This window comes from Camarhynchus parvulus, chromosome 5 (genome assembly GCF_901933205.1).
Source record: "Camarhynchus parvulus chromosome 5, STF_HiC, whole genome shotgun sequence".
Taxonomy (NCBI): Eukaryota; Metazoa; Chordata; class Aves; order Passeriformes; family Thraupidae; genus Camarhynchus; species Camarhynchus parvulus.
Window position 1 is genome coordinate 55,769,800 of NC_044575.1, and position 72,089 is coordinate 55,841,888.

At 44.5% G+C, this 72,089-nt stretch overlaps 1 protein-coding gene across 1 annotated transcript; it reads right to left on the minus strand.

Annotated features, from left to right (window-relative positions):
* Positions 1 to 202: 202 nt before the first annotated feature.
* HIF1A (hypoxia inducible factor 1 subunit alpha) lies at positions 203 to 35,642 on the minus strand. The gene is made up of 15 exons (XM_030948741.1): positions 35,397 to 35,642; positions 19,945 to 20,135; positions 18,866 to 19,011; positions 18,687 to 18,771; positions 15,333 to 15,445; positions 14,129 to 14,331; positions 12,376 to 12,482; positions 12,042 to 12,189; positions 10,929 to 11,149; positions 10,464 to 10,744; positions 9,821 to 9,943; positions 9,187 to 9,599; positions 8,273 to 8,381; positions 5,449 to 5,575; positions 203 to 5,289 (listed from the first exon to the last, which is right to left on the minus strand). Exons 1-15 carry the CDS (start codon positions 35,429 to 35,431, stop codon positions 5,138 to 5,140), a joined length of 2,454 nt encoding a protein of 817 aa, XP_030804601.1. The 5' UTR covers positions 35,432 to 35,642; the 3' UTR covers positions 203 to 5,137.
* Positions 35,643 to 72,089: the final 36,447 nt, after the last annotated feature.

A 72,089-nucleotide genomic window follows, 5' to 3' on the forward strand; every position in this document is an offset into this window, starting at 1 on the left:
TTTATATTATATTTAATATAAAATGTATGTTTTTGGGGACTGTGACCATGGCTGCTTGATGCCCTAGTTTCTGACAGCAGGCAGTAAAGTCTCAAACCTGCAGAGTTTGTTACTCTGCACAGTGGTTTAGTTCACTTTAAAGTCACCTCTATGTTTTACAATGGAGAAAAGGGACAGACAGAAAGATCACAGATGTCACAAATTAGAAACAAACCCTCTCTTTTATTGAATTTTATACTGGTACACAATCAAAAAGAAATACAGTCACAAGTACGTCAAAATGTTTCAAGAGAAATATCAATTGCAATACGTTGTACTTGGTTCCAAAAAAGAATTCCATTAAAATATACCACTTCTTCATGAGAGAATACTGCTATTATTCACAAAATCTACTGTACTGTATAAATCCAGCAGCAAACTCTTGAACTTTTTGGTAACTTGCTCAAGGTAAACAGGGAAGCAGAAGGAAAATGATAATTCAATTCTAGAATTTGGATCAAAAATCACAGTCCTCCAGAACGGAGCTTTTCAGGGAGTTAAGTCATAATGGTATTTTTAATGAAAGCTGGATACCCAACTTGTGTGGAATTCCTATGAAAATGGACTTCCTACAAAGTCCTGGTGGCCTGTGTTTATTTTCATGCTGGACAGTTACAGTTTGAGCAACGTGCCTTAGTGCAGTGACATTGGAGTGAGATGTGTGCTCAGGTCAGGAGCAGGGCAGCAGGGAGAAGGGGACAGATGGCTGACCTGGGGCCTGGCCAGCCTGGCTGACAGGGGCAGGATGCTCCCAGATCCCACCACACTGTCAGGAAAGGTTCACTCAGCAGTGAACAGGGGAGAACACTTGCCAACAGACACTGCCTTTAGCTGCCAGTGCTTAGCTGTTTAATTAAACAGCTCTTGAAGTAATGAAACATTACTATTAAATATGCAGTAGTTTAACCTGTAATCATCAGAATTACCTGACCCAACAGTTGTATTTCATTGGAAGCAGAGCTGATCATTTCATACTAACTAAGCTTTGAAGTCCTCAAAACCCTCATCAGTGTTATGTGCAAATGGTTCTTTTGGGCCCTAATCTGTGATTCTTTAATTCAGTAAGTACTTTGGGAGAGTTTAATGTGTGTACACAGATACTATTAAGTTTTGTTTCTCAGGTAAATTGTTTCCATTTCACCCAAAGGTTTTCAAAGGTCACCAAAGTCCAAACCAGTCTCACTAGGTGGAAGGTATGTTAGTAAGAGGTACTTTGGACTTCAGGCTACCTTCATTTACTCATATCTTACACCCACGATAAGTTACTGCACACCCTATTTAAGTGATTTCTGGAGAGTTACAGCTGTAATTAATTCTAACTACTTTCAGGTAAAGGAAGGACTTACACCATCATAAATACTAGTTTAAAAATTTCTTTACCTTTTAACAAATTATCACTGTTGATGATTAAAACATCAATAAAATCTGTATGTAAGAACAGTAATTGTACTGTGCCCTGAAGAAGGCCTGGCTTGACTACTGCTGTAATCAGGAAAACCTGGAAAGTAACCCTGTTCTCCTCAGTTTACCATTTTCACATAATTAGCATGTTCTATATACAGGAGAAAATACTGTATTTACCCACAGTTTCTTCTTTATAATAAAGAATAAATCACAGAATGATGTGGGTGGGAAGGAATCTTAAAATCCACCTAGTTCCAACCTCCTGCCATGGGCAGGGACACCTTTCACTATCCCAGGTTGCTTCAAGCCCCATCCAACCTGGCCTTGGACACTTCCAGGGCTGGGTTATCCACAGCTGCTCTGGGAAACCTGTGCCAGTGTCTCACCATCCTCACAGTCATTAATTTCCTCATCCTTTCTAATATGGTGTCTCAACATTTTAAAAAGGCAACAAGTTGGCAAAGAAAGCATGCAAGAAGAACACTAAGAAAACACTTAGAAAGCTATTTATTCTAGAAGCTTGGACTCCAAATTAGCTCTAGAATCAGACTGTGTGTTCCTGGAGTCTAAAGAGACCAAAACCAAAAACTTTACCGGGGGTTGGGGGGGAATGTTAGTAAAACAGAAATTAAAAAAAAAAAAACAACTGAAAGGTGAACTAGGTTTTGCAAACTGACATCTGCATTTAGCAAAGCTCTTACAAGGCCAGAGCAATTACTGCTCCTTTTCTGTGCCTTGTTCAGTGTCTTTAGGAGGCTTGGGGGGATTTTCTTAGGTTATTTTTCCCCTACAGTCAACCAATACAGCTACAGCAGTTCATCACAGTAATCACAATATTATTATCATTATGCATAGCAAATGTTGTTATTATGAACAGTAAAAAATGTTAGAATTGAGATTTTTAGATGAAATATGGCTCAGTTAAATCCACAGCTGCTGTAACTAAGATCAGAGATGATCAAGGACAGGGTGGATGGGGTTCTGAGCAACCTGATCTCTTGGAATGCCCATGACAGGGGTGTGGGAACAAGATGATCTTTAAAGTCCCTTCCAACCCAAGCCATTCTCTGACTCCAGTGGGCTCACGACCATAAATCATATGGGGCACTTCAGTCTTCCTTCTCTTCTTAACACAGATTTTATTTTGAAAACTTTCTGCCCTCTTAGCGCACTGAAGAGGACCTGACAGATCCAAAGAGGTCAGGCTCCTCCAAAACACAGCCAAGAGAGCAGCAGAACACCTCTGACCTGTCTCTTGGAAGTGCAAAGGGATAACCCACCCCAAGCCAGCTCAAAGTTTGGTGGGACAGTTCAAAAGTAGAACCCAGCTGCACTTTTCACCTGCCTGCAAGACTCTCACAGAAGCACCACATCAATCCATGCAGAGCTAAAGCAGGAGGGATGCCCTAAACAGCAGGGGCTTAACCCAACTTCACTATTTAAACCTCCTAACTGCTGACACAGGAAGAAATGCCATAGAAAGAATGCCAGCCCAGACACAGCAGGCAGGGAGGAGCTCTGCTGCTTTTAGCCATTAAAAATGCATTTAAAACGTTCACTAGTGAAAACATTCTCTGCATGAAGCTTCAGCTGCAGCTGACTGCCCCAACCTTCTCCTCTCTGTGCAGCTTCTACTCAAACTTTATCAAGTGTGCAACTATCTTCTGCTGCCAGTGCCTTATCATTTTTTGTTAATAGTGTCCTTTTAATTTCATAGAGTTGTGGCAGTTTGGAAAGTGCTCCTTTCAGTGAAACTAATTTTAGAGAACAGGTTACGTTTACATACTATGACATTGATTTCAAAACAGTGCAATGGCACCAAAAAGTTTACAACATAAAACCAAAGTAACTGCTGTGACACTCCACAGCTGATTACTTATATTGAGATAAGCTTTATAAAAGTAGTTTGGAGAATGCACAGAATATCTTGTCCATATTTACACAACACAGGGTTACCAGTAGCATTGTGTTTTATGACAGCAAAATGAGCAAAGTCACTGGGTCAAAATGTGGAACAAATTTCATCAAGTACCAGCTTAATTTTTTAATCATGGAATTTTGTGATAGAAATCCCTCTCAGACCAATCACTCCTGTGAATTTTACCTTTTCCTGCTTTCCTGTGTTACCTTGATAAAGCTTCCAGAGACAAGCCTTTAAGCTGTTCATAAAGATGAATTCTTTCTGCTCTAAAGTAAAACAAAGATGCTGCCTCCTTGCTGCCAGGTTTGCTCACTGCTGTGATTACAGGTTGAGAAGTGTAACGTCTTTGGCGAGTGGTACAACACTGTCTGGGAGACTTCAGGACTGAACAGGCTCAAAGAATTAATGAAGAGATGTTACAATCAAAATAAGGAAGCAGTAGTTTCCAATCAACTCTAAGTTAAAAAGGGAACACGAATGAACAATAACCACTAACAAAAATATAAATTATCTCATTTCTCTCAGATAACACACTCCCCCCCAAGGGGGCCTGGTCCACATATAGTTTATTGATGTAAGAAAACAATACAGTTAGTGTTAGATCCAACCACAAAGAGCAAAAAGAATGAGTGAATGAAGGTTTTGTACAGTACATATAGGAAAATAAGATGTTTGTGACAACTATATATTTCTAAATAAAAAGGCTTCTAAATATATTCAAGTTATTGAAATCTACATGAAAACATATGGATGTTAATAGCAACAAGGTGCATAAAACCAAAACATCAAAATATTGAGCAACTCAATGATGTACTAGATAAAAGTTTGCTAACAATGCAAGATGTTTTACAATCTGCTTGAAATATCACCTATACCACACAGGGTAAGCTGAACATTTAGATTTAAGATCATACACAATATTAGCATTAACTTCAACAACTACAGGCAGGGATTTTTTTTTAAGCTGGCAAAGTGACTACTTTAAGAACATCAAACTTTCTCTAAATTGAGAACGTATCCAAAGAAAATGCTGCTAGCCCTTTCCAGATAAAGCCTTTCCTTTGACTAACCACACCCACTGAAGTCAAAAGCATAAGACAGCATTTGAGAACAATTTATATTACAACGTGACTAAAATAATGACATAATCCAGGTTTAAACATGTTTTCATAGGCAAACAAAAGATTCTTCTTAAAAACTAGTTTTTATAAATGCAGAATATATTGCATGAGGAACTGCTGGTATTCTTTAAGAAAATATATTGTGCGATTGTGGCTACAATGCACCGCTGCAAAGCATTGTTGTTTCTTATAAAAACTATTAACATAAAAAACTTACTTGAACATAAAGAGTAAGAGAGCACAAGTCTTCCAACTACCTATGAAAAGCAGGATGGAAGTATTGCCAGTTTTTCCTGTGTTGACATTTTACTAATGATAAGTTTTGGTGACCAACTCCCCAGCCAAAAAATAAATATTTTTTTTTAATCAGGTGCATATTTCAAAGCTGCTATTGCAAGTGTGTTTTAAATGTAATGGACTTAAAAGTGTATGTACCAAAGAATTATAAAAATGCACTAGAGTTTGAGTTATTGTTACATAAAGAACATATTAAAAAGACTGTCAAAATAAGTAGAAAGGGGATCAAAACTGAACTAACTGAATTAGTGCAGTACTGTAGCCAGGCTTCTAAAATCAGATATAGAAAATATAAATAGACTGCTTTAGGTGATGATTCACCAGTGTCCAAAAAAGGAGCAAGTTTTGTGAAAGCTCAGTTAACTTGATCCAGAGCTCTGAGCAGTTCTTCCCCCTGTAGCAGGTTTCTGTTGCCCTGTATGGGAGCATTTACTTCGCAGTCGTAACTCGTGAGTTGGGGGAGTCCACTCTCATCCATCGACTGCCCTAGAAGTTTACTTGCTATGTCTAAAGAGGGAGGGGAAGGAGAAAAAGTGTACTTTATTCACCATGCTTAACGTCTCCTAGAGCTGTTTACAAGGAGCTATGATTGGATAGTTTTGGAGTCTCTGTTCTCTTTCACACAGCCCCCTCCACCCCCTCTGCCTAGGAAAGGAAGATACCAACCAGTTGATAGTAGAATGATTGTCTTTTGCTCCACTCCACTGTGACCATTTGTTTTGCATCCCTTTACACGTTTCCAAGCAAGTGATGCATTTCCTCCACGGTCACCTGTCTGCTGGAATAAAGACCCCTAGAAAGAAATAAAATTAATCTTCTTTAGTGAATATTGTAGCTTTATAACACTCCATGTCCCTCTTCCAAACTAGGAGTTCATGTCACTAAGTACTAATATGGCATTGTTACAATTTAAAGTGGATTTTGTTCAGAATTTGGGGAGAAATATATTTCCAAGTACACTAACTTGAAAATTATTTAACAGAAGACCGAATCAGGTTTCAAGACCTGACTTCCCTTAGGGAAAACAATTACAAAATCCTGGTTATCATCAGGTACCAGGCTCAAGATTAGCATGTACATGTACACAAACACACCCATTTAATTACCACTGCTCTAGGGTGAGTAAGCATCAGGTTTTCACTGCAGTCTCTAATGGCTTTCTGCACTGGAATTAATAGTGTAGGCAGCAGAGTCAGGAGCCTCAGCAGGTCGATTCTATCTACACATTTAGGATGTAAATTCTGCTTGCACTCCAGTTATTGCCACCAAGCCACCCAACCCAAGCCTTGTGAAAAATGCAGTCCTACACCAGTCTAGTGCAGATATGGCTCCTTAGCATATTGTTTTGACAGCAGAACAGAAGATATGGAGATTAGGAAGCTGTAAGGGCTTCATTTAATCGGGATAAGGAAGAAGAAGCTGCCACTGAAACAGATGGGATGGAAAGAAAAAGCAACATCTTAGTATCAAGTCTGTTGGCAAAAGTACTTGAATCTGCAAAGTTTGGTCTTGTTAGTGATACTGACTGCTGCAAGAAGAGGAGAAGGTATTTCACAACACTGCCATTATCCTCAAAATAGTGAGGAACATATGTTTTCAGGTTATAAAACACCTCTGTAAGTCAAGAGAGCAGCTGCATACTGGAAGTTATAGTTAACTCAGAGCTGCAGTTCATAGTGAGAATAGTCACCTACATTGCTGCTGCTTAATTTTTACCAAGAATGCATTCCAGCCCTACATGTTAAGAAAGATATGGCTTGTAACTGTTCCAGTGTAATGACTAATATAATTATTCTATAACCTCACTATAACACAACATTTTATAATCTTACTATATCTTGTCCTTGTCTAATTCTCCTGTTTTCTAGGAAGTTAAAAGTAGTATTTTACTTTGGTCTTCACTTATTTTCACTCTTTGCAAAATACATCCCACTTCCCTGGAGCTAAAAAGTTGTGGCAAGTGTTTGTACAGCCCTAGAACAGCATGTATTCTAAGCCTGGATTTAACAACATTTTTCTTCTGCTGTGTGAAAGGCCTGTATATCCTCCCAGAAATCCATTGTGGAGACAGAAGCCAAACAACAAAAGCACTTCTTAAAATAACTCCACTAAGATCCAGCTTCATGGAAATTCAGCTTCTGACTCTGAGAAACCATCACAATATTTGTAACACTTTTCTCAGATACAAACAAAAGAAAAAGTTTAGCAAAAGATGAAGTCTGAACCTGTAAGCAATAAACTGGCACTAAGCACAGACACCTGAACACTATTCCAGCAGTTAACACTGAACTGCTTGTGTTCTTGCATTTAATAATATTCCATGCTGTTTTGAATATTTTATCAGCAACACTATGAGCTGTAGCACCTCTGCATGAGAAAAGAGCAGTGGAAAGCAATAACATTTCTTGCAGAGCTGTGAATTCTTACAGGGCTTCTGGAAGCAGCAGAATAACATGCACGGAAGTGCAAAGCATTTAGCAAATGAAAACAACCACATAGAAATGGCATAGAAAAACTGATTTGTCTTATGCCCAGACTGGAATGCTAGTACAGGAGTAAGAAGACTTCAGAGGAAAAATAATCCTGCACTGTAAGATACAGTAGATGACTACAACTAGGAGGTGGCCCAGTAGAGAAACAAAGAAGCTCAAAGGCTACATTGCAGTAGAGGAACTAAAACTAAGACTTCTTAAAACCTGACAAGTGAGAATTTGCAGTGAAGATGAGAGAGAGAGAACAGTGTGCAATGGCAAAGCTCAAGGTTTCAAAATACTGAGAATTGACAGTGAGAGACAAAGATTATGTCCAGCTTGTTATTTTCTGCAAGGTACCCTTGCAGAAAATAAACTGGACAACCCCCAATCACGGGACACAAATCTAGGACTATCTACAAAGTTTCTTTTGAATAGCTAGGACAGATGAGGATGAGCTACTCCCAAGTGCCCACACTAATACTAGAGAGAGCATGCATGAAAGGGAGTGGCAGTAATAGACATCAGCTAGGTTATTATAGGAGCTCTCTTCCCTCACAGTTCAGATGGTCTTATCTGATTAAGCAAAGGAATGTCAGACTCAATGGAAAAATAAAAGCATAGGAAGAAGCATAAGAACACTAATCTGCAGTGTTAACAAATATGAAAACTGAGTTTGAATTCAAAAGTTAAATAAATAAAGCAATTACACATTTAAATGTGATGTCTTACATTTGTGCATATTCTACTAAAGAAACACATATGTTCACAGAAGAGTATCTTCTACCCAATCAAGAAATGCATGAGGGTGTAGAGGGCACTTTTGAAAAGTTGACAGTAAAAGAAAACTAAAAGTGGAATATCTGCATATATATATATTAAAATTTCACTATCTATTATCTCTCATCCCAAGATTCCCCTGCTTACCAACAGCTTAACTCAGGAGTCTGCACTGACGCCTCATTTCAGAAATTGAAAGGTTAAAAGTGAATATTTTAAAATGGTAAAACAAAACTCACAATTCCAACTGCCTGAAAAAGTGAACCATCATGTTCCATTTTTCGTTTTCTCTGAGCATTATGCAAAGCTAGCATCTTTGGATTTAGTTCTTCATCCAGTGCAGTAGATCTAAGAAAAATTGATTCAGGCTGTTAAGACGTTTCTACTTTCCTCGAGCCATTCTTCTTTCGTGGACACTTATATACAACATCACAGAACTGAATTTATGAACTCCACTACTTTTCGTTCATAAATTGACTTATTTCAACAATCATTTTCTATGAGCATAGCAAATGTTAGCCTTTAATCTTGCTGTGAAGCTCAGAATGAGTTTTAACAAAAATTTTTAAATCTGCAGAAAAAAAAGCATAAAAGTTCAGCAGTTCACTATCAAGAGAAAAAAGGCAAGGAAGGGTGAGGGACAGTCTATTCTGAATATTTCTATGTACAGATAAATCTTTTACATAACACAAATCTCATGTTTGACTTAATATACTTTTCTATTGTGGTAAATAATGTGCTACAGGCACCACAGACCATCACAAACCACATTTAGTTTGAAAAGCAATATCTGTTGCTTGTAGATATCTGTACATCTGATATCTGAAGTATCTGCAGCACAGACTGTAGTTGCCTGTTACTTCTAACACAGTGGACAAGGAAAGCACCAGAAACATTGTGTGGGTGTAACTACTTAAATTGCCTGCATTGTTATAAAGGCTGCACATCAGGTACAAGAGCAGAAGAGAATTTTTACACGAGGTGCTTAGGTAAAGGCTACCATGAAATTACCTTTAGGGGAGTTTACCATTAAAAAAGGACTCATTTGACATGTCCAAATTAAAATGTCTGTGAAGAGCACTGAGGATGAACACACAACAGCTGGCAGAATTCATATGTAATTCCTCAAACAGACGCACTTATTTTAAAATACCTTTCATTGAGAGTGACTGTTAGCAAGCTGGGTGCTCCTGGAGAAGGCTTTTCCACCTGCTCCACCGTTCCTTTCCCTGCCCTGATGGGAGAGGCAGTTCGACTCCTGTTCCCCCCGTAGGGCGAGGCGGGGGCGCTGCTCGGCTCGGGGCCCCCGCGCGGGGGCGAGGAAGGGACCACGATCGGCTTCACCTCGTCCCCGCGCTCCTGTGGCTTCAGCTTCACCTCCTCGGGGCTGCCCGCGGCCGCCTGGCCCTGCTGCTGCTGCTGCTGGAACAGGGGGATGCTGCCTGCACTCTGTGAGCTGGAGGAGCTGCTGCTCTCCAGCGGGGACAGCTGATCGAAGGAGCGCAGCTGGAAGTCATCGTCCATCGGGATGTAAGGAGCCAACATCTCTAAATCTAAATCGGTTTCCTGGAATGGACAAGAGGAGGAACTTAGCGCTGTGGAAGAAAGCTCAGCTGTGACTTCATCAAGGCTTTTCCTTTTACCAAACCCTTACAAGTTTTTGTTAATTTTATGTTTTAACCAAAATATTACATAAAAAGGGAAGAGGGTGCCTGAAAACATTCTAAAAAGGAAAAGAAGTACACTCAAAATTCTTTATAATTTTATTCTAAGTTACTGTACATTACCTGAGTAGAGAATGGATTTTTTGCTTCTGTATCCATGGCAAAGAGTTTCTCCACTAATTCCAGTTTGAATTCACTGGCCATATCATTATCCACATCAAAGCAGTAGTCGTTGGGACTACTGGGCTGTGAAAACATTTTGAACAAAGTTTTAGGTTTCTGTCACTGCATCACTTGGCATTGTTACCTACAGATTCTCTGCAAAATGTTCAAATGTAGAAACTAATTCCAAGTTGTAGCTGCACAAAATTAAAATAGGAAAGGAAAACTCTTACATTTACCTGTATACACTCAAATTTACCCCACCAGGGAAGCACTTGCTTAATTTAAACCTGGAATTCAGGTTTCTACAGTAATTCACTGCAAATACTTTCCTGTTTAGGGAAGTTGTATCTGAACCATCTGAATGAAAAAGACCAATCCCAAGCTCTCCTTATTTCTGTCAGATAGTATTGCAGACATTTGCAAGACTCACTTTAATGAAAAGACATGACAATTTATCAGTTTCCTAAGATCATGGTGTGAGCTTAAGTCATAAGGTAGAAATAATTTCCAATTCCTGTCCTGGCTACATCCTTAACCAGATCTGCCCCACAAGCCCCAACAGCACATTTTAATAACAGCATATCCAAATGACAAAACTCACCTCAGGTGAACTTTGGCTAGTACTTGCATCAGAAGGGCTGGTTGGTTGTTCTTGCACCTGAGGCATGGTAAAAGAAAGTTCGAGTGGCTCTGTGTTTGGCTCCAGCTTTGATACAACTTCTCTATTGAGTGCAGGATCAGCATTGCTACGAAGTGGCTTTGTAGTTTCAGAGGCAGGTAGTGGGGACATTGCCATATTTATATTCTGCAATTTCTCACTGGATGAGGGGAGCATTACATCGTTATACAAAGGAACTTCATCACATTGTTGTTCATCAGACTCTATAAAAATTAAAAGAAACCATCAACCTAAGTAACAGTACTGTGTGTGTCTATGGACCTCATTAAATTGAAACAGCAGCTGAAATACCACTGGGCAAGTGGTACTGGGAGGTTATTTTATGAAATCTACTATAAAAAGTAACTTTGCTAATTAATATGCTCTCCAATTTAAACACACACCCACCATTACTGCTGAAATCTAGAGAGATAATTGTGTCTCCAGCAGCTGGGGCTAGCACAGTTAAAGCATCTGGTTCTTGTTTAAGTTTTTCAAATAGGCTGTTGGTATCATCCAGGTCATCTTTACTGAATATTTTGGTCATTTTCATGTCAGGAGACTCCACTGGTTTCAGCATACACTCAGTTTGTCCAAGGGAAAAAATTAAGTCCTTCTGAACAATTCCACTGTCAGACAGAGAAGAAGATGACTGTTAAAGAACAGCTAAAAGGAATAAGTTCTGGACTAATAGTTTTGTAGGTTGAGACCCACCCACTCTCCCCACCCAAAAACCCCAAACCAAAACAAACAAAAAACACCCCACCACACATATCCCACAAAATTACCAGGATAAGAGCTTTAAGATTTTTTTTGTTACTCATTCTTTCCTCAAAAGTAACAGACAAAGCAAGCACTAATTGTGGTGCAAACATAAAAAAGCAACAAACATAAACATGCTTTTCTGAAAGCATTGAAAAAGGAAAAGATTTTTAAAAAAAGGGAAAAAGTTAGATACTTCCTAAACTACTTTTCTTTGTTTTAAATGAATGTGTAATATCTTGATAGACTTATATTGGGACATTCACTGAAGTTTTGAAAAACTAATTTAGGACTATTAGACATTTGCAGAAGAATAGTCAACCAGTCTGCCCTCAGCTGAAGCTTTCAACTAAAAGAGGAGTTCTAAGGAAGAAAAAGATAGATGGGATTGAGGATGACACCACTACTGCTGCTCTGACTCCATGACAAAGTTATTGGTGGAATTAACTGCTCCAGATGTGGGACAAAGATTAGAGAGTTGTCTAGAATGCAAATGCTCAAATGCTTCCAATCATAGAGAAGAGGCTGGTTCTACACTCATTTGCCTGCAGAAATCATCTACTGACATCACTGGACCAAAAAAGCATTTTATTTTCAAATACAATTTTTAATCCTAGGACTGGCAGTATTCTATGAAAAATTTCACTGGTAGGGAACAGTAGCATCATAACACACTCAGCAGGGGACCAGTGCCATCAGAATTCGACTTGGTCTTCACTAAAAATGATGACAAAGAACACTGAAGTCCACTCAACTTACCTCAACACATAGTTCACACACACTATGCACTGTGGCTGAGAATTCTTAGTGTTGTATATAACAGTTGCTTGAGTTTCAACCCAGACATAGCCACCTTGTTTGGCCAGCATTCTGTACTGTCCTGTTGTCACCTGCCCTTTTGTGAACACTAAAAGCAGAAAGAACACCAGCTTCAATTACAGGCAGAAAATATCCAGAAGACCTGTTTGAGGTCAGTATTCATTGCAGATTCCTATCTGCAACTAAAAGAAAGCCCTTGTTCTTCTGCTGCTTTCCCCCAGGGCTGTCTGTCATCTCCTGTAGTTTGAGGGTTTTAAATTCAGTTGTCACTTACTGTCGTGGTGTGTTTTGGTCAGATGATCAGAATCCAGTGCGTGATAGTACTCATAGATTGAGCGACCCAGGAGCTCCTCTGGCTCATACCCCATCAACTCCGTAATTCTTTAAAACAAGGGAAAAAATTGCTATGTGAAAGCAGACACTGGCCAGCACAAATACCAGAGCATTTGGATGCTTGCACATCTAGAAAAACCTTAAGAATCACTTTCACAGATATCAGCAGAAAATTTGGTTTACTGGAACTTTTCATTTTGAAATAAATTGCTATTTTGATGCTTCTTTAAAAGAGAAATTTCCGTAGGCACAGGATTTTACTTCTCACTGAGTATTTATAAATCATGTAGTGGGGATAGGATTAAGCAAATCCCCACTTTTTAGACATTTTTGTCTTTTTGCTTCAAGGTAGACCAGCTACTTACAGACCAGCTTAGGCAAATGTGAGAATTTAACAAAATATTAAAGATACACTTCAACAGTTTTAATCCTGCAACTAAGAGAAATTAGGAATCAGATTTACTCTTCCCACTGGGCTAGCACTGCCTGCTTTTAAGGCAAGTGGGATTTCTTTAGTCTCTAGAGGGCAGTGCTAACCAGGGAAGTGCTTCTATTTTGCCCCATTCTAGATGCAGAAAATGACCAAATAAGTACCTTTTGTGTGTACCATCAGTCCTAGAAAGGTTGTTACTGCAGAGGTCAGAAATTACCATGCATCAACCTCTTCCTGCATCTAACTGCAACAACTAACTAGAAATTCATTTTGTTATAAAATAAAGGAAATGGGTAGTAACAAATGACACCAAATTAAAAACAAACAAACAAAAAAAAAGGAAACAAACCAACCCCAAACAAAAAAACTTGAGCTATTTCCTACATTTGCATTTACCAAATTTATCAAGCTAAGTTCTCAGAGGATAGGAAAATCAGTCTGATGTGTCTGACTACACCCCTGATTTGCACCAGAACACAAAATCTCATTTTTCAACAGCAGATGTATTGCATTAAAAATACAGCTGAACATCTGGGGTTTTTTTGACAGAAGAAAGCAGACACTGATCCCCTGAGGAAGGGAAACGGGGGGAAGCAGTAGCAATAAAATACATCTGACAAGTATTACACACGCACTCTTTTCAGTCATGAGAATGCCCCATCTTTGACAAATCTAAAATCCTGCTTTTTCAGTGTCTGGAACAATCTTCTCATTTCAATTTAAATCACTGCCACTATAGTAAACAGTAATTTGAAGAGGCAGTTAAGTGAAGGCAAAGGATTTATTAATAGAATCCTAGAATGGCTTGGGTTGGAAAGCACCTTCAAGACCATCCTGTTCCAAACCCCTGCCATGGGCAGGGACACCTTTCACTAGAGCAGGCTGCTCAGAGCTCCATCCAGCCTGGCCTGGAACACCTTCAGGGATGGGGTAGCCACAGCTCCTTGTCAAGAGTTTCTTCTTAATATCTAATCTAAACATGCCCTCTGTCAGTTTACAACCATGGTCCTGTCACTGTCTGCCTGTATAAAAAATCCCTTTCCCTTTTGTTATTCCAAAATGATATCCCTGCATCCTCCTTAGATCTAAAAATCTGGCTTTTAAAACATCCTGATCAGTTAGGAAAAGCCCAAGTACGCCATCAATGATTGCATTGTCAAGATAAATCAAATTATTGAGAAGACAAACATTAGCCAACATGTATCAGCCCTGCAAATCTTTCAATTGAATGATTTTTTACAGTATAAATCATATACATTACCTTTCATCACAATAGGAAAATTTCATATCAAGACTGTGGCGACTGAGGAAAGTTTTACTGTCCAGGGGGACCTCAATGTTTGAGGGGTGAGGAATAGGTTCACAGATCAACACCAGGCAGGTCATGGGAGGCTTTTTGTAGCCACAGTGAGTCTGGTTCCCACACGTGTCGTACACACGGATGTGGCCAGTGCAGTGCAGCACCTGCAGGGGAGTTGGGGTTTAGAAAGAAACAAGGTTTGGTCTGTCAGAAAACACAATCCTATTTCCACCAGCACACCCAGAGCCAAGTTCTTCCCCATCCCACCACTCAAGGGAGGGCTGGAGGAGAGCAGTGCTGGGATGCCCAACTCCTTCCTCAGCAACAGCAGCCATTGCTGCATTTCTGTCAACTCCTGTCTCTAGTCACTGTAATGACACCTCTGATGAGCAGCTGCCTCAGCAAAAGGCATCCACAATTTAAATCTGAAAGTTATAGTAATAGTAGAAACCCCCATTTTAGATATTCTGCAGTGCTGATGACAGAGATCAAACACATTCTTCAACAGACAGGAACTTTTGCATTTTGTGGGGTTTTCTTTTAACCATTCGGAAGCAGAAATAGTTCACAGAGAGCAGCAAAGAAGTTGTTTGATCCAGAATAATCAAATTCAAATCATAAAAGAGAACTGTGAGCCATAATCCACTGGATACAGTAAAAGGTTACTTTGTCCAGAGGAGAAAATGCATTCACTGCAGAAAGTTATCAGGCTGGCCTCTTTTTGTTCCAACTGTTACAAAAGGGAGAGCCAGCAGCTTCAAAAGAATGGAATTGAAGTCCTTCAGAGAGACCTCAACTATCACATTTTCAGTGACAAATCAAAAGAAATCAAGGATCAGCATAAGTGATGTCAAGTACTTTTTTCCCAGAGAAGGCTTTATGCAAACATATTTGGTAATTATAATTGTTTGTAAGTAAATGACCTCTAATTTAAAATGGAAAATTCATTAAAAGAGTTTTGAAAAACTAATTTTAAAACATTGTTTCAGTTACCTCTGTGATGTAGTCAGCATTAAAATTCAGCATAATGAAGCAGAATTATTAAATTATAAAGTACTTAGTGAAATTCGAGCTTGTTACATGAAGCAAAAATGTTGAAATACAGTGTTATGACATCTGAAGAGGAAGCTGCCAAACTATGCAAATATTTCTTTGCATTAGTTACCTTCCATGTAGCAGACTTTATATTCACTGTTCTTCCCCTGCTAGTCAGTGTACACTTCATTCTGAGAAAAAAGCTGCGCTCCGTGTTCTGCTCTTTGCCCTTTTTCACAGGACCTAGCAGAAGCAAAAGCAAACTAACTTTTAAAACACTTGGATCATCTTCCAAAAGCATAAAAAACCTCCACAAACACATTATAGAACTCTAAGAGAAGACTCAAAAAATAAACTAAGAAGATTCATACACCTAATAGCACTTCTAATAATGGCATTTTTTAGAGCAAGTTTTACTATCAAGCAGATAAAAAAACTCCTTAAGTTTCATAGAGTTATGGAATGGTTGGTGTTGGAAGTGACCTTAAAGAGACCATCTCATTCCAACCCTCCTGCCACGGGCAGAGACGCCTTCCACTATCCCAGGTTGCTCCAAGCCCCATCCAACCTGGCCTGGAACCCTGCCAGGGATGGAGCAGCCACAGCTGCTGTGGGCACCCTGTGCCAGGTCCTGAGCACCCTCAGTGGGAAGAATTCCTTCCCAAAAACCACCTAACCCTGCCCTCTGTCAGTGGGAAGCCATTCCCCTTGTCCTGTCACTCCAGGCCCTTGTCCAAAGTCCCTCTCCAGCTCTCTTGGAGCCCTTTTAGGTACAGGAAGGGACTCAAAGACCTCCCCAGAGCCATTTCTTTTCCAGGATGAACAATCCCAGCCCTCTCTCAGTCTGTCCTCACAGGAGAGGCTTTTGATGCAGCCCAGTTTCAATAATTTAAGATCAGGATTGTATTTGTAATCAACTCCACACTCACAGATTTCAGGAAAAAGGAGCAGGAAGAAAGAGAGACCAATTGGAAATTTAATATATATTAAAATTGTGACAGAGGAGAAGAAAAACATATGTAGAATAAGAAGCCTTGTTGAGGTGGTTTCCACTGAAATGCATCAGTAATTCACTATGAGGAGGTTCAAACCAAGCACCTTTTGGGCTCATTGCTCATCAGGACTGCAAGATTTTCAGTTCAAAACTAACAACTCAGCTATTTCTATGCATCCAAGTATTTCCATGGTGATTTACATTCTTGGAGTAAACAGGGACCAAGTTTTTAAACACATTATTAACATTCTTGGGAGGAAAAAAGTTGAGAAGCCCTAATACAAATCAATATTGGCAGCACTTATTTTTTGCTTGCTACCAGCAGGCTTTAAGTTAAGTTTCTGCCTGTACAGAGGAGAACTTGCAGAGTCAATTACTAGTTATGCTCTTGTGGGCAAAGAAAATGTAACTGATGCTATCAGGAGAGCTGCAAGCAGCTCACAATGTGTGCAAGGAGGAAATGCAGCAGCCAGGAGAAGGAGCAGTGGAAGAGCCAGTTTGCTGAGGCTTGCTGAAGAGCAAGGACCAAACCACGGCAGAGGGGGAAGTTTAGAACACATGAGCTCACTTCTGATACAAGTTTATACAATAATTTGCTCTCATCCTCCACAGACAATAGTAGCTATGAAATTCTTCATGGTGGCTTGCACTGCAGTCAAAATTAATTAGAAAAATGTTAAAGCCCCTATGTTAACTTGTTTATTGCTTCTAGCAGAGGCAAAGACTAAAGGCTCAAGCATATTTTATGCTACCTTATAATAACCTTGATAATGGAGAAAGTGAGGGAGAAACTAAAGCAGAATTCACAGAAGCAGCAAAAATTTATTTAATTCAGCACGTTTTAAAAGTTAAACCAATCTAGAAATTGATAGCTGAAGATCACACAACATTACTGTTACCAAGCCCTGGTGCATGAGGCTCTGCTTCGAGAAGCAGCTGTAAAAGATGGAGCAACTTTCAAGTCTGATTCAGCACCAGACATTATTTTTTAAAATGGCCAGCTTTGAAAGTTTAAAAAGCAGCTTCATAAAATGAGAATGCAGTTCTGTTTCTGCCAATTGCATTTATATTCACTTGCACTTGTACAGTCCCAAAGGGGAATATTTAATACTCAATTCAAAACCAAAATAATTCCACTGATGTAAGAGCTGCAGTAGAAGGCAACCTGGGAATACCAATAAATATAAAAATGTACTATTACTACTGTAATTTAGACTTCTGTCTGCCAACGTCATTTGCAAAACAGCTTTTGTAATAATGGTTTCCAGACATCTGATTCCAGGCTGGCCAATTTAGACATGCTTGAGATGGTTTGCATGAAACTCAGTGATAGGACATTTTTAAGAATAAGCTTTTGCAACAAAAGCAGGTTTTTTACACTGCTTTGAGAAAATTGCTCCCCCACCCCCAAGATGTATTCCTGTATTCCAAAGGGGGAAGCAGGGGAGATGTCTAATCTAGTCTTAGAAACATCAATTCCAAGGGCAGACAAATTTTCAAAATGCTTACAAAATCAAAGTCAGGCCCTTAATGCTATGGCATCTTATCAGGTTCTTTCCACTGAATTAAATAGGATGACAACATAAGACTTACACAAAATTTACAGTGCCACAAGAAAGCAGAAGTCAGATTTATTAATTTATCACTATCTGAATTCAGAGTCCATATAAACCTCATTTGAGGAAAGAGAAAGTAGAGGTCAGATTTTAAGCTTCTAACTACTGAGTAAAGCAGATTTGTTTGGAGACATGCAGGCTGCCAAGTCTTTATAGCCTTTATCAAATCTTTAGAAGACATAAAAGCTGTAATTCATGGGCAATTGTTAAATTTCAAAGCACACAGGACATGTAAACACGGTGTTCTGCTCCCTCAGATGGAGAAAAGAAGAGCCAGAAATCTGTGAAAAAATACCAATTTCATGCACCAATTAAAAGGTGCAGAGAAACATCAAGCCCAAAGCCCTTTTTTGGGCTGTTTAAGTATTCCCAGATCAGTGTCCTGGTGTCCTAAAATTTAAATACATTATCTTTTCTTTTGTCTTGGGTATACCACCACAGGTTGCCGGAAGAAAGCATTTGTTCTCAGCTGTCCTGTAAAGGCAAGGCCAGACCAAGATAAATGCACCAACTGAGCTTCTCCATGTCCCTCTACAGCAATTACTTAAAATCATTCTCATTCAATTTACCACTAATTTTATTACTGTAGGCACTTATTCTTTCAACCCTCAAAAACTCCAATTTAGTAATTAATTTTGTTAGATTAAAGAATCCTAATGAAATCTCATTTCTTCTATAATTAGGATATAGCCAAAACATTGTGGTGATTCCTGTTGTTAGAGTCTCTCAACAAGGTTTCATTTGAGATTCAAGAAATAAAAACATATTAGCTTTTGAACTCAACACCATTTTCTGGCAGATATCCAACTGTATTAATGCCAACAGAAACTATCCATAAGTAAATTAAATTGATTTTTTTTTTCTTTCTTCTCACCATTTCTGTGTGTAAGCATTTCTCTCAGCTCCTCGTGGTCACATGGATGAGTGAAATCAAATACACTGTGCCCCGTCAACTCAAACTGCAAAAGTGAAGAGGTACATGAGTGTTTAACTTCACACACACAAAAATGGAACAGCTTTTTGAAACAGTCTTAGGAAATGTCAGTATTTCACCTGAGTGAGTCCCATACACTTGTTCACGTTTTCAGACATGTAAATCATGTCCCCATCTTCAGACAGAACCATGACAAAGCCATCGAGAGCTTTCAAGTAGAAACAGTTCAGTTCCTTCTCCATTTTGGCTTCTGTCTCCAGCTCACCTGCAAGCAGCCACACATTTTTGTTTAAGCAAACACCAGCCATTCTTCACTTACCAGCAGGAATGACTTCTGGCACCAGTCTGCAAGGAGTCAATCTTGCAGGACCATTCAAAGCCAGTATAATTCATTTAGAGAAATGATCAGTTCAATTCTTCAAGTTCTAGTAAAGGTATCAGAAATCACAGAAAATCAGAGTGAGTTAACCCTCTGTGCTGTTAGGTACTAACCAATAAACCTTCCACCTTAAGGAAAAGGTTTATGTAGCTAAAAATTTATTACCCGTCTCAAAAAGGCATTCTAAACTTCTCTCAGGGGCTTTCTGGGAGAGTTTTTCAAGTCTGGCTACTGAAGTTACTCCTCCACACAGTAGAGGCAGACATGCATGAGCACAAATAACCAGTCTTCTGCCCATGGCAGGCTATCAGCTACTGGCTACAACCTGACTCAGATATTCCTGCAGTTGGAGCTGCAGACATAACACATCCTCAGCTGACTTCACTCCAGAGGAGCACATCACATAAACACAATTTACAAAACTATTCCTTGCAGTTTATTTTAAGGGGACACAACTATAGCTAGCTCAGTCAACCTTGAACCAAGTACCTACAGTCAAGAAAGCACAGCTGGAACAAACAAGTTTAGAAGAAAAATGAAGGAATCTAACTTTGGGAGAAGGGTCAGATAAGACTGAAAAGGGCACTACAGCTGTGATGAGACAACCAGGATCACCAGAATAGAAAGGGAAAAAATGAAATCCATTGAACAGTGGATTTTTCCTGTATCATTGCTAACAGCTGATTTCTCCTGTAAGGCCTCCCACCTTCCCAGAACAAGAACACATCTAATAAAACATTCATTTATTTTACTGCTGACAGGCCTTACAAACAGACTCCTCCTCAATAACCCTCCCAGAGGGTGCCATGTGTCCCTTACCAGCATCCAGCAGCTTCCTCATGCGCAGGTAGCTGATGGTGAGCCTCATGATGGAGGCCTTGTCCAGGTGTGCACTGACAGTGTGGGGCAGGGGCAGCTGGTGGGCCAGCTCATAGAACACCTCCGACTCCTTGCTCCTCCTGCACCGCGCTGCATCCCGCGACTTCTCTTTCCTCCGTTCTGAGCTAATCCTAGAGAAACAAAGTTTTGGGTTGATACAGGGAAGTGAGCTCTCTAGGATGTGTGTCTTTGAAACTAAGTTGCCCAGCAGTCAACTGGAAGTTAATGATGTTGAGATTCAGTTTAAAAGTGCAAGTGTAATTCATTGTATCAACTTCTGCCCCCTCCCAGAACTAAATCCAAACCCATAGTCTTCCAACGAGATCAGTCTTCAAAGAGACACTTCCATACTCAGAACTTGTGGATCTGCAAAAGCCCTTTTTTGTTAGCACACATCTTGTGAGAGGCATCACAAATTACAGAGCAAAACAATTCACGAGGTAATGATCCCTGGGACATAATGAACCAGATTCAAAGAATCAGAGAATGGTTTGGCTTGGAAGTGACCTTCAAGATCAACCAGTTTCAACCCTCCTGCTGTGAGCAAGGACAGTTTCCACCATCCCAGGTTGCTCAGAGCCCCATCCAACCTGCCTGGAACACTGGAATGGGGCAGCCACAGCTGCTCTGGGCAAGCTGTGCCAGGGCCTCCCCACCCTCAGAGTAAAGAGCTTCTTCCCAATATCTCATCTGTATCTCCCCTCTTCAGTGTTAGCAAATACATACCCAAAAACCACATTTTCAGTCCTTTACCTGTTGTGCTACCCACAGTGGCCAAAACCTTGCTTAGTTTGTGCAGAAACACAGGTGTGACCATACTGTGCTGGATGTTGGATGTGTTAGAGAGTCTCTTCTCCCAGCCCAGCAACCGAAGGAGTCAGGATTCTTCTGTTCTGGTTTTCAAGGTTGTTTATTTTCTGGTATCTATAACATTCTTTCTCTGACCTGCTGAGGTCTGCTCAGCAGGTCAGTCTGTGGCACACTGCCCACCTTCAGGGTGGTGTTGTCTTTTTATACAAAAAACTACATGTGCTTTATTTACAATTATTTTCCAATACCTATCACCTATGTTAGACAGTCTACTTTAAACCAATCCAAAAGTGCCACCATCACCCAGAAGATGGAGGCTAGGAAGAAGGAGAAAGAAGGACAAGGCACATCCAGATTCCTCCATCTTGGGACCCCAAGCCCCCATTCTAAAAACCCCAAAATTCTACTTTCCACCCTGTGACAAACTAACTATCATTCTACTTAAACTTTCATGGCTTGTAAATCCTCATAATAAGGTTGGTAATTTTTTCCATGGGTCAAAATCAAAGGCACAGGGGTCTTGGGCTCTGTGCCAAGGTCTCTGAGCCCCCTGGAAGGGGTTCAAGCCACCCAGGGCAGCCAGAGAGATGTCCTGGGTTCCAACAAGAACCCTTCCTGCTTATCTCATACCAGAGTGCTGCCTCTTCAGCCTCCAAATCCTGACCCTTCAAGCCCATTCAACAAATTACAGAGTAGGTAGCTTCCAGCTCAGTGCTCCAGCATGATGGATCATGTACACTCTCCAAGTTCTTCCTTTTTTACCACCCTTACAAACAGGTCAGACAAGCAAGGGGACTCATTTACCATGAGATATGCTGCTTTTCAAGCAATCCAGAAAGTCCCTTCCCCAAAACTGTTCAATGATGATTCTATGATTCACTCTTTCTCCAAAAAAGCCCCTTCCAGAGTCTCCCCTGGACTGCAAAACAATACCTCATTCTCCTTCCACTGCCTCTGTAGACCTGTCTCATCCAGAACACGAGGTAAAGAGCAGCTCACCAAGGGAAAGCACTGAAACAGTTAAGACTGTGAGTAACAGGGAGAATTCCCCCTTTTCCCAACAACCACACCAGGTCACTTCTGCCTCATGCATTTGGTCAGATGAGTTTTGAACTAAACATTTTCACATAGGAGCTCCAAATTTTTCACACATGCAAAGAACTCAGCACTGCTGTGATCCCTGAGGAAATAAATGTGCTTTTATTTTTAAATTAACAATACAAAACCACACACTATTATTGTATTAAAGTTTTCTTTTTATGCAATTAAATCTTCTGAAGGCACCCTGTCTTCATTTTGTATTCACCTGAGATATAAAAGGCAGCTGCAGTTTGGGAATTACTTTTTTTAAGATTTCACAAGACTTAAAAGCCATCTTCTACCACTGCTAAATTCACATTGCTAAGTCTGTGGATCTGTGCAAAAGTCCTTTTTAGTTAGCACACATCTTGTGAGAGGTACCACAAATTACAGAGCAAAACAATTCACAAGGTAATGAACCCAGGGACATAATGAACCAGATTCAAAGAATCAGAGAATGGTTTGGCTTGGAAGTGACCTTCAAGATCAACCAGTTTCAACCCTCCTACTGTGAGCAGGGACAGTTTCCACCATCCCAGGTTGCTCAGAGCCCCATCCAACCTGCCTGGAACACTGGAATGGGGCAGCCACAGCTGCTCTGGGCAAGCTGTGCCAGGGCCTCACCACCCTCAGAGTAAAGAGCTTCTTCCCAATATCTCATCTGTATCTCCCCTCTTCAGTGTTACCAAATACATACCCAAAACCCATATTTTCAGTCCTTTACCTGCTGTGCTACCCACAGTGGCCAAAACCTTTCTTAGTTTGTGCAGAAACACAGGTGTGACAATACTGTGCTGGATGTTGGAAGGACAAATGCCTTGACACATGGAAGAAGTTTAATAATCCATGAAAAAGAATAAGCTATCAGAATCTCTTTTACAATTACCTTCCTTTCTACCAACTTGGTAAAACTGTATGCTATCCCCACCATCCTCTGCTCCTACTCCTGCCGCTGCCAGCAGAGAAAAACTATTTCTGTGGAATGAGAAACATTAATGGATTGACATAATAGTAATAAAGACCTTTGGAAAACTAACTTATGGGAATTATAGTTGTAAAAATCTCTGGACATACAATAGTCCCACTGATTCCTGTGAATACAAACCCATGTCCCTCAGAAGGACAGCCTAAAATATCTGACAATATTTCCCCACATTGCAGATTTCTTCACATTGAATTTCCCTGTGACAACAGATGTTCCTGTTGTAGAGATGGATATCTTGGTCTCAGAAGCTTGAGGCTCCTGACATACAGGTATATCTGGAAATAGCCATTACGAAAAGTCTGACCTTTAACAATACTGCAAAAATATTTTAGCTATTTAACCTGACTGATTAAATATTTATTACTGAAGACAGGCCTCAAGTACCTTTTCTCTTGGTGGAAAACTAACGGTGGAGGGGAAAAAACCATCTGGATTCTTTGTCCTCTTTCTTGGACCACAGAGTTCACTGTAACTCTATTTTGTCAAAGGTATTTCAAGGTAACTGTCGTGGTTTAACCCCAGCCCACAACTAAGCACCACAAAACTGTTTGCTCACTACCTGTCCCACCCTCGTGGGATGGGGAGGAAAACTGCAATGAAGGTAAAACCCATGGGTCAACTTCAAAACAATTTAAAAACTGAAACAAAATAATTGCAATGACAAGGGAGACAACATAAAGAAAGAAACAAGACTCAAGAGAGACAAGTGATGCTTGATGTAATTGCTCACCCACCCTCTGATGATGTCCAGCCTGTCGCAGAGCAGGGACCAGCACCTCCCAGCCAACTCCCCCAGTTTATTCCGTGCTCTGGAATGTCTCTTTGGTCAGTCCAGGTCAGCTGTCCTGGCTGTGTCCCCTCCTGCCTTCCTGTGCATCTCCTCACTGGCACAGCAAGGGAAACTGAGAGTCCTTAACTCAGGGGAAGCACTGTGCAACAACAACTAAAACCTCAGCGTGCTGTCAGCATTATTCTCCAAAACAGCCCTGCACCAACTACTAGGAAGAAAATTAACTCCATCCCAGCTGAAACTGCAACAGCAGCACAAGAAATTCTGTTGCCTTAGACAGATTCACTTTGATACTTTTGATTTTTGTTAGCTTCTCATTCAAGACCCCTTCCCAGGCAAAATGTTCATCCTACAATAAAAACTCAAGAGAGAATTACTGGAAGTAAATGGCTGAATCCACCCAGATTCCTGCAGTTTTGTCACTGCTTCCTTTTCAACTGTAGACACTTTTAACTTAAAACTCCCCTGCTTTGGCAATCAAGCTGAGCACTTCATGTCCACAGGTTTGTCAGGCTTGTGTGAATCACACAGGGCACTCAAGAGATGAAAACAGACAATAACCTCACAAGTTGGGATTTCAGCCCTTGTATTCTCTTTCTGACAGCCTAATGTTCTTGAAAATATTTGGGGTAGTTCCCAGATTTTTGCCAGGTTTTAGCACTCTTGGCAGCAGCCTTCAGCAGGAACAGTCAAAACTTCTCCCAGCCATTGAATTATTAATTACCAACTGAAATGCTCCTCAAATCCAGCCCATAGTGCTTTCTGTTAAAAATTAATCCCAGAGTAAGACCATCAAGTGCTGCCAGCTGGGGCTGATGGGCCAAACCCAAGGAAAAGGGGATGTTGGAACCAACCAGTGCTGCCTGAGTGGCAGCATCTCCTCTCCCTTTTACTACATGTTTCCTTTCTAGAAAGGCTGCTACTATAGATAGATGTTTAAACTGTACAGCACAACAGTTGGCTATTTTTAGCTGCTATTTAAGCCTAAGCTGTAACCAATCTGAGTAAAACCCAGCCATTTAAATAGGAAGATTAACTACCAGCTTCAAAGAGCGTTTCTTTAATGGATCAAATTAATAGGGAAAAGGTCTTTCACAAATGAGGTTTAATTACCAAGTGAAGTCACTGTTGCCTCAACATTGAAGTGCCACCAAAAAAAAAATTCTTTCCTATTGCAACTACTCTAAGCTTTGTTACAATTGCATAAAGTAAATTAAAAAACACACATTGGCATGTATAGCTGCTCACAATTTTCTATGTAGTCAATTAAATTACACTGAATTCCTGTAAAGAAAACCTATTTCCAAAGTGAGCATTCTCCTCACCAGAGAGGAAGGAAAGGGAGCACAGGGAAGGAGGTTTTAAACAGTGAGATGTGAAGTGCCACAAAATCAGTTTAAACAAATCATATCACTTCTCTTATCTGTTCTATTGGAGCTGCCCCTGTGTAAAGCCCATGATCTTCTCAACAGAAAGAACATTCTGCAGAAAAGCAGCCAGAAAAAGCTCCATTTAAAACAAACCCCAAACTTCAGAGCTGTATTGCAGCCTTCTGCTCTCAGTCTGGCAGGAAACAAAAACACCTCAAGAGCCTGAAGAAAACCTCAGCTGCTGAGTGGATTATACATACAATGAAAATATCAGAAATGCCGGTGCTGGACAGGAAATTGCATGCATTTGCAGGTCTGATTTTTCCTGCACAATTTCAGTGCCAGACACTCATTTCCATTTTGTATTTCTAGCAGAGAATACAGAAGCAGAGAATCCTAAGCACGTTATCCATGAGAGCTCACTGAAAGCACTTTCACTGACCCCTTTAAACCCAATAGCACTTCTTATATATTATAAGAGATGTTTACATGCAATAGCTGAATAAAATCTAAGCTCCAGAAGATATCTGAGTTACAGACCCAGAGCAAAAGGCTATTTCACCACCAGGACTCACTGCAGATGAACCAAGAGCTCAGCTGAAGGATATAACCCAGACTCCCACTCCCTGCCTCAGATCATAGAATAGAAACAAAGATGTACAGCAACATTTGCCCAAGAGCCTGGAGAGCAAAGCACACCAGCAGCAGCCCCGTGCCCACCAGTTACAATGTTAATATTGACCTCTCTACTTGAGTGTGCAGCTGCGGTCCTCATGGTCACACAAACCATGTGGGCCACAGCATCTCCCAAATAACACATCGTTCCCCATACCATCCCAAAAACCCCTCCAGAGCAGATTCCTACATGTGAGCCCCCAATCCTCTAAATGCAGCCCAAATTTTTCATCTCCCTGCGTGAAAAACTAATCAATCACCACATATAAGTTGGACTGTTCCTCCTTGCTCCTTATTTACCAATGGCAAATGGACAAAAACAAAACAAAACAAAAAACCCCCACAAAGAAAAAAACCCCTGGAAAATACCACCAGTAACTGGTAAATTTTGGTTGAAAATACTTAAATATGGTCAATGGATAGAAGTTAAAATGTGTAGCAGTCAATTTTGTCTCCTTCTAGCTTTTAAAATCACCACTCAGCATTAAGAAAATGTTTATACTGTGTACATATTATTTGATTAAAAAAAAAAAAGAGGTTCCCTTTATGTCATTTTGCTATGGTTACAGATTTTCTCCCATTCAAACTTACTATTTCTCTAATCAGGTACATTTTATCTATAGGTGCTTTCAGTTTCCATGAAAAACAACTTGTGCATGATTAATTAACCCAGGCTCATCTTTCTCCATACAGGTTGCGAGAACATTCTAAAATATAAACATCTTCTGATAGCAATTCACATTTTTCTCTTTAGATTTGCTTTCTTCAAGTGGCTTTGTATTTATCACATTATTTGTTTCTAAAGTTTCATAGACATATACATTGTAGGAAACAAGAAATCCTAATTAGTAATGTGCCTCAAATCTGGTAACATCTTCTTGAGCTTTAAGTAGTTTTCAGTTCTGCCATTAATTGCCATCATTTGCCAGTAAAAGATTAAGATAATATTTCCATGTTAGCAACAATCTCCTCTCAGACTATAAAATTACTCTAGGAAACACCTGGCTTAGAAATGGAGTCACAAAAACTATATCCACTATAACATGCCAGCATTTTTTTTTCATTACACCAAAAAAGATGTAAATATTACAACACAGTAATATACTAAAAGTATATGGCATCAGGATGGTGTTGGAACTTTAGAAAGTAGACCTGCAAGTGGTCTCACATTTAACTTTAAAGGCTGAAAGCATTCCTGAGGTTGGTATAAAACTTGGTCACTTTTTCAGGCCCAGCCTAAGCAAGGTATTTCTGGCAGCACAGCTGAACAGGACAGAGGGGCAGCTCCTGGTTTGCAGCCATACCCTGCAGAACACCCAGAATAACCAGTTGTGTCCATGTGGAGTGCACATGGCTCAGCCCTGGGCTTGTCCCACCAACCACTCTCACCTACAGCCAAGGAGTGTTAGGACAAAGTTTACTCTCCTGACTGTGCTGAATACGCAATTACTTGGGTTTTTTCACTGTTTGTAAGATCTGTGTTTTGTCCAGAGCTGCTAGCCATGAGACTTGCTAAATTATTCCTCCATGGAAAGGAGGTCCAGGCAAGCCCAGCCTGGCTTAGTAAAACTGCTCTATCAACAACTTCATATAAAAAACTGGTTTATAATGGAAGAGAGCACCACTCAAATCCAGTTATTTAGGTACAGGGGACCTCAGGAGCTGATCAACGAGGAGGGACAAAGCTGCAGTGTCAGCACCATCTATCAAGTCTTGAGACAGACCCACACCAACATGGCCCCGAGAGCCCCATTCCCTCTCCCTCCCAGCCCTGCAGTGACACACTTGTCTGTCCTGACCAGCAGCCCAGACTGTTCATCCTTTAGCAAGCAAACTTTTTCCAAATTGCTTGGGAGGGGTGCTCCTTCCTCCTATTGCAGCTCTACAGAATTACTGCAGACTCTCAGCTGCCAGTTCTGTATGGGTTGGGGTTACAGCTTTGACCCACCTTGCTCTGACATGATTTCCTGTTAAAGTATTATTGCTTTATGGCCAATTTTATTTACTAGTTCTTCTTATGTTCTAGTCTGTGTAGAGTTCTTGTGAAGAAAAAAAAAAAATCCACACCCAAACCTCGTGTGTAATCAGAAGCATGTGATTATACAGAAGAAAGTCTTGCCCTTCATGAATTAATGAACATCACAGCCCACTAATCCAGCTCAGGAAAAGAACTCAGAAATTCTTTACATACAGTATGAATGATTCAAAAGAGATTTAACTGCAGAAACTAATGTAATATCCAAGCAGAAACAACACCACTGTAAACTATTAAAAGTCATTCCTTTGTATATTTCTTTCTAACACAGCAATTCAAACCATTTTCTTTACATGAGGATAGTTACAGGCATTTCCCACAGCCTGACTACCACCAAAACAAACCCCTAACTGATCAAACTCTAACAAATCAGGAGAGCAAGCAGGCAGATCAGCCTGGATTAGCTATAGCAGCACAAATGCTCTAAAAGCCACCAGTGTTTGCAAAATGAGAGTGGGAGAGGCAGTGAGAGGAGACTCGCTCAGCTCACCTAGAGAAGCCGTACCCCACAAAGTCCAGATAAACACCCATCCTACAGATAAACCCCAGCACACAGGAGCCAGCAGCAGAGCCTTAATGGCCTGAACCCACCACAGCACCATGCTGACAGGATGATCCATCATCTGGATTTGGCCTGGAATTGACCTGAAACCCCAACTACCTCCCCACATAGAAATGTGAGTAAGAAGGGAAAAGCTTCGATATTGTCATTTCTAATTTAGATCATGGTGAAGTGATTCTATCATGTCTTACTATACAATGTAACCCACCCACAGTTTACCTTGGCATTGTAATATACTGTTTTAAAATAACCACATGGCATACAGTGGTGGCATGTAAGAAATTTTTTTTTTCAGCTACGTAATTTGGCTTTTTCTTGAATATTTTTTCCTTAATTAGTTGTGCTTTACCCTTCAGGATTAAAGGTACATGGTAGTAAAATTGTGTTTATTATTACAGAAAAATCAGAGCTATTCAAAAGAGATATCTGAACACAGGCTTGACAGAACTAGACATTAAGTGCTCTCCTCCCTTCAGCCCTTCTGCTTTTGCTTCTACCAAGCTCACAAAAAATGATGCAAAACATATCCCCAAGATATCATTCAGGCTCTCAGTTAACAATGTTTTAGCTAAGAACTGGTCTACCTTCTGACAGATGCAGACTCTTGATAAAGTAACTAATTTTAGTCTAAATCATGGCATTAAAATGTGTCTTCTGTTTTGTTCACTGCATTTGGTTTTAAAGACTGGAGGCTGGACATTTTCCCTCATTTCTTCCATCCAAATTTCATCCCTTCACCTCAAGTTCCTCAACTGCTTTCAGTTAACAGGGTATTTTGTAATCAAAGGTTTTTAAGAACAGGGTAAAAAAAAAAAAAAGAACAGAAGTAAGAGATATCAAGTTTTATTATTCTGTATGAATAAAGAAGAGACCCACTAAGCAGTCAAGAGAAACATTTACAACAATAGCTAGGACAAAAAGCCTGCAGCAATGTCAGTTCAGCATCCAACATATTCAATAGGGCGCAAGGAAAAAGTCCTTTCTGAAGGACTGAGCACCAAAATTTCCATCCCCAGCTAAACCATTCCTTTCTTTAGTTTTGCTAGTGGAGGCTGCAGCCTTTATATTTGATGTGGATTACTTTAAATCTTCCAAGGGAGGAGAGCAGGGAGCAAACATGAGGAGGTAAGCCTTTAGTAACTCCCTTTCTATCATAACAGTCCATTTACTATTCTCATTCGTGAGCAAAAACAGGAGGCTTGGCCTCAAATCCTTTTGCTTCTTGAAATGCATAAATTTCCATAAAGTGACATCAGTCTAGTTTTGGTTTAGGATTGACAATGAAAGAACTCATTGTGGTAAATAAAACAGGTCATCTTTTCCAGGTATTATTTCCAGGATTATTACAAATCAAGTCAAAATGTTTATTAAATTAGTTGCTTGGTAAAACCTTCCACTGTTGTAATTATAATCAGTGCTGCTAATTCAGTATCCTCAATTCTTCACTTGAAGTTCAGGCTCTATTTTACTGCAGTGAGTTAAAAGATTTGTTGTAACATTTCTCAAAATGTTCAAGGAGCATTCATTCACACCAAATTAAACAGAAGCTGCACAGTATCTCTGCTAACACACACACACAGTTGTGCTTTGGTGTCTTCAAGGAACAACCAGTGGACCATCTTGAAGCACCAGTTCTTCTTCAGCACCAGCAAAGCCATTTTGAATTTCTTGGTACTAAAATATCTCAAGCTTTTAAAGGGCTACATTTCTCTCCAAGTCCCAGCGTTATCAGACTTCAACAGGAAGAAAGGACAGATTATGCACATGATGGAACTGCTCTTTATCAATGCACCTTCCGAGTTCTCAAACCCAACCCCCAGGCTGGTATGAACAGGCATAGCTTCACCCCAGGCTGTGACTCCACATCAAAGAACCCTGAAGTGTTCATCACCTACATAAACTGCATTCAAAAATACATATGCTGGCATGCATTCACTTCATTCCATGCTCCTAATGATTTCAGAATGTAACTTTTGTAGAGATTTTTATTCCAAGCTAAATAGCAGAGATCTCAGTAGAGAAAAACCTCAACAGGCTTCATGTCCAGTGATAATTTGGAAACCTGTATCTTCCTTGAATTTTCAGTCATTAAAGTGCAAATGTTCATCCTCTCTCTCATGTAGTCCCCAGCATCACAAAACCTCCCTGTGTCTCCCATTTCACAGCAGCCTTCAGTGGAAAACTCAGATTCTCCTGCATTCTCTTCCATCCCCTCTAACACAAAGGAAATTTCCCAGGAGAGGCTCAAAATGCTCAGACTTTCTCGAATTCAAAAGGGAAAGGGCTGTTATAACATGAAAAGATGATTAAGGTCCAAGTTCTTTCCATGCATTACCTAGGTGGCTTTTCTGAGGCATGTAAACACCTGCCCATATAACTGTGTGTGTGAAGATAAAAGGTGCAATAATCTGGAGCATTCCTTCCTTTTGGACACCAGCTTGCTAGGCACAGGTATGGGTTACTGTGCCTTCTTGTAAAGCTCTTGCAAGATTTGTTTTTGTTTTGAATCTGCTTGTTTTTTAAAGAAGACATCTTGTAATTGAATTGGTATTTGCATCTCCTTGAAAGTGCCATCAGGAAAAGCTTGATGCTCTTGTACACCACCACTAAACCATGTGGGACTTCCCTCCTGGGTTTACTTAGCCATGTACACTCAAAAACCAGGTAAAAATTATTTTGTTGGCATGTCCTAACACCAAAGCTCTTCAGGAATAAATTAATACTGCCAAATTCTCTTTGGTAGTACAAAAAAAAAAGGGTTTTTAAAAATCAGCAGCTTCTGTCATTCAATGTCTCCTTTAATATCAAAAATCTCATGCGAGCCTACTTGAAATCCAGCATATTACTACTGAGCAACATGAACACATCCAAGAATTCAATCCACTGTGTTACACAGGCTCAGCTAGAGTCCTCCAGGCTTCCAGGCTGGAAGCACACCAACAGGAACATGCACAATCTTAGGAGTTTTGGGTTTACACTGCAACGCTGCTGACATTTGACAGTGTTATTAATATTTATTGACTAATTTTTTTTATTCCACTTCACCATCAGCAATCAGAGTCTTGGAACCAGACACATAAACTCGAGGCATTATAGTTCAAGGACATGGAGGAATAAAGTCTATGGCTGCTTGCACAATGTGCAGGGGAGGAAGCAAGCACCTGCAGGTCAATTCATGCATCGCACACATGACAGCAGCGTGGTCTCCTCTGGCCTCTCCTCTGGTGGCAGCATGAGGACAGCATGGCACTGCTCCTCAGTTCCTCAAGGCTCACAAAGGGCATGCCACCTTAGCCTAACTTAGGTAAACCCTTGATGGGCACTTCTGATAAGAGAGAAACCAACGAGCAGATGGGGACGGCAATTAAATGAGAGAATAAAATCGATTATCCACTTCACACCTCCACCTTTAAACCAACAGTTCACTTAAGTGCCACACTTAGGATGCTGATAAGAGCGTGCAGCTACGTTTGTTCCCCACCACACCTTCCAAAAATGGTCCAGCATGTGCCTCCAGGAAAGGAAAAGCTTTTCAAAAGAAGGCTGAATTGCTAGAAAAGCCTGAAAGGGCTTCAAAGAAAAACCTCTTACTATCACATCACCCTGTTACAGACCCCCTGACAACCTGGACCGTCTGACCACAGCTGCACCAGCCCTCTTAGCTAAGCATGGACCGGTTGTTGGTATTTCAGGCACCCCAACCAAGAGACCCAGACTGCAGACACTGTGTTTTAAAGGGCATAGCAAGCATGACTGTAAACAAAAACCAGAAAACCCTCCTGCTGCTTCCATCAGCTCACTGGCAAATTATCAGACGTTCACTGATAAATGGAACCAAAGCACCAGCAGAGCAAAATTATAGAAAATTTCGGCAGCAGGCAAATCCTCCACAGCTATTCTTCCCTGATTTTCAGTGCCTTGATGCTGATGAGGACGGGCAGTAGCACTATGCTGTCCCCTTCATCTTTAGTGGGCACTGGAAAACCATTTCTGATCTTTTTTATTAAAGGAATTCACAAAACTTCTCATGTTTGAGGCAATGCAAAGAACAGACAACACAGGTAAGCTCTATGGCAAGGCAAACAATCCAGAAAAATCCAGAAAGCAGAAAAACCACTGTTCTGTGAGCCAGAAACCACTCAGCCTTCCCCATACCTGTGGGCTACAGGAGATTTACTGAAAGATTCCTCCTCCTCTTACAGCCCAGATTATACAAAAGGGTTTTGTATTCACTTTCGACTCCAGCAACGGTGGCTCAGAGTCCCCAGCGCTGAGAGAAATTAACAGACAAAAGTGGTGGCACACACAATCCTAAAGACATCACACAGGTTTAAGAGAAAACAGGGGCAGCCACTGCCCCTCAGATCCATCAGCACAGGGCACAGCCTCTTCAAACAGATTCTGGAGCTGGACTTCGGTGGCAAAAATCCAGCAGAAAACCCCTGATCTTCCAAATCATCCCCTTTAGACACTAAAAAATAAGTTTCAAGGCCCAACTCGGAGAAACTGAAAAGCTGAAGTTCTTCTGCAAGGCACTCATATTAATTTTATTATTAAATTTCACTGGCTTATACCCAGAATGAATACTCCAAAAATAATTTATTTTTATTTCGCACCTATGGCATTAAAAGTATGTATTTTATGCTATAAAGACTTACAGCACACTAGAAAAATGAATCTGGGTTACCTACCAGCTGCAAGCCACTACAAAAGTAAGGACTAACCCATAACCCTAAATGGCTCTTTTACTTAAAAAGGCACCAAAATTCCTCTGCTAATAGTGAAGCTCACAGCACAGACCCGAGGAAAAGCTTTTCATTGCATCAGCCATCTGCACACTGGAGTTTGTTAAAAGAATATTGAGAAAAATCTCATACTTCTCACCAAAAGCCTTAAATTTGGCTCAAATGAGAGTCGATGAGCACACAAAGCTCCCATCAACTCTGTTTCACCCACTCCATGCACTGAAATGCTGTCCTTGCAGCACCTGGGGGAAAACCCAGGAGAACATCAAAGTGATACAACTACTGAAGAATGGCTAAAACCCAAATAATTCAGTATCTAATCACGGTGCTGATACTTGATTTCTTGGGGAATCTTGACCCCTCTGCATATATGAGAAGCTTGGAACCACATCAAAAAATGGACTCAAAAGGCCAGTAGAAAAATCCACACCTCCAGATACTGCTATGACCAAATTTCACTTTAAAGACTAAGACATAAACTTGGGCAAATTCCATATTTTCTGAATCTCACAGCATATAATTAAGTCAACAACAAGCTTTACATTAACTATCAAGAGATAAACACTATCCACATACAAGCAGAGGGAGAGGCAAGGAATAAAAGAATCTTAACCCATGCCAAAATTGAGGTGTACTGTATATACAATTAGCCAAAGTTTTATCATCAAAGATGATAAAGAACAGGACGCAAAGGACTTCTCCCTTCAAGGTATTCTGAATATGGACACTATTTAACCTAAACCCTTCAAAAACAACCCAGCTTTTAGAGAAATGTTTGATATTTCCATGAAGTTCTCTGCTGAGCTCATATTCTTCCTTTTTTTGCTTAGCCATCTTCACTCAACTGTACATCCACAGCCCCCAGGATGAATGTACCACAGACACAGCTTTATGTTTTCCATTAAAACCTTACAACAGGAGTAAGGGGAATATTCCTTTATAAGAAACATTCCCGACTTTGAACTTTGTCTGCAGGAAACAAAAAACAACAAATTCTCTTTCTTAAGCCCTGCCTTTAGGAAGGAAGGATAAGCTTTGCATACTCATTCTGAAGAAAGCAGATTACATCCAGGATAAGGGAATTTCAAAAAAAAAAAAAAAAAAAGTCCTCCAGTGGGGCAGAACGGTAAGTAAAAAATAACAAATGCTCAAGGGCAAAAGAAAAAATAAAAAAGACAAAAAAAAAAAAAAAGAAACAACAACAAGGAAACAACTAAACAACTCAAGTCTCAAAGCCCCTTCCTAGACCTGCCACTAAATTAGGGCATCAGAGCAAAGCGCAGATTAATCATTTTGGTTGCAACATTTTCTCACAGGCTTCCCAAGAGCCATCCGGCAGGAGTAGGGAAACTGGAGGCTGAGTGCCACCCTGTCGGGATTTCACTGGACCCAGAGGCGCTTCTCCCCCATCCCAGCCCGGCAGCGGCTCCCAGGGCGCTCCAAGGAAGCCGGTGCTGTCCGGGCGCTGCCGGTGCCGGTGCTCCCCGCTCAGCACAAAGCTCACCATCCATTTTACAAGCCGGCCAGGGCTCCTTCCCGACACAACTTACACGCTGTAACACTTACAGCGCTTAACCCGCTCAGATGACCCTCGGATACAAGGGCAGGCAAAACCCATCTCGAAGAATTAAAAGCCGAGAAAAGGTATCGATAGCCATATAAACAAACCTTCTACAGATGGCGAAGACGGCAATTAATCCCCCCACAAAGCCCCACCGCCAGGACCGGCTCACCCGAGCCCCCCGGCTCCTTAAACTTCACCGCCTAACAAAGGCTTTTAAGGCTTTTATTCCACCCCCCCTCCTCTTTCCTCTAATTTGCGCTTACAATCCTCGGTGAATTATTCATACTCCTCAACTCGCATTGTCCATCCGCCCCCCCCCCCCCCCCCTTACACCTCCCCAACGCGACTTTTGGGGATTTTTTTTTTTAAGCTTAGTATCTCCAGAGTGAGAACTGGCCCTTTTCCGCACAAAGCTGGGGCACGGCGGGCTCGGAGCGCGCCGGGCACGGGGCACGATCAATCCCTGCCCGCTCATTTCCCGGAGCGGAGCAGCCCCCGGCTCGCTCCCCGGCACCGCGGCCGACACCGGGCGCTTCACCCCCGGCCCCGCCGCCGGCCCCGAGCCCTGGCCCGCTCCCCCCGCCGACAAAATGGCGACGTGGACGAGAAGGAGAAGGAGGAATGGAAGAGCGGGGCGCTCCGCGGGCCGGGGGAGCGCGGGGAGGGCAGCGGGGAAGAGGCCGAGGAGGGGGCGGCGGTAACAAAGCAGGGGGCGGCGGGGGCCGGCAGCAGAGAGCGGGGGGGGAGGCGGGGGGCGGGCGGCGCGGCATCGGTACCTCTTCTTGTCGGTGACGCCGCCGGGGCTGTCCATGGCGGCGGGATAGCTTCTCCTCCCGCCGGCTCCCTGGATGCGAGGCGGCCGCGGCTCCGATGGGCCGCCAAGGGGCGCGAGGAGATGGCGGCACTGGCCGGGTCTGGGACCGCGCGGGCTCAGAGCATCGGGGCACAGGCTGCGGGAGGTGCGGGCGCGGCGCGGGGCCCGCGCTGCGCCAGTGAGGAGCGGCGGCGCGGCCCGGCCCCTGCGCGCGGGGTCAGCTGAGCGCTCAGCTGGGCGGGGGCCGGCGCCTCACGTGCGGCGCTGCGTGCAGGGCGGGCCCGGGCACGGCCGGCCCCACAGCACCGGCCCCGCAACACTGGCCCCACAGCGTCCGCCGCACAGCGCCCGCCGGCGGGGCTCGGCCCGGCCCGGCCCGGCCCAGCCTAGCCTGGTTCGGCTCGGCCCGGCTCGGCCCGGCTGGACCTACAACGGCCCTACAGCGCCGGCCCCACAGCGCCCGCCGGCGGGCGCTCGTCCCAGCCCGGTTCGGCCCGGCCAGCCCCACAGCGCCCGCCGGGGGAGCCCGGCCCGGCCCGGCCCGGCCCGGCCCGCTCCGCGCACCGCCCGCGCGGATCCCGCTACAGATCGCACCCCCGTGGGCACAGCGCGAGGAGTTAGTGCTTTCTTTATCTCCTTCTTTTTCCTTTCTCATGTAACTTTGTTCAATGCTTGGCTCTGCTGCCTGTCCCGATGGTGTCATAGTATAATAAAAACCCAGGATGTTGAGAATCATAGAATCATCGAGTTTGGAAGAGACCTTTAAGATCATCCATTCCAAACATCCACCTAGACTGCCCCTAACTCGCATCCCCCAGCGCCTCTTAAACACCTCCAGGGACGGTGATTCCACCACCAGCCTGTTCCAATGCCTGACCATCCTAACAGAGACATTTTTATTTTCTGCTATCTAATCTGAATCTCCCCTGTCTTGTCTTAAGAGCATGTCCTCCTGTCCTGTCACTGCAGCCATGGCAGCAGAGACCTCCCTATAACCTCTTCCTGATCAGTTTTAGACAGTGATGAAGCCCCCCCTGAGCTTCCTCTTCTCCAGAAAAAGCAAACCCAGCTCCCACAGCCACTCCTCACAAGACATGTTTTTAGTCCATTTCCAGTTAAAGGGTTCAGAACCTCACATTAATTAAAGGGAGCAGTCAGCTCCACAACCAGGCAGCCCAAAGGGGGAACTGACAGGTAATTAAGCACATTTTGAGCAAGTTTTACAACTTCCCAAACCCGAACCAAACCCAACAGCAGAGCCAGGAGGCTGGCCCAGGGCTCTGCCTTCCCTGCTACCCAGCCAGGCTGGCCCAGATCCAGTGCCATCATCCCTGTGCCTGTGTCCAGTTTTCCTCTCCCTGCTCCCCCCATGGCAAGCCTGGCCTCAGGCCCTGCTCACCTGAGAGCCCCAGGATCTCCTGCTAACCTTGGCTGGCCCTGGAGGCTCAGCAGGAGGGGCTGGACAGTGTTCACCTGGCACTAACATGGCCACACAGGCAAGTGGCCTCCTGGATCAGGAGCCAGGATACAGCCATGGGAGAGCAAGGAGAGGAAAACTGGGGCAGAGCCCACACATTTAAAGTTAAAAGCCTTAGTTCTGTCAGGGTCATGTGTGGGTGAGCACTCTGGGGAGGCAGGAAAGGCACAGTCCCAGGTGGAGTGACCCCACAGAGCTCAGGGGTTCCTTTACATCTTGTGGGCTCCCACTAGCAAGGACTTCAAGTGACCATCTGGCGCTGAACCTGACGAGACTACTCAGTTTGCAGCTCAGCAGTAATGATACCTTTAAAAAAAAGCAGCTTTGACAGGCATAAGTGACATTCTTTAGCTGCTGTGTGCACGTGTGGTGACATAAGAAACACCTGCAGGGCAAAGTAGATGGTACTTCAGTACTGCACCTTCCTAACACTTCTGCTGTGGATTCCCAACTCCCAGGTAACAAGCAGTTGGTTTAGGCATACAGTCATGGGTGTTCTGTGTTTGGGGGAGTTATTAATTTTTTTTTTTAGAAGAAGAAAAAGCAGCGACTGTGACATTTGTTAGCAATCACAAGGAGTTCCTGTATGAAAAGGATTGCTTCTGCCCACAGCAGTCAGATATGTGGAAGAGGCACAGGTGTTTCTGACTACTTTTATTCCTTCAAGGTTTTTCTATCCAAACACAGACAAAACCCAGCTCTGCTTTGCTTATGAGCTGTGACAACACAATAGCCTGTGGCACTGTGGCTGTGAACTACTGATATTTCTGTTCTGTGCTCACTGGAGCCTCGAGAAGAAAAACAATATAAGCAAGACTCAACCTCAAGTGTCTTGCATAAGTACCAAGAAGCCTTCCCCAAGGGCTCACAGACAACTTTATCTTTCAAAATGAGGTTTAGGCAGCTCAAACATAGGAAGAAATTCAGTTGTGCACTGCAACTGAGCAGGGTTTTTTAGTCTGTTCACAGAATAACAGCCCCTAGAGAATTTTCTGGTTAAATGGGAAGGAATCTCCTGGTGGGTGCAGAAATGACGAGGCCAGCTCAGTGCCACCTTCCCCACCACAGCCCCTGGAACGCATCTGGGGAGTTTTGGTAGTGAAGTGGTGATAACAGAGGTACTTCCCATGCCTTAGAGGAGGCTGGTGCAACTCAGAGCAGCCCTTGCAGCTTCTCTAATCTCTCAGACTGAGGTTGAAGTGGTTCCTGGTGAGCCTGGCACACTTGAAAGTGAAAGCCTCTTCTTTACTTTGACTGCAATCTCAGTGTCCTTCAAAGACCAAGAGGCACTTGATGCGGTCTGGACCAGGGGCTGCTGAGTTGTAACCTACAGAATCCACCTTACCCTACCCAATAAGATTTTATTTCCACTCTTGTCACTCTTTGAATGACAATTTTAGTGCCTATAAGCATGAATGTCTTAGGATTCACTTGTGTACCTTTATTACTACTATCCAAATTCACATAATGTGCAATACATCATAAAGGTTTTTCACTGAGTATTCTTAAATAAGGTTCTGCTCACTTTCGGCACACTTGGACACAACAGTTCAAGATGTGTTGGTAAAAATCACTGAGAGTAAAAATCACTGGAGAAAAATCCCAGTCTACACTTTGCTAATGCTGCTCAAATGATTATTCAAAGATATCAGATTTCCCAGCATGAACTGTCTGGGGAGTTGTGAGTAAGTGCTGTGGTCTCCTTACGAGATACATTTCTTTCATGCCAAACATGCTTACCCCGAGCTCATCATAAAGAATAATGCTTCAAAAGCCAGCTGTGTTTCAGAAGGGTGTTAGTGGAAACTTGTTCTGCAATTAAGCATTTCGTACTGTAGCAGCTCTTAAGAGATGTTAAGCAAATGCTCTCCCTCACACACATCCTTCCCTTTATTAAACTTTTGCGTCACTCCTCTAACAGTCTGCACATACACTTTCTTTCCCGCTTTCCCAGTGTCTGATAACAGAAACTTATTCCAGTATATGATGCCTTAGTCACTTTTCTTGACCTTTATTGCTGCTCTAAGTTCACACTCACGCTTACGTTAGAGAACTTCCTGAACACAATGGTGTTTGCATATGACTAATTAGGGCAAATGCACAAGCTGATGAGTCAGCAAACGGCTCGGGAGGACAGCGGCAGCGGCTCGGCAGCAGAACGAGTCGGGGTGAAGATGTGAGAAGTGCTCCTGCCTCTGCCTTCAGATCTGTTTGCTGATGGAAACAGGTCTGTCACCGTGATGGGCCCTGTAGGCATTTACCAAATGCATCCCCGTCAATAACGACTGGCAGAGCTTCTGATTTCGGTGGGAAGAAGTCAGGGATTTAATTAAGGCATTTTACCTCCCAAGAGCACTCACCATTTCTGAGCAGGGACTCACCGGGCAGGCAGAGGGTGTTAAAGAGAAGATCCATGTGTCTCTCTGGAGCTAGCAGCTCACATCACAGGGGATATCACAAACAACCTGCCCTCAGCACTGGCTTTCCTGGGCTTTGGCTTCGTTGTCCAGCCCCCTGTGATGCCTTGAGAGGCTACCTAGAACCTAGAGGCTATACAGTGTTAAAGGAATAAAATATTTATAAATATTTATTAAAAAGGTCTTCAAAGGATACACTTTGGGCAGTACAAGAGCCTAGCCAAGACTACACCCAAGATGGATGACAGGTCACACGTTTTCACACTTTTATACGTTTTGGTCCATTTACATATTGGGGTTAATTGTCCAATTAGATTATGAAGTCCCATCCTCCCAGATTGCTCTCCTCAATTCCCTGTTGTTTACACTTTTTGGGGCTGAAGCTGCAGTGGTGTCCTTGGTTCTCAGGTTGGAAAAGGATTGTTTTTTCTAACAGTGACGAGATCTTGCTAACAATTTTTATGAAGTTCAGAGCTATATACTATGCAGTACAGAACCTGAAAAATATGAAAGCTAAAACTTGAGGCATCACCTGCATGCAGGGAGTTAACGCTCACTGGTTCAGTAATTGAGCTATAATGAAGGGTACATTCTAGTCTATCAATATTTTGACCAAAACTTTGACCAAAAAATCTGTCTTGCACACAGCACCACTGTGGAGTGTTGAGTTGAAGAGGAATGCCACGAGGTCCACATGCTGTGCAGACCCAGGGCTCTGTAACACAGGCTAATCATTGTTGCTACAACTTACTGTGCTTAACACTGCAAGAACCTGAGAGCTCTGGTGGTCAACTCATTTCACAATACAAAAATGAACTGAAATTTGAATCTAGTTCAAACCAAACTATTGGCACTGGAAGCCTAATGTGGCTGTTTCTCAAATCTGAAATACTTTCTGAAACGAGAGTATACGTGATGGGAGACACAATCTCCCTTTGGCAACTGCTGTTTCCTCTTTTCTTTTCTAACCTCAGTGCTTCTTTCCTTCTTGTGCCAAGATCTTGTTTATTTTTCCTTTTGCATCTACACAATCCCCATTTTTTAAACTATGACGACCTCTTAAAGCATGCTTGGGACAGTGTACACTTAGGCATTTGGAAATACTCTCTGGACCGTTGTTTCTACACAGGGACCCCAATATGGTAACAAATTCTGCAGTGTAATAAAAGCACTATGTCCTATTCAGTGCAATTAGATTTGGGGAAGGATTTTCTACCCATGAAAGGAATTTAACAGATGAAAGTGTAAGGCAAGCAGACACTCAGCAGGCTACATTGTACAATTTCACCAGTTGGCTGCATCTTGCCTATCCCAGGTCCCTCCTGAGCAGATACTGCCAATTGTACAGTGGTTTTCCTGATGTGGACAAAAAACAGCATGGAATTTTAAAATTGTCCTTACAGAAAACATGGGTTTGTGGTCAAAGCCCTGAACAAAGGCTCTGGGGGCCGAGGTTTGGTTCCAGGCTTCCTGTAGGACTCTACACAACTCAATTAGAGAAAGGCTTTCTATTTTCAGTGCTGCAATCTTTTGCCATAGTGCTGAGGGGAGAAATCCAGTGTGTGCACCAAGTCCAGTTCCCCATGCAGCAAACTGGCAGTTCTGGAGCCCTCAGGAACCAGCTGAGGAGGGAGTAAGTGACAACCACACTGTAAATATGGGAAAAAAAGGATCTTGTCAAAGACAGGTCCAGGTTTTGGCTTTCAAGATATGTCTGTGCTCAGGATCCCCAGCTGGTAACTCCATCCTGCAGCAAAGCACAGCAACAGGGCTTGGAAAGAGCAGCTGAAGTCTGGGGCATAAAGTGCTCTCCTGCAGGTCAGAGATGCTTCTTCAGCCTCTGTCCTGTCCAGCTCAGAGCAAGGTTTGGCAACAGCTTGGTCAAAGCTTCCGTTTGTCTCCCCTCTGGGAGCTGTTTCAGTTTAGCCCCTTAACTGCAGTTTCCAGAGGAACATTGGGGACATGAAGGAGCTGGGTCAAAATCCTCTCACCAAACCAGGCAAAAGAGATTTGGGCAGAGTTTTCCCCACTCAGAGTGCCTGAACAGTGGGTATGGTGCTCCTTGGTGTGATCCTGAATGCTCCTGAGCTCACCAAGCACTGTTTTCACGGCCACCAGTCTCACTGTGTGAGCTGGAGACACAAACACCTCCTTTCCCTCCTCTGCTCTGCTCACACACTCCAAGCACAGCTTTCTTGTGAGGCTGTGGTGGCCATGGCAGCACAGTCTGTCATCACACTGGGAAGCAGGACACAGGCTGCTTCTCCTTGTGACCAACACCGTGGTTTTAACCCACATCTCTGGAGCCAGCAGGACACTCCCCACATGCCAATCAGCTCATAACACCTCAGACCTACCAGGCTGGTTTTACTTTCTTCTTTGCACTTCTTCCCTTTTGAAGGCACTATAAACACAAGTGAAGCTCTTTGAGGACAGGGGAGGGAAGGCAGATAAGCAGCCAGCAGCAGCAGTGTGAATGGAACTACAGTCTTTGCATAAGTTATAACCCAGAGCAGAGGGAATGTGCCTTTCTCAGAAGGAGTGGTTTCAATTTCATGCAGATTTCCGACTCCTACAGCTAGTTATGATCCACAGGAACATTCGGAAAGAGCCTTCTTTTTCCTTCTTTTGATCCTTTTCATCCCTCCTACGAAGCCCTTTGCTATTTTACAGCCTGGACCACAAGTTTCTCACACAGAACAAGAAAGAGTCCAAAATAAATTGAAAGATGAAATTAAATGGGCTGCACTTGTAATGAAAATGTAAAGGTGACCAAACTCTTTTACCTGATCCAACATAAAGAAGTTTCAAATTCTGATTGGGGTTTTTTCCTGTTTTGACATTAAAACACACTTTCTTTCCAATTATACAGTTTCTTAAGTGTTTTTGCCTAACGTTTCCCCAACTTGGATCTAGCTAAAAGACAAAGGGCTTGAGGTTTTATTTGTTTGTTTGTTTGTTTTCCCAGCAACACATTAGAAAATGCAGTGCAAGCTTTAATGACTATGTCTGTTTTAACATGCCTTTTGGAGGACTGTAGGCATTTATGGGGGAATGAGGTAATTAACATATTACTTGGGCATGCAAAGACAAGTTCCAAGCAGCTGCCTTTGTTCTCTTGATATGGCAACACAATTGTTAAAACAATGCCTTCTTAAATCTTTCTTTTTTTCCTCTCTGTGTTCACAGACCACTCAAGTTGCTCGTTTAAACCAAAGCTTTAAGAGCTTGCCAGATTTTTAGGACCAGTAATTTTTCTTTCAAACACGCTGTTCCCTCTTACTTATTTGAAGCAGCAAAATAAAAATCAATATCTCAATCCCTTTAAGGAAATGTTGAACTCAAGAACTCCCATGTTCTCATTTCAGCCTCTAAATAAATGACTTTTATAGTACATCCATTTTTCTCCCAGACTTTCCAGATTTTCCACCTATTAATCTCAAACCTTCATGGTTCTTCACATTAATCTCACCTTCACAGAGGTGGTGAGAGGTGGATTTAGCTGATCCAGCCCACTGTGAGAGGTGTCAAGTACCCGTGAAGTATCTGGGAAGCACAAGAAGATGGAGGAACGATCAAGCTGCGTTTCTTCCTGCCTTGCAGAAATGCAGGTGGGTAGGTGAGGGGGGATCCTAAACAGGTGTTCCTAAATCACAGGGTCAAGGAGCCGATCGTTGCTCTAGGCAGAAAGAAGCACTTAGCCAGCTTGATAACAACAGAGCTGAGACACAGATTACAGTTCCTTTAATTTTCTTCCAGTTAATTAAATGATCAATTGCAGCGCTGGCTTTCAGCCACATCAGTGCCAGCTGAAATGAGCTCTCCAGCTTCTGAGAGGATAATCAATAGGCATCATCTGCTGCAGCAATATGGGGTTTTATTTTAAAGACAAATATTAAAATGCAGAGGTAACATACTTCTGTTATTCACAGCAGACTGAGATCTTCTCCAGCTCCCAAAAGATTCCCAGTGAAGGAAAGAGTGGCACAAGCAGTTACAGCTTTAGCTTGCATTGTGTTTTCACTTCTCTGCTTACCATAGACTTCCTGCATGACCACAGACAAAACACTCAGGTCCAGATATGCAAAGGTATCCAGGCAGCTGAGATAAAAATCAGTTGGACCTAGATACATAAATAGTCTGTGGATGTGGTCCTTTGGAAGAGAGACTGAGTTCTCCACTTAGGAAAGGTGTAATAGGTACTTTCCAGCAGAACTCCTGTCACAAAAAGCCAAGGCCAGGTAAGAGCTGAGGATGGGTATGAGCAGCTCCAGGTATTTGGCCACAAAGCAGCATCTGAGCATTCTGCCTGGTGTCTCCTCCTTGGTGCTACCCACCTGTAGCTCTCTTAGCAGCGAGAGACCATCATCCCCTTTGATGGCTTTCCAGCCATTTCTTTGCTCAAACTCCATGTTCCTTTAGCTGGAGGTGCTGTGGAGCACAGGAAGGGTGAAGTGTGGGGCAGTGAAACAAGGACCACCAGTGCTGGGTTCTCAGAGCACTTTGGCAGGTGGGAAAATCAGGAAAAGAAATATAATGGAGGCATAGAATGGGCTGGGGACGTTTCTATATTGTTAACGAAGACTTTGGCATGGTTCTGGTAGGAGGTAACAAGCCCAGCATTTCAGAGCCCAGGAAACCCCTGGGTTTATAAGATGTCAACACAGGATGGAAGGAGTTTGCCAAGTAACTGAGCAAGCAAAATTCAGAACCATAATGACAAAGTTGGCGCATCAAACCTCACTTTGCTATCTGAGATGATGTGCTAAATAATGAAATGTTCATCAATAAGAGGCAACTCATGAGCGTGGGAAATGAAGATCTTGTAGGATAAGATAAGAATGACCACAGACCTCTACCATTTTCAGAACCAAATGAAAACTTATTTGTGCTGACTGCTTTTTCTCAGGGCAAGCATTTAGTATATATAGGTATTCATGCATACAGCAGAGAGAGACACACAAGCTAATCAAATTTTGGTTTTCCTGTTGTCTTGGAAAAGAAAAAAAAAGTTCATTCATGGATATAATTTTCATTTTTAGTTGAGAAGCCCTTGGTTCATCATGAACAAAGCACATCATCAAAAAACTGGATGGCAAGGTCAAAAACCAGTGAAATTTCATCACCATTTCAGGACTTTCTTTTTAAAAATGCAAGAGGATTGTAGCAATAACATCTCTACTACTCATTTATTTTACTGGAACTGTTACGCAAAAGTGAGAGAAGGCAGCGCTGCTGCAATCTCCCCCAGGTAAAAGCAAGCATAGGCCTGAGCACAGCAGCTCCTGGATTATTGATAGGACCAGCAGCTGAACAACTTCTCCCAAAGCAGCAGAAAAGAAATCTAATTGCAGGAGTAGAGCGTGGGTTTCCGAGAGGGAAGAATTCATTCTGGTGTAACAGGAACGCTTCTGAAAGGTTTTTAATTGATATAAGCTTGAAAATGAGCAAACAAAAATCAGTCCCTGTGGGAATCACCTCAGATAGAGCTGAGGCTACTCTCCTGCCAGCCTGGCTGGCTGAGCAGTGCCCCTTAGGTGGCATCTTGGTGTGTGTGACCTTTCTTCCCCACAGGTATGTGCAGAGGAAGGGGCAGAGCCCCGTGAGGTGTCCCAGTGCACTGGGCTGCAGGAAAGGCAGGGACAGGCAGCCTGCTCTGACTCTGTGGCTTCTCAGTGGAAAATCAGAGATGTGAGAAAACAGCCACAAGCATAAAACCAAACAAAACCCACCCCTTTTCCCCTCAAAGTAGGCTTGGCTCAACCCAAGGTTACTGTCAGCCCACTGACTTCTAGATCACGTAGACAGCCAGTCAGCTTCTCAGGGATTCACAGTTTCCAAATTCACAGATCTCTGAGGTAACCACAATCCTCCTAACACAGATTTTTTACAAATAAAAAGTCCCTCATATGTTTTTTAGCCCATCAAGAAAAAAACAAGTAGCTTGCATCATACAACTTTTATTATTTTTCCCCGCTAAGCAAACTCATGGTAAAACATGGCTGAAAGTGACCTAAATGAGCAAAAACTACCCAGGAGCAATGTTTATTTTGCAGAACAGAATTCTGTTCAGGAGCCCTCATTAATGTGAAAAGTTTCCACATGACCTCAGAGTTTCTATAGCCTGTGAGTGTCCTGCAGCCTCTGCTGAATGTGATGGCAAAGAAATTGCTGCTGCAGCCCCGTGGAGAGGGTAATGAAGTTCTGCCAATCATGTCTGAGACAGCACCACGGGTATATTTTTTAAAATAAATTATAAAACCACACATCTCGGTGCAAGAAGGTTAATGGTGCAGATGGATAATCACCTGAAAAATGCTGCTAAGAGAGGCAGCTGCTTGTCCCAGGGCTGTGGCCATTGTCAGACACATCCCCAGGTTGGATGTGGCCACCTTCAAAGTGCTGAATATCAGTGAAATCAGGCCAAGCTCTTGCTGGCTTATAGGAAGGGTATGAGGAAAAAAATAATTTCCTGGAGTTAGCCAACGTATCAGACCAGAGAAAGTCCATAATCTCATTGATTAGCATCTCTTCTTCTGTTGGTCCTCTCTAATCTCTCCTGTCTGGGCAACTCCTCCCAAACACCTCATTGCTAAATAGCAATTAAAGCATAAGTACATTAGCAAGTCCATATTGTAAACTGGCTTGCAAGCCACTCAGTGCTGCCAGCCCTCTCCTCTGCCTCATCTCTGGCCACTTTCCCATGTCAGGAGTATTGATCCATCCCTCTGAAACAACACCAGGGTTCATGTCCTGCTCTAACACCATTTTGACCTTTAGGAAATGACTGCAGCTTCTGCAGGGCAGCAGGAGTCAAATGGGGCTGGGCTCAGGTCATTGGCTCTGTTCCCTGCTCCCAGGCAGCTTCTGCTCCAGAAACTGCTCCCTTCTCCACTTGGCCAGGCCAGAAGTTGTCCTTTCTCTTTTCAGATGATGGGAAATGTTCATAGTCAGTCATACATGCAATGGCATTTTGCAACTCTTCAGTCACTCTCTCTGTAGCACTGACAGTTTCCCACAGGGCAGGGAAACTCAGGGCTTTTCCCTTCAATATTCAGCTTATCTCCAGGAATGTGGGGACCAGCCCTGGAAATCCATGTCTCCATTTACCCTGCTGGAAGTGTAGGGGAGCTGGGATGGGGTTTTGTGAAGCTGAGGCAAAGGGGTTTTGATGGGAAACCATTGTCTGGGGAGGGAAGCAAGTGTGATAGCCCCTGGAGATGGGAACTCTCTCACTGCCAGTTTGAGGGGATGTGCAGGAAGAGGGGAGAACAGGCAGCAGGAAGGCAATGCCTCTGTATTTCCCCCATACACAAAATAATCTCTGTTTTCCTGAGTCATCTCTGTGGTGTTTTGCTGTGGTAGGTCATAAGCAGCAGTTTCCCAGGAATTAAATGGGACATTGCTCCAAAGTACTTTGAGCTTGACTCAGTTTGCTGATGCTGCTGAGCACAGGAGCTTCCGGGCAAGCTGTACCCCCTTTGCTGCTCTGCTCCTTCTGCATATCAGCATGGGCAAGTTCACTTCCCCTGTGGTGAAACAAGGAGATAAAGAGTTATTTTAAAGCCCTGGGGACTTGTGTGAGAGCAGCATGAGGGCCTCCTCATTTTTTCCATGCCATTTTGGTGGAGAAGCAAATAGCCAAGCCTAGAAAGAGGGAGGATTTCCCAGGACATCCTTGGAAGTCCCTGAGCTCCTGAAGCACACAGGGGATGAGTAAAAGAATGGAAGTGTCCCTAGAGCACAGGGATGGTGAACACATGACTCAGGCATGAAGTGGTTTCAGCAGAGGGATGGTAATGCACGGGCAGCAAGATGGGAGCCACCAGCACAACATTTCCTGTTAACCACACACCAGACTCGCTTGGCTTTCCAAGGAAAAGGCACCAGGAAGGGGAAACAGGGGTCTGCTGAGCAGCCATGGCTTGGTCCATGCTAAAACCTTAGACGTAAAAGATAAGAGGGTCTTTGGTGCACAAAAGAGCTGCAGCACGAAATGAAAAATAAACAGGGGCAGAAACAGGGTGAGCCCTGGAGAGAGCCCACAGCCTGGCAGAGGTCTGGGCAAGGCTGGGGAACAGCCCCCCAGCCCTGAGCGGGGGCTCAGCACACACCTCCAGCCTGAGCTGGGGCTCAGCACACACCTCCTGCCCAAGCTGGGGCTTTGCCAAATGGGCTCTGCTTTTTTTTCCCCCTCCAGCAAAGGGAATTTTGGCTGGGGCAGTGACCCTGTGCAGTGCTGGCTGTGGGGCAATGCTGCCATGGCTGTGAGTTTCTTTAATAAACACCCTGTGCCAGCAGCTTTTTAATGGGAGCTTTGCCTCGGGAGGATGTGACGTGTGGTAACAGTCTGTCTGCAGAAACACTTGCCTGTCTGTGTGCAGAAAGAGGCCAAACCAGGAGTTTTCTCCTTATTCACACACACAAAAATGGTGTGTTTTTAGCCTAAAATTCACATGCTTTCATGAAGCATGAGCACAGAGCTGTCAGATGCTGGGGGAGAGATTTTCTCTCCATCACACACAGCAGGATCTGCTGCCAGGCTGCCCCAGAGTAGCTGCTCTGAGTGCCTCTCTTTATCCTGGTGGAATATATTTTTTGCTTCCTAGCATTTGGGTTTACTGAAGTCCAGTGCTTGCAAAAAGCCACCAGATATTAAAAAAAAAAAGCACTTGGATGAAAACTGTGAAAATATACGTTAATAACAGCACTGATTTTTTAAGGAGTTAACATGTGGAAAATAGAGCTGACCACATTTAGTTAATGTTTAAAGGATGAATGGTATTTTGTGGCAAGATGCTTTTTTCTGACAGGTGGGGAGGGAGCATCTGAGGCAGAGGGAGTGAATGACATAAATTTGTCTTCCTGTGTATTTTGGAGCATGATTTATTTGTGTCCATTGACATGACAGCTTTTTTGGTAATTTCTTCCTTTCCCAGCAAAGAAGCCTTAATCTCCTTACTGGAAATTGTACTATTTATGCAGAAAATCCTGCCCCTGAGATTGCTTGAGATCATGAGTTATGTAACCTAAACAGATGGAGCTGGAACATTTTTTTTTTAATGTCAATTCATGTTATAATCCCAAAAGGCTGGAATCATTTATCAGTTCATTTGTAGCATAGAAAAAAAATAGATTGGGGATTTTAAATGGGCATTTAATACATGCTTACATGGGAACACCTGTGCCAGTGACAAGACTGTCACTAAATACCAATAGTAATAAAGCTTATTAAGGATTTTCCTCATTCTTATGAACACAGGGACTCAGTGTGACTCACAGAATTGTATGGACAGGACATTATGACCCTCACCCTGCCACAACATGTCTATGGGTGTATTTACCCCTTGGATAGATGAGTTTATCTGCAGTGATGCTCTGAAGCCAGATCTGGGAGATCAAACTGGTGAATAAGTGGGAAGGGAGAGGCAGAGGAGAGCTGGGTTGGAGCAGTCCAGGGCAGGGCAGTCAGTGTGGAGAACCTGATTAATCCTGCCTTGTCCAACTCTTGAGCACTACTAAGCCTTGTAATGATGAATCACCCATCCAGCTGATCACATGGGTGCACTGTAGAAGCCAATGTATCATACACAATACCTAGTTTTAAATTTCACATTTGCTTAATAGTCCTTTTGCTAACATGGTCAGGCAGATAAAATCCTAAAAGGCTCAATTACCCTTGCAGAAACCTTATCCTTTCATTGTTACTAATGTGGCTGCTCTCATTTCATGAGACTTTAGGCCACAGTGAATCTACACGACAGGAAAAAGAGGATGAAAAGGGATGGGAGGAAAAGGTAATAAGACAAGATTATTCCAAAGGGTAATTAATATAAATGGATTAGCTAGGTGTTCTTAAAACTGACAAGGGCTTGATCAGATGAATTTGGGAGGAAGAAGAGGAAGAAACAAAAGATTAATTTGAACCCAAATATAATTTTATGTCAAGGTGAAGCTTACAAGGGCTTAGGGGAAAGAAAAAAAAGCTACTGCATTTAAATATGAACTTAGTCCAACTACATTACTTTTACTCTATTCCAAGGCTCAAACCGTGACAAGGAGCTTTGCTAGAGGAGAGATTTCAGTGCAGCCACAGAAAGCTGATGAAGAACTCCTGGCATGATGCAGAATTTTCTGCTAAAGCAAAACCAAAATGGAGGGAGGGATGATGCTGCTGCCAAGGCTGGGTTCAGGGGTCTGTGCACTGAGCTTGGCCCCTGTGTGATGTGTTCAGGTGTCACTGCACAACAACTTCCATCCAGCAAGGGGTGTAAAGCAGCGGGAATGGGCTCTGAGCCAGGAAATGTAACAGAGACCCCAAAATCTGGTCTGTCTCCAGCACCCTCTGCTCCCTTCCTACATCTGTGGGGGCATTTAACTCTTCTTGAGGTTGTTGTGGTGCTTGCCCTGTGGGCTGTAATTCCCAAGGATGTGGCCCAGGATGATGGCAACAGCTCAGGCTCTATCACAGGACCAACCCTTCCTTACTTTGGATCCCATCCTTCCTTTTGCTGAAGCTCAAGCACTTCCTCTGGGGAAAGCTGAGCCAGAAAGCTGCTGGCAGCTGGGCACACCAGCATCAGCCCTTTTCAGGCCTCACCACTGACAATAGATCTTGCACTGAAAATATTTCTGAGCAGGACAGTAACAAATAAGTCAGCAAGGGTTAAATATTTAAATCCAGATGTGCTTACAGTCTCTAAATTCCCTGTCCACCCTAATTTCATTTTCCCCCCTTCTCATATTGCATTTAAGACTGCAGAGAGAACAAAATATTTTAGTGAAGCATCAAGTGAATGAGATTGTTAAAATATGGTCTGACAGTAGAAGCAATTACAGCATTTCAAAGCCCCAATATAGCCAGGGAAGTGCCATTGCTTATACACAATGCTAAGCAACACCTTGATCTCCTTTCTTCTGGATTGGGGACTTTACCTACTTAGTACTACTAATGTGAGAAAAATTGTAACGGGTTTTTAATTCATGCTGGATCTTGGCCAGTTAATTAATTTAGTTAGATGGTTTTCTATTAGCCAAAAAACTTCAAAGATTCCAAATTTCTTTTTCTTTCTTTTTTTTTTTTCTTTTCACAAGGAAAGCAATGAGCTTCTGCTTGTAAATATATGTAAATGTTTACCTGAGCAGGATTTTGCTCAGGCTTATACAGCGTGAGCTTTCTTTAGAATAGTTTTTCCCTGGATGATGTAATTTACTTGACTGGATATTTTCTACCCTTGCACAACTGTGTTAGTCGATCTAAGCAGATTAACCTAAGCACCAACCTGGCACTCACTTTGCCAAACAGTGCACTGCAGAGAAGGATTGTTATTTTGGGGAGGCAAAAGGATCTTTTCTCTGTGCCTGAGATGACTTTCAGATGGGTGTTAGTCTGTTTGTGTGTAAATAGGTCTGAAAGCCCCAAGGAGGATGGGCAAGAGGAGCCAGGCACTGTATTAGCAGTTATGTAACAGCAGCAGCTCCAAGAGGAGGAGAAAAAAGGTTTTTTCTCCATTGTTACAATGACAATTGAGAATCAGATGATTTAAAGGGCATAGAGGTGATTTTAAAGGGAGTATCCACTTCTCTGGCTATGCTTCCTAAATCCTCAGCCCCACAGAACTCTTGCTATCAGAGTCTGGGCTTGTGGAGGACAGGGGGAAAAAAGAGAGAGGGGAGAAAGAAGGACATTTATTTTTAGCAGAAATTAGTCTCATACAAGGGAAAGGTGACAGACTGATGGCTTTCAAGAAATGTTTTGTTTAAACTGAAAGCACAGAATGCAGGAAGCAGATTCAAGCCATCTCCATAGCTCCAAAATGCTGCAGCATCACCCGGTCAGTCGGCCCTTAAGGGCAAGATAATTACAGCTGTGCTGTCTGAATGAGGGAACTTTTGGTTCACTGATCAAAAATTTTCTTTGGATCAATCTGAAATGAAAGTCAGATTTCCTGTTTTTGTTAGGGTTTTGGGGAGCTCAGCATTTCCCCTCTTTTCATTTAAAATTGTTAATGTAATTCAGGCAGTGCTCAAGAAAACACAGTTTTTCATTAGGACTAGGGAGATTTTAAGGCAAAAATGTCTCATGGACAATTTTGTTATTCCAAAAGTACTGCCAAAATTCAGCTCAGATACTTGGTCAGCCCCAAACTGCAGGCTCCTGTGGTGAATTTTTTTTCCTGGATTTCTAGTAAGCTCTGAACTAATACTCAATTTCTCAAGATTCCTGCCTATTAAAGACATACATTTGGCACATCCAATCACATCTCCCTCTTGTGGCTATTTCCCAGGACTAAAATGACCTGCTGTTTCCTAGGCATTATGTAGGATTATATAGGTTATACTTCATTTTCCAGCCCTGAGCCCTGCTGGTCACAGTTTGTGGGTGTTCGAGGGGCTGCACCACCATTTCCAGCCTCGTGCTTCCCAAATTGTCTCCAACCCCTCTTCTGAGCTTGGGGACTTCAATATCAGACTGGAGGGTGCCACCAGCCCTGTGACAACCAGCTCATCTTTTAGACAAGCCAAGCGAGATGTTAGGAAAGAAAATGCTTCTGTATCTGAGTGATGTGCAGCTGAACAATTCTCTGTTTCATCACACAATTCTAATGAAACTTGGGCTTTATAAGGAGTTTTGCCCTCCAGAGCCCTTGTGGAGATTTTCTCCTAAATTACAGCATTTTGCTGCTACCCACTTGGGTTTTACAAATAGCTGCTTTTATAACTACATTTATCCTCCTGCTAACGGTTTCACAGCAAATGATATTTCATTTTGATGAGAAAGCTTTTGAGCTGAAGCCAAATCGCTCCAGGCAAAGCAGATTTTGTTTTCCTACAGTTTAATCAGTAGGAAATTAAGAGGCCAATATTGTTCTGCCACAGACATGGAGGCAAGCAGCTGCCTTTTACTTGGGTGAGTTTTTCCTTTCCTGCACTCCCCAGGACACAACCAGGAGTCCAAAGCCACAATGTCTGACATAAATCCAGTGGTCTCAATCCTCAGCCCGTGTAAATCAGTGTTGCTCCATCAAGAGCAGGTTTACAGCCTCCATCACTCAGCAGGTACAGAGCATCCATCACAGAATAGCCAACCTCTCTCACTTGTTTAAAATTCAATTCTATATTTTAAGAGAAAACTGAAGCCATAACACAGATTCCTGTTTGTGTCCTTGCCTCCAGGGAAGGCAACTCCTGAGCAGCTGCTGGCAGCTGGTCAGACAGTATGAAAATCTCCTGGAACTATATATATATATAGATAATTTCATGCTGTCTGGAAGGGTCAAGGCTCGGCTGCTCCAAGGGAAGGTGTTTCAAGGAAAGCATTCTTGCCACACTCTGTTTACAAGGGGGTGACTCAGCCACAGAAATATGTGACTTTTATCACACATTTCTAATTCTGTAAAAAAAACCCCAACAAGTTCAGGGGACTTCAGCCTGCTTATTCCACAGCTCAAATTCTCAGTACCAAAGATGTTTATCTCAGAGGTTTTAGCTAAATGGACTAAATGTTTTCCAAGCATATAGATTTCCTGTGTGAAATACAACGCCTGTGTGGCTGTAAAACACACCCCGCAGTGTGATATAGGCGATGGTTTCCCAGCGTGAAAAACGATGAGGGGCTTGTAAATTCTGCAGAGATGCCCATGTAAACTCTGCAGAGCTCCTCAGCAAAAGGCTTGCCGTGCATCCATAGCCCATGGTCGGCAGGGAAAGCTGTTCCGAGGAGTTTTCTGCGGTCGCACAGGGAACGCTGCCAGCGCTCGGACTCTCCCCGGGGTCATCCGAGGCTGAGAGCGGCGGGGCCGCGCTGGCCCCGGCTCCTCCTGCCCTCTCTTAATCAGGATCAAACCAAACCTCATCCCCCCCCTCCACCCCTGCTCCAGCCCCGGGCCGGGGATTTCCACCCGCTCTGCCGGGTTTTTAAGGGGTTTTTAAGGGGAGACAACTGCGAGCTGCAGCTCTGCCCAGCTCCCTCGGGTTCGTGCTGGAGCAGGCTCAGCCTGGGATACCCGGCAGCCTGGAGCCGAGGAGATGGATGGAGATGGACGGATGTGAAAAAACCCTCTAGGGAGGATGGCACCGGGATGTGGCACTGTCCTGGTTTAGGGCAAATTTGGGAGACAATCAACAAAGGAGGCCCCTCCAGAAAGCAAAACCCACACAGCCCCTCCCCGCAACCGGTTTGGGAAGGATTCCTCAGAGAAAAGTGGAAAGAACCTGTTTATTTAACAGGCGCAGCACCCCCAGCACACAAAATGAACAATACTGGGTGACACCACTCTGTCACCGCTCTGAAAAAGATGACAAATTCAGAAAGTCTCTCTGGGGGTGGTGGCTCTGTTCTCAGTCCCTCCGGCCTGGGGCAGCTGCTGCCCAGAGCAGGCCCCGCCAGGCCCCAGGGTGCAAACTCTCGGTGTTCGCCAGGCCCCAGTCCGGAGCAGGCCCGAGTGGGTCCAAAGAAAAGGAAAGGAAAAACAGTCCAGGAAGAAATTTGGACTGTTTAGCTAAACTAACTAATGAGCAGAAGCAAGAGCAAGCAGGAGCAAAGCAGAAGCAAGAGCAAGAGCAAAGCGAAAAGCCCAGCAAAAAGCAAAAGCAGCACCATGTACTGCCCTGTCTGTGTGTCCCGCCAGCCATGGGGGAGCGGCTGATAACAAAACGCAAAACAAAACTTCCACTCTTCAGAGCCAGTCTTGAAGGCACAGAACATAATATCCAGCATAAAGAGAATACACGGATGGGGATACAAGCATCATCACGTCACCCTAGGACAGGCAGCAAGCAAAGCCAGCTGAGCTGCCTCCCACCCCAAACAGGTCCCCCCACGCTACCAAACATCCCCTGCCCACATCCAGAGCCCGTGGTGGGGATGATCTCTGCATTCCAAAGGGAAGGAGCATCCTCCATCCCTGCCCCTGCATCCAGGGGATGGCAGCTGCCAGTAGCTCTTTGTAGGACAGGAGGGGTGGCATGGAAAGCCCTGTCACCTTTCTCAAGGCTTCCTCACCAGGACAGTCAGCACTTTATCAGTCGCTGGTGGAAATGATTTAAAGCTCCTTAATTAGCCCATGGTATCAGGCAGTTCCTGGGCTGTCGACTGGCTGGGTCTGGGCAACACTACAGCCTTGTTTTTGTCACATGGAAGAAGTTTTGGTGTAAACCACAGCAAAACCGGGTGTTTGCCTGACTACCCGGCGGGATGGGGGCACAGAGGGGAGGTGGAGAGGGGCACTCATGGCACACAGGATTTGTTTGTGTGATGTCCTGACAGGCTCTGGACGAGCTGGATTTCTGCAGGTCTCACCTCCAAAGCATTCTCTGTTCCCAGCTCCCTGTGCCACAGCTGGTGGGAGGAGAAGCAGGATGGGAATTCTTCTCAGAGAAAAGTTCCTCAGCATCTGAAACGACCATTCCATATTTTGCCCACCACATTGTGCTGCACAGCTCACAGCCATTGAAGATGGAGTTTTCCTCTTTTTCTTGACCTGAAGTCTCACAAAAGCCTTTTTCTGTAAGGCTTTCTCCTCTGCTGTGAGCTGTGTCTCAGGTACCACCACCACAGCAGCTCCTCCTCATCCTCCTGCCTGCCCCAGGGCTCCCAGCCACAGCACTGGGACACTGAGGGTCAGATAAGGACCTCTTATCCACTTCATGCCAAAAGTAGAGGCTGAGTTAAAACTTTTAGACACTAAAATTATTGTATAATTAGGTAGCTAACTCAGCTGTTTACTCAGCTGAGAAACCTGCTTTCCATCTGTGAAGTGAACCTGCTTCCCCTGGTGTTTGGGCCAAGCCCAGGCTAAGCCAATCTATGGCTCCCCAGTTAGGAGGGGCACCAAAACCAGAGGCTCAGGACTTCTCCTCACTGCTCCCCTCCTCAGGGCTGAGCCTTGTCCAACCCCACCTGCTGCTCATCCCTCCCAGAGCTGCTGATCCTGCCTGAGGCACAGCTTCCACCTTCTCTCTCTCAGCCCCCAGCACATCTCCTCCCACCCCCAAAATCCTGCCCCTAGCATGAATATTTCATTATGCAGCTTGAGGCTTTTCCTTAAACACAGAGGTGCCCCTGAGTGCACCCACATCTGCTGTTATGGATTTAAAAGCAGCTGTATAGATGTATGTGCACCCATGTGAATATGGTCATGTATTATTGCAGGGAATTGTTTCTCTCAGAAGTGTCCAGAAAAGAGCAATCTGGGACTGCCTGTTGCTGATTTTCCTCATCTTTACCCCCAGACATGCAGAGGAGACTTCCACAATAAAAACTGAAAATAGATTTCTGATGAAGTCTAAATTAAGAATATTTTCCTCTGCTTAGGCAGGCATTTGACAGTGTAATTCTTAAATAGACTTTATTGCTATTAAATTTAATACCCATGAAGGATTACATATCTGCTTCTTTGCAAGTCTGACAGGATTAGGAGAGTGGTGTCTGCTTAGTGTTCTTAAAACATCAAACACTCACAAAGCCCTGAGCAAGAAACCTTTTCTGAGGGCTGTAAAATGCCAAGGGTCCAGGGAATTGCACGGTGCCAGGAAATCAGATGGCATGCCCTTTGAGGAGCTCCACATTCCAGCTGCCAAGGCACGTGGTGACAAAGACACAGCCACTGTGTCTGCACCCAAATATTCCAAATTCTGCTCCCTGGCACTGTAAAAACACTGGCTTCAAGCCAGGCAGCTGGCTGGAGGAGCAGGAGCTCACACCCCTTCTCATCAGGCTGAGAAAGTCTGGGATTTGGGGACAGGGTGAAACCACTGTTTGTAATACTTACATTGCAAGCAATTAATTGTTCAGAGTTGCACTGTTCGTAATGATCTCACTCTCTCTCAGAGATATATATGGAAAGAGGGTCAGGTCCTCTCTGGATTTGTAGTGGGGATGTTAAATCCTTGTTAGAGCAGGAGGCACAAACCAGGATGGGATGAGCCAGGCTGGCTCCAACCTTCCTGGAATGGTGAGGGATTGGCACAAGGCCCTTTTAGGGATCTGTCTCTTTAAAATGATCCTCAGCTTCTCAAAAGAGGCTGAAAGTCAATATTGTTTGCTCTAATTAATGGCCTCACCAGCTCAGGCACCAGCCCTAGGCAAATCCACCCCAAAAATCCCCTGGAATAAACACTAGCACTTTGATGATAGCTAGGAGGTGACTTGCCTTGCATTACTGTAAATTGGCATGTGGGAAGAACAAACCAGCCTTGCCACTTCCCAGCTCCCTCTGGAAAGCTCTTGAGCAGGCTGGGATCCTCCACCCTCCATCTCCAAGGGACTGGGACAGTGTCCTGAGAGTCAGAGCCACCCCTGCCAGGCTCTGAAGCACAGGATGTAAAGGTGCAGGGGCAGGGAAGCCTATTTTTGGTTCAGCTGCTGTTAGGGTGACTCCAGCACTTAAAGAGATGGATTAGCTCTGGGTATTTGCCGGAATAAGAGTTTGACATTGGAAATCCTAGGAAAAAAAGCACTGGAATTAAAGCAATTGTGGGGATTCTTATATTAATATTATTATTATTATTATTATTGTGTTTTCTGTGTTACAGCTCCAGGGAAGACAGGCAGGAAGGCATGGAGGCACCTCCATAGGCTGAGCTGATCTGCAGAAGGTGAATGACAGCAAAGCAGCAGCTCCTGGTGGGCACAGAGAGGATTTACCCACCTCCAGCACGATGTGATAGCCAGGAATCCCTGGAAAGCTCATTTTCTGCTACAAAGGGGGAAGAAAGAAGAGATTAGAAAAGAAAAATGACTCTAAGAGTTGCCTTCAAAACTCCAGCAGCAGATTGAAATGTAATCTCCAACTACTCCTTCACCTCCACAGCCCAGCTCAAATTCCTCCTAACCGTTTCTTTTACATCAAAGACACAGAAACTTGAAAAAAAAATCAAAGCAGCAAACAAATCATGAAGGAAAAAGGGCTTCTTAAAGCAGTGAGTGAGCCAGGCCTCCATTTGCCTAAGGAGAGCCCACAGACAGAGCCTTGCAGTTGCTTACTAAAAGATGGGGTCACATAGGAAGGCTCTTGGCTAAATCCCCTGCCCCAAAACCCACATCTAGGCTCAGGTAAGCCTGGTTTAAAGCCTCACTTCCAAACCAGGCTGCTTGCACTGAAAAACAGCTGAGGGCACAGGAGAAAACCTGGAGTCATTGCCAGGGGCTGGGAAAGGGGTCAGGCACCATGCCAGGGCTTCCCAGGGGCTGAACCTCAGCCACAATCACCCAGCCCCAATTAAAACCCCAATTTCTAAGGGAAATAAGAGTTTTCATTAATAGACTCCAGGGTGGGAGGATGTCACTGTGTCATAGATTGGAATCATCTGCTCAATACGAGAACACAGCATCAGTGAAGAACAAATATTTCCATCCTCATCTCAGACTTATTGTCACTGGAGGCTGATGTGAGTCCATGAGGACCCACAGCCACCCAACATAGGATCACAGAATCACAGGATGGTTTGGATTAGAAGGAACCTTAAAGATCACCTGGTTCCAGCCCCCTGCCACAGGCAGGGACACATTCCACTATCCTAGGTTGCTCCAAGCCCCATCCAGCCTGACCTGGAACACTTCTAGAGATGAGGAATCCACAACCTGTTTGGGCACCCTATGCCTCACCACCCTCACAGTCAAGAATTTCCTCTTAATATCTAATCTCACCCTGCCCTCCTCCAGTCTTAAAGCCATTCCCCTTTGTCCTGTCACTCCATGCCGTTGTCCAAAGTCCCTCTCCAGCTCTCTTGCCAGCCCCCTTTCTGCACTGGAAGATGCAATAAGGTCTCCCCAAAACCTTCTCTTTCCCAGGCTGAAAAACCCCAAACCTCTCAGCCTGTCAATAAGGGGCCCAGGAGGTTTTGTTCCCCATATGGCTGAGTGGGAAGCAGCCCTCAGAATCAGAGTGTAATTCACTGCCCAGCCCTCAGTACCAAACACTGAACACACTCCTGATCCAGGGCTGAGGGATCTGGCAGGGAGCAGAGCACTCCTGGGGAGTTTCCTTTGCATTAAGTGCTTTTGACACTAATGTTGGTGCCTAAGCAAACACATTAGGATGACTAAAAACACCCAGGCTGCTAGGAATCACAGGGCTGCTAGGAATCACAGGGCTGCTAGGAGTCACAGAGCACACACTGGGAATGCATTGGCTGAGAGGAAAGCAATGTGCTTTTGTTTTCAAGGCATGGGTGTGTTGGGTTCTGTGAGGTGCCCGTGGGTGAGACAATGACACTTCCTCACAGCACCCCTCTGCTATTTATGAAGCAGACCTAAATAGTCTGCATTAAAAAGTCACATTTGTGGATTATGCTCATGTGAAGTGTAATTGGATTTGATTGTGCTCTTTGCAGATACAGGAACTAAACCCACAGCCTGCACTCAGTAGAATTAGTGTTGCAAGGATGGCTAAAAGGGGAAGAAATTCAGCTTCATTGCCTGTATTTCCCAGTGCTGCCACACAGCACTAAAGGTTTTGTTGCTCAGATCTGCAGCCCAGATATTCCTGTTTGGAAGAACCTGAGATTCCAGGGATTATAAAGGATGCGTGGGAGTACTAGGCAGATCTCCATGCTAAAGATGAAAAAGACTCTCATAGAAATACTTAATGGCCTTTGAAGCAAGAATAAAGCAGGCAGGATATTTTTAGCAGCCTGCCTGCACTTGCCAACACCTGCATCTGCTGATGGCAGAGGCTCCCCAGGGTCGGCACTCAGCACCTCTCATTGCCACTCCATTCTGGAGAGCAACACAAGAAAAGTGGGAAACACACAAGCTTGGCTGAAAGAGGCAGTGTACCCTACTGAAGGACCCCTGAAACATCACCTCTGAAATATGTCAGGGATGATGGTTCCCTTCTACCAACCTGTTTGTGCTTCAAAGATGCCAGCCTGGAGCACTGAAGGTTGCATGGTGGGAATATCCCTTAGGACATGAGAAGGACCACGGTGGCACTTATCCATCAAGACTTCACAAGCTCCCTCCTTTTCCCACCTCTTCTCTTGGTGGGCTAAGGACATGGTATCTCCAACCAGACCCTCTGTTTTGGGCTTCTTTCTGGAAAGCCAGGTGGTGGCTGTTGCCCCAAGACACCAGCACTACCCAGCTATGGAAATGGTGAAGTGATGCAAGTTAAAATTTCTTTGGAACTCACACTTCAAAGCATCATAAAAGTACAGAGTGGTTCAGTGCTTTGCATGTTTGCCTACCACTCCAAAGAACAGTTAGGAGCAGGTTGATAAGTGGGGCTTTGTAATTATCCTGTGTGTTTTTCCTCTCACCCCATCTGCCATGGGTTTCCTTAGGAACAGGCACACACACTGGAGTGAAGCATTTTCCCATGAAAAACTACCAACACCAGATTGTGTATGTTCTGAGGAAATTACTTGTTTTCACTTGTTTGGTTTTTTGACATCAAAAATTTGTAGTGTCTGAATTTTCCAGTAAGAGAAACTTAATCTTATTGTACAAGGAATTCTCCCAAGCCAGTAATAACATTTCTGAAGGAACCAGTCATGGAAAACATGTTTCTCAGCACTGTTCTCAGGACAAGAAATTTCCTAGGCAAATCTAAAACTCAAAAATTAAAAAAAAAAAAAAAAAAAAAAAAAAAAAAAAAAAAAAAAAAAAAAAAAAAAAAAAAAAAAAGGAGAAGTTGTAGCTCCTAATAAGACAATTTTCCTGTTTCACCAGGATGGCCAACCATTGTGGTTTAGATTACAAAGGGTCATCTCACACTGGAATAAAAATATCAGTTTATAGGGACTGGGCCATGCAAATCCACACACCACTATTCATCAGCTTTCCTGCTCGATGAGAAAGTCCAGGATGAGTTTCCTGGTTGCCCAGAGAAGCTGTGGTGCAGAGTCCCTGGAACTGTCCAAGGTCAGGCTGGGTGGGGTTTGGAGCAACCTGGGATAGTGGAAGAAGTCCCTGCCCATGGCAGGGGTTGGAACTGGGTGATCACTCACCCATGGCAGGGGTTGGAACTGGATGATCTCTCCCTCCCTTCCAACCCAACCCACTCACATGAGAAGTACATTTTGCTGACAGAATCATATCTCTCCATTCTCCTGCTATAAGGGGAGACATGAGTTTTGTCTCTGCTGAGGCTTGTGTGTGCAGCAAAAGCCCTTCTGTCAACAGGCACCAAGGAAACCAGCTGGCTACATCCCAACTAAACCATGCAAGATCCAACCCACCAGCTCACAGCCTGTGGGATTATTGCCTCCTTGAGCTGAGGCATTCAGCTAGAGCAGGGTCTGTGACCAGGGCTTGAGGACAAAAGGAATCACATCACCCTCAAGCCCTCCTTTGGGTTTGCCTTTGCTTCTGCCACCCTGCTTTGTACTCACTGTTGCTCCTTTCCATAGAGAGAGGACATCCCTCCTCTCCATCAGGGCATCCTCTGATGATCCAGAGAAAGTTTGGCTACACAAGGAGAAGAAAAATTAAAAAAAAAATTAAAAATATTTCATACTTACCAAGGACTATAAGGAGCACTAACTTGATGAATACTGTTCACTAGTAACAGTAATGATTTATTGATTTTTTTCAGGAATCAGATTAATTTAGAGCCTGTCTGATGTAGATCTTTCTTTTCCCCTGTATTTATTGCTGCTGCTCAAAGTCTTTCCCTGTGATCTGTGGGCATGTTGCAGGGCTGAGCACTGCAATGAGCATGGTTGTCCTGGATTATTCACTTACCAGGGAGGATCTTCGTAACAGGAGGCCAAGGGCAATTCCAATCCCATTCTGAAAAGCTGCATTTCATTTTTTTATTCAGGCATCCTTTGAGGAGCCTTGAGAGTTTCTCCATCATCTGAAGCTATTGCCTTCATCTAAATTGTTGATTCCACTGCTTTCCATGAATTTAGCACTTAAAGGGATTAGGGCAGAAAAAACTTTAATTTTCCTTCTGACCTTTTAACATCACCAAATGAAAGCTGGGACATCAGTGAAGGGATTTTAAGTCAGTTATTGTTTTGTAGTGACTGTGTTTGTGAGCCAAACACTATCCCTGCCCTAATCCTTGCTCCCTGTATGGAGCAGAGTCATCTGCTCCAGTCTTCTGGGTTTGGCTTCACAGCAGCCTTGCCAACAGGACAGAACTTGCAAACAAGGCAAGAGAGCAGTGATCCAAATAAAAATTGCAGAGACAAGGCTGCTCTGCTGGAGCCCCAGAAAGTTCTCTAAATGGGCTGCTGCTGAAATCCTGACCTTGTTTGCTCTTGGGCTGCCTGAGCTGCTGCCTACCCTGTAGCCAAGATTAATTAATTCTCATATTGATGTGTCGAGCTGCTGCCATGAAACCATAAAACAGGCAGAAAGCTGTCGGCATCCTATAAAACTCGAGGAGGAGACAGGGAATCAACACGTAGGGATTTACAGAGTGGCATGCCAAGCTTGCACAGCTTTCATCTCAGGTTGTGCTGCCTGAAAAGAAGCAGATCAGGTACCTCATTCTGGGCTGTTACCTTGGGCAAGAGTTAATGGATTTGCACAGGCACAAGTGAAAGGACAGTAGCTGAGGAAACCAGATCCTTGTGCCTTTGATGTCTCTTCTCTTACACCAGGTAAGAACTGAGCTGAGGAGGTTCCTCTGGCAGACAGGTTTAGTTACAGTGATGGGCTGTGGGTTTAGATTTCCTTTTGGCCCCCAGCCTCCTCCCTGGCCCTGGTTTGGTTTCCAGTTCTGTCACTTCATACAGTTGCAGTGGCATTGCTGGAGCTAGAACAACTATTTTAGAGCAGGGTGGTCCATGCTCGTGGAGGAGATGACAGAGGGGAAAGCAAAGCAGCTGTGCCAGGAGCAGCAAGGCTGGAAGGAGAGCAGGAAGGAGCTCCTGGGGCAGGAGCCTCCCATCCCCATCCCCTCAGAGAAGAAGGCCCAGGGGTTGTGCAGCACTTGGCTGTGCTGGGGTCAGGGCAGGCGGCTCAGCCACAGTGGGGCTGTGACAAGGACACACAGGCTGCCCACCAGGCCAGCTCCACTGCCTTCCTTCTGTTCTCTGCCTCCTTGGGAGGGAACCAGCTCTTGCAACATCTCTGCACTCTCCAGCACAATGAGCCCCTGTCAGGAGCCTTCACTTGCTCCTCTACCAAAGCACAGGGAAGCCACAGACAAGAACCCTGGTGTTGAAACACCATTGTGCTGTCACAAGTCATCTCAGCTAAAAATAAACTGCTGCTAAACAACCTCCAGACTCACTTTCACCAAATGCTGCAAGGAGGACATCCATCAAGAGCACTAACTCAGGGCACAAATAGCTTCAGAAACTCTGAGGAGTTTTCTTTTTCGTCTCTCTTCTGAGGGTGAATCCCCCCAAGCCCTCTCCTGTTCCTCTATCTCAGTCAAGTACCCTGAAGCACCTATGGCTTCTCCACAAGCTTTATTTCAATGTGAAAGCTTTTATTTCCTTGCTCTCCCCACTTTAGGGTTCCCATGGATGCCCAGGAGGGCAAATCCCCACGTGGGGACAGGAACAATGCTCACCTTTGCTTTGAGCTGAGTAAAAGTCCCCTGTGAGCTCTGGCTCTTAGCTCACCCTGCCATGTTTTAGCTCACATGCAGGTTTAGCTCAGCCTGCCATGTTTTGTGGTGACACCCAGGTTTTGCTCACCCTGCCATGTTTTAGCTCACATGCAGGTTTAGCTCAGCCTGCCATGTTTTTTGGTGATGTGCAGGTTTTTCTCACCCTGCCATGTTTAGTAGCACATCCAGGTTTTGCACAGCTCTGCAGGGAGTGGGATCCAGCCTTGTGGAAAGCCGCCCGCAGACAAAAGCTGGCAACAAATCCCAGTGAGATTTTTTGATTTGTCTGAGCCTGGACTGCTCCATCTCTGGCTTCTGCTGGTGCTGGCAGCAGTGCAAAGCCAGGGCCAGCTGATCTTGCCTCAGTCTTAGCAGGTTATCTGAAGTTCAGCTCTCCCCTGCTGCCCCTGAGTGAGAATGTGATGTGAGAGCTGCCCTGAGTCGCAGCCACACATTGTCCTTCTGCTGGAAAAGCTGGGCTAGGCAGGCTCCTCTCAGCTCCTCACCTTTTAAAACAAGCTGGAGAGAGTGAATCTGCCCCATGATGCTCCTGAGGACACTTTTGCCAAGCGGCTCTGTGCACATCAAACCCAGTCCCACTGCGGTCCCATCTGCTTCCCCTGTGACCAAGACAGCAGCTCCCAGCTTCAGACTGTGTTTCACTCACACAAGATCTTCCTTCCCTGTCCCACACACTTTCTTTTCATTATTTTCAGCTCTGTGAGAAAGACAAAAAGCCTGGAAACAAAAAGTTGGATCTTTTTTTCCCTCCCTCTCTCCTAATTGCAGAGGTGAGCTGCAGCCCCACAAGACCCCATCAGCCTCTCCCACTGGGCTCAGTGGAAGCCTTTGGTACCTCCTCAGTCCTGCCATCCTACAGACCTGCATAAGACACCAGGATGTGGTCTGGGAAGTTCTGGGATTTTGCCAATCTAAAATTGATGAGGGGGAGAGCACAGCCCCTGCCCCAACCCCAGCTCCAGCACATGAACCCCACTGCTGGCAGCAGAGACCCCATCACCTCTCACCCTGCCTGCTTGGTTTCAAAATAGCCACATGCTTAACCCAGGGGTCACAGAGCCATGCCCAGGAGGAAATTCCCCACCCTTTATCCTCCTGCTTTGCCTTTTGGCCTTTTAAGAAGACTTGGACTAAGTAAAGGGCCAGGACATGGAGCTGGAGGGCAGCTCAGGCTGCCTTCCCACACTGCCAGGCACAGGCGGCCCTGATCCTGGCAGAGGGGACATCCAGCCCTCACCTGGACCCTGTGGCGCCTGCAGAATTATGGGCTGGCCTGAGCTGGCAGGGCATGGGGAGAGCTGGAGAAGAAAATGCCCCTGGCTCTTCAAATGCCCTCTTGGATCATACCCCTGTTACCAGCACAGCAGCAGTGGGACATGCAAGGGTGGGAGATGCAGTGGTGGGACATGCAAGGGTGGGACATGCAAGGGTGGGAGATGCCCAGGGCTCAGCTCAGGCACCCAGGAAGACTTACACAATGTGCCCAGCTGTGGGGCCAAGCCATGGAAAGGTTTTGATTCAGAGATACAAAACTACTTCTCAGTTAGAGCAAATATATCTTTGATGCTCCTTCATCAGCCTGATTTTCTCTGTTTCTGCATAAATGCTTAACATTCTTCTGAAATGGCCTTTTAAATTTTTCCATTTTGAATAAAACCTGGTGGGTAAAAGAATAAAAAAGAATTAAAAAAAAAAGCTGCATGTAACCAAAACAGACTAAATTGCCAGTATACAGGATTTGTGCTGAATCATTGTTACATTTGGCTCTTCCTTATGTCAATACCCACTGTGCTTTTAAGGCTGCATTAAAAATATAAAAAAGAACCCAGACAAGGATAAGGACAGTTCAGGCCAAACTTTGGTACCAATGAATTGGTCAAATATACAAAGCAGCTGCTTTAAAGTCCAGAATCAATATTTTCACATCAGAGCGCTGCACAAAACACAAACCAGAGAAATTGGGGAGATTTTGACAGGATTTTCTTTGGAAAGTCCTGGCTGGGCTGAGGTGGCCTGGGAGGCTGAGCTGGCAAGGAGTCAAGGCTGCAGGAAGCCTTTGTAGGACCTTTGTGCAGGGAAAGATCCAAGGCATTTATGGCTTTGCAGCTGTATGGGTTGAACTGGAATTTGCTGGGCTACAACTATTTTCCACTGGATCTACTGGGAGCTGTAGCTGCCATTCTACAGGATAAATTTGGCTATGTGGTGATGTGAATTTTCTCACATGAAAAAAAAACCAAAAAACATTTCCCTGCCTGTTTTATGTGTCCTGAAATATACCAAGAAGGGGAAAGCCATGCCAGATGGTGAAGAGCAGACAGGAACCCCATGGTTTGCACCCCACCTTCTCCTGCTGGCTGACTGCACTGCTGAATAAATGGCGCTGCAGGGATGAAAAGCTGGGATGCTGCTGCTGCTGCTTGGAGAGTAAATTACTGCTTTGTGAATGAAAGCAGCAAGGTCTGTTCATCAGATACAACTTGTTCCTGTTAGGATGGAAAAGCTCAAGCCAAGGAGCTTCTCTCCACAAAAGCAAAATTTGTGAAGCAGTTCATGCCAGGCAGTCATTACTTTTCTGATCAAAGAGTGTTTGAGATTAATAGAGGATCTCTCCATATCCAACATGTAGATGCATATGAACACCATGTCTCAACTGCTGTGTAGCTCCAGGAGATGGGAAGGTGGGGCAGCTGGAAGAAAAGCTGAATTCATCCAGACAGCACAGGCAGCTGGCTTCTGAGGGGGAAAAAGAAAAAAAAGAAAAGGAAAAAGAAAAGGAAAAAGTAAAGGAAAAAAAAGGAAAAGAGGAAAGGAAAGGGAAAAGGAAAAGAAAGAAAAGGGAAAAGAAGGAAAGAAAAGAAAAGGAAAAAGAAGGGGAGAAGGGGAGAAGGGAGGAAGGGAGAAAGGAGGAAGGGAGGAAGGGAGGAAGGGGGGAAGGGAGGAAGGGAGGAAGGGAGGAAGGGAGGAAGGAAGGAAGGAAGGAAGGAAGGAAGGAAGGAAGGAAGGAAGGAAGGAAGGAAGGAAGGAAGGAAGGAAGGAAGGAAGGAAGGAAGGAAGGAAGGAAGGAAGGAAGGAAGGAAGGAAGGAAGGAAGGAAGGAAGGAAGGAAGGAAGGAAGGAAGGAAGGAAGGAAGGAAGGAAGGAAGGAAGGAAGGAAGGAAGGAAGGAAGGAAGGAAGGAAGGAAGGAAGGTAATGTTTGGGGTGCTGAGGCCCTGGCACAAGTTCCCCACACTGCTCAAGGTGCTGGAGGTCAGGCTGGAGGGGTCTGAGCACCACGAGTTGTCCATGCCCATGGCAGGGGGTTGAAATGAGATGGTCTTTAAGGTCCCTTCCTACCCAAACCATTCTATGAAAACTCTAAATAAAACCAATATCAAAAAAAGAAGGCCCTGAGATGTGAAAAGGATGCTCAGTGATGCAGTGCTGGGCTGGATTTGTCTTTTGTGTTTAGAGATTCTCTCTTAGTGGTTCAAATTACAAATTGAGAGAAGTCCTTGAAAACAAAACTGGAGTGACCTCTAAGAGCAAACTCACTTGACTGTGGCTTCCCAGGGTTTGCTTTTGCCTGGACATGTAGGGCCAGGCTCTGCAGCTGCTTCAGTCATCCCTGCCAGGGAGGGGAGACACCAGGGACAGAGCAAACCCCTCCAGGCCACTGCTGACCACACAGACCTCTACTGGGAATCACCGTGAAGGTGATCCAGTGGCTCAGGCAGTGCAGGGAAGGCAGGAATAAGCCACAAATGCAGCCCCAGATGCTCTCCAAGAGGGCAGAGGAGCTCATCTCCCCAGCACCTCCTCTTTATGCACCCTGCACCCCAAAATTGCCCGGCTCAGAGCTTGAATCAGCCAACAAACACAGGGGTGCAGTGAATGGTGGCACAGGGAGGGAGCCTCACCCTGCTCAGGCTCCCTGATGGCTCTGTAGGGCAGCCAACACTTTTCTGTGGGGCACAGGGAAGAGTGGGGACCCCTTCTGAGACCCAGGCCCCCCTGGCAGCATTTGGGTGCCGCAGGGGTGCGAGCACAGCCCTGGAAATATCTGCTCCACAGCCCAACCTTGGCCTCTCAGGGCAATGGCTGCCCCCACCCAGCTGGAGGCTCCCTGTGTGGCATCTGATTTAGGACCACATCCAGAACCTGGGCATGCTCCAGCTGGGATGGCCTGGAAAGCTGAGGAGGGCAGCCATGAATTGTGCTCCTGGAAACCCCATCCCTCCTGATCTGCAGGGGGGAGGGAAATGAGGCACTGGGCATGCCCAAGTGCATGGTGTTAACCATCATTTCAGGATGGAATGAGCCTCTGGGATACTCTCACCTCACACCCCAGGCCCCAGAGTGTGACAGTGTTCACAGGGGTCTGAGGATGAGGGAAGAGATGAGGATCTGACTCCATGTTTCTGAAGGCTTGATTTTTTATTTTATTATATATATTATATTAAAACTATACTAAAAGAATAGAAGAAAGGATTTCATCAGAAGGCTAGCTAGGAATAGAAAAAGAAAGAATGATAACAAAGGCTTGTGACTCAGACTCTCTGTCTGAGCCAGCTGACTGTGATTGGCCATTAATTAGAAACAACCACATGAGACCAATCACAGATGCACCTGTTGCATTCCACAGCAGCAGATAATCATTGTTTACATTTTGTTCCCGAGGCCTCTCAGCTTCTCAGGAGGAAAAATCCTAAGGAAAGGATTTTTCATAAAAGATGTCTGTGACATCAGAGCACACTGGGGAGCATCCAGGATGCTGCGGAGGGCCAGAATGTCCCAGGACACATTTAACCCAGATCCTGGTGTGATTTAACCCAAAATGTGCTGGGTGCTGCAGCTCTATCCCCTGGGACAGTGAAACAGAGCCCTTAGTCAGCCCTGAGGAATGCTTGGGGAGGCAGTGGGGATGCTGAGCCTGCCTCTCTCACAGGGCCAGGATGGAAACCCCAGACTGGAAACGGAGCTTGGAAATCAGGAGATGAGCCCTGGTGTGCCAGGAAGTGGAAGGGTGAAGTAGAAAAAGCTCTGATAAGAAGTGCCATGTAACCAGAACAAATTTTGGGTGATTCAGCAGCAGCAAGTGGCCCAGGAGGGAGTGAAGGGCACTCCTTGCCATGTTTGATTTGTCAGATGGGATGGTGCCAGCCCCAGACAGGAGAAGCAGCACAGGGAGCGAGCGGGCAGCTCCTCCTCAGGGCAGCACCTGCTTGGACTCTGCAGCTGGGGCCCCCAAAAAACATCTCTGGGCTTCTCTCAGCTGAAAAGATTCCTCTTCCTGTGGCAGGCTTGGGTCTCCATCCCACAGGGAATGCATCAGCCCTTGGTACCAGCTGCCAGGCAGGCAGCCAGGACTCACAGCCGAGTTTGCTGCTTGTGCCAGGGGACAAACCCTGCCCCAGCCCATGGTCCTGCACCAGGGATGCTGCAAGAAACACAGTCCCCTCCCTGCCAATGCCCTGCCAAGAGGCAGCTAAATGTCCCCACAGCCTGTGTTACTCCTGGCTGGAGAGCAGGTCTGCCTTTAGCCCTCATTTCAGAGCCAGGATCCACCCCCACAATGTTCACACCACCTCAGCCCTGGGCTTGGCTGCTGGGTCACTGCCCAGCATGGCTCTTACCCTTTTTTATCCCCTAAATCCCTGAAACAGGCAGTCAGGAGAAGGCTCACTCACTCTCTTCCCATGGGATGCACTGGGAGGGGTCACACGATGTGCTCAGGTTTTGGAAAGCTGATGGTGTTCCAGGTCACAGGCAGGATTTCCATTCCATCACCAGGAATACAGGCCTGGAGTCCAGGCTGAGCACCCACCTTCAGAAATTCAGCAATGTAAGACAACAAAGAGGAAAATATCAACCCAACCCCAGCACCTCCCAAAAACATGACCCAAAGTTTACTTGTCAAAATCCAGGCTCTCACCCCATATCTAACCACAGGTGTGCTTCCTGCTGGCTCCACCTCTCAGCCTGGGCATGGCTGTTCTTCCACAACACCCAGCTGGGAGACAGAGCTGACAGATCTTCCCCTTCCAGGCAGAGCCAGATGCCAGCTGGGGGTCTCTGACGTGCAGGACCCCCATGGTTTCAGCCCTTGGCTATCACAGATGGGCCATGGCTCAGAGGAAGGCTGGCAGGACACCTCTGGTACCTGTGGAAAACTGGCAAAGTTCATGGGAAAAACAGGCAACAAAAATGGCAGGGGATCCCATGGGGAAGAGGAGGAACAAGTCCCTGTGCTCAGAGTCCCTTTCCTGTCTCTTTCCAAGGAAAAGGAGAGAATGTCTGGGCCCATGTGCTGAGCAAGGGGAAGCACTGCCCTTCCTTCCCAGCAGTGATGGGGAGGTGGCCATGCCACCCCCAAAACTGACATTCAAACCAATGGCAACACTACTCACACCACAGCAAAGACACCCCTGCCCTGCTGGGCAGAGCTGTGCTTATTTATGTGCTTATTATTTACACCACCTCCAAGTGCTGACTGAGCACTGGAGCAGCTCAGCAAGCCAGCTGAATGAACAACAAATAACCCCCCAAAACAAAGCACAGGCTCAAAGAGTGATAAAATCAACTTTTCAGAGGTCACATTGATGATTTTTCCTTGGTACAATGCTGCTCCTCCCCAAACAGGGAGCAGAAACTGCAGTGGAGGATCACAGATGGGCAAAAAGACAAAGGAGGAGGATGAATAAGACAATGCACAGCTCCTGCAGGTACAGAGAGAGGTGTGTCTGTGGGCTGGCTGGGCTGAACACGGATTTGCAAAGACTTGTCCAGTGATTGACCAACCTGCAAGGGCCAAGGTGCAGCTGAACATGACCTGCTCACAAGGCCAGATGGAAAGTCCCTCAAAGACCTGCATTACTGGCTGAGAATTAGGGGGGGAAAACCAAACAGAATATTTTAGTGCTGCTGGAGAGCACATGCATGGGACAAAAATGCTTCCCCATCAGCATAAGGGAAACATCCTTGGGGTTGGATGGGGGTTGGAGCAAGCTGGTCCAGCAGAAGGTGTCCTTGCCCATGGCAGGGGGCTTGGAACAAATGATCCTCAAGGTCCCTTCCAACCCAAACCATTCAGTGATTCCATGAAAACATGAAATATTTGTCACAGGCCTCTTGCCACGGGCACTTGCTGCTAATTTAACTGCACATCAAGGTTCTGTGCTCCGCCTGCAGTGTCCCTGGCCCTGGGGAATGCAGGCAACAAAACACCAGGGACCTGCCAAAGAATCCAGCAGCTTTGGCTGCCCTGCAGAGGCTGGTGAATAGCTCCTGCCATGTCCCAGCACCCTGACCACCCGGACACCATGGACACCATGGACACTTTCCCTGCCCACACCCAGCTCTGGCAGTGCAAGAGCTGTGGCTCATTGCATCATCCCCACTGCACCTCCCTGGGCCAGCTCTCCATCAGCCCCAAACCTGCCAGCTTTCCCTGGGGGATCTTCACCAGCTGCCCCCAGCCAGGGCTTGCCCCGTGTCCCACAAAATGTCCAATATTTCAAATCATTTCCTGGTCACAGGGAATGCCAAAATTAGGACTTTTTTCCAGTACTTGGTGAGCAGCACCAGTTCCTGGTGTTCTCCTGAGACAGAATACCAGAATCCCTGCTTCAAGCCCTCTGTGCCAGCTCCTGCCAGCCTGCAAAGACTTGCCCCAGAGGGATGGGGTTGCAGGGTTTGGAGGTGCCTGGAAAGGGCTGCCATGGGCAGGGATTCAGCTTTACCCACCACAAGCAGGAGGATCTCGCTTGGAGACCAGAAATGAAGGCAGAAATGGAGCACTTAGCCTCTGAGGAAAGGATGGAGAGGGAAAGGTTTAAGGGCAGGGTGGTTGTTTCTCAGCCCCAAGCTTGACAGAGCTCAAGAAACATTTGGACAAGGCTCTCAGGCATGTGGTGGGATTCTTGGGGTTGTCCTGTGCAGGGCCAGGAGTTGGACTTGGACGATCCTTGTGGGTCCCTCCCAGCTCAGGATTTTCTATGCTTCTATGAAAGCAGAGTCTGAGTGCTCCCAGGAATGTCTCAGTAACACTGTCAGAGAAAAGCTGCTCCAAACCAGCTGCTCCCCTTGGGCTGGAGAGCAAGCAGAGCCATTGCACCCCATTTCCACAGCCACCCCAGCCTTCCTCCTGGGCTGGGAGGCACTGGACAGCTCCCTGTCCTCCTGCCCTCTGCTGCAGGGTGGCTCTGCCACCATCCTGACACAGCAAAGCCCTAAAAGCAGAGGCAACTGCACATTAACATAAAGTCATCAAGAGCTTTTGCCCTAAGGGATCCGTGAAATCTGAAGAGAAGGGGCTGGGGCCAGAGCCAGCTGAGGACCTTGGGCACCCACCTGTGTCTCAGGGCATGGGAGGGAGGGAGGGAGAGAATCACTGGGCATCCCACCCACAATTTTTCAGCCCTTCCTTTGTGGCTATTTTTGACCTCCTGCCTAATCACATAAGCTGCTTTCCAGAGCAACTACAGCCTTTGCAGCCTTTACTGACTGCCTCTGAAAACATGACTGAGGATTGCCAGGAGGGAGATGCCAGAGCCACGCTCACTTTGATGTGGTTTATTCACCTGGATACTTCGTGGGCTTCAAATCATGCCAGGCAGGCAGCTGGGCAAGGGGAGGGCTGGCAGTGCCCAGCTGGCATCTTCAGACTCAGAGCTAAAATAGATGATTAAAGCAAGAGCTGTGTGCTTACAGCTCTCTCCACACAGCAGAGACAGAACCAGAAATCCAAATCATCCCCACTTCACCATAAACACTGGGTATTGGGTTTTAGGAGCATCTCACCATGACCTCAATGGCCCATTTCATGTGTGGTGGCATGGAAGAGAGCCCAAAGGTGAAAAGGCTTAATTAGTAACACTTGAAGCTGATTACCATGGCCCATATATAGGGTGACCTGCATCTGCTATCACTTAGCATGGTAATGACTAAGTACAGTATGTGGTTTAAATATCTCCCTAATGCTAAAGCTAAATGCATCTATAACCCCAACCCTCTAATTGACTGATTCTAAATATGATAGATTAGCTTTCCATCTCATTATATGTATCTAATCAGGGGATGAGGGCTCCTATACCCTTGGACACTTGGTTTTTCATCTCTACAACAGCAATTAAAAGAAAATCACTTCTCTACTTGTGCTGTCTTGTACCCTGTCTCAGGAAGATGCTGGATTTAGTTTATGATGGTCACAAAAACAAGCTGCAGAATGCTGCTTTCTGTCTTGG

Excerpts from the sequence above, each read along its gene's own strand:
- HIF1A (XM_030948741.1), bottom strand. The coding sequence starts at position 35,431 with ATGGACAGCCCCGGCGGCGTCACCGACAAGAAGAG. Across the intron at positions 15,446-18,686 it reads AATGCTTACACACAGAAATG|GTCCTGTGAAAAAGGGCAAA; the intron begins GTGAGAAGAAAG and ends TGCTTCTGCTAG. Across the intron at positions 5,290-5,448 it reads AATCATTCTACTATCAACTG|ACATAGCAAGTAAACTTCTA; the intron begins GTTGGTATCTTC and ends CTCCCTCTTTAG.